At 40.5% G+C, this 64,927-nt stretch overlaps 3 protein-coding genes across 5 annotated transcripts; 2 read left to right on the top strand and 1 right to left on the bottom strand.

Moving 5' to 3' along the window:
• Window positions 1-6,534: 6,534 nt before the first annotated feature.
• smpx (small muscle protein X-linked) lies at window positions 6,535-20,508 on the bottom strand. 3 transcript variants are annotated; one of them, XM_041961785.1, is made up of 5 exons: window positions 20,414-20,508; window positions 16,430-16,489; window positions 12,932-13,018; window positions 11,332-11,487; window positions 6,535-7,209 (listed from the first exon to the last, which is right to left on the bottom strand). In XM_041961785.1, the coding sequence occupies exons 2-4, from the start codon at window positions 16,463-16,465 to the stop codon at window positions 11,338-11,340; spliced, it is 273 nt and encodes a 90-aa protein (XP_041817719.1). In that variant the 5' UTR covers window positions 16,466-16,489; window positions 20,414-20,508; the 3' UTR covers window positions 6,535-7,209; window positions 11,332-11,337. The 3 variants fall into 3 exon arrangements, with proteins under 3 accessions (XP_041817719.1, XP_041817720.1, XP_041817718.1); XM_041961786.1 differs by lacking the exon at window positions 20,414-20,508 and adding an exon at window positions 20,209-20,315; XM_041961784.1 differs by lacking the exon at window positions 20,414-20,508 and adding an exon at window positions 19,408-19,570.
• A 3,404-nt stretch (window positions 20,509-23,912) lies between these two features.
• Window positions 23,913-38,298, top strand: mbtps2 (membrane-bound transcription factor peptidase, site 2). Its single transcript, XM_041961545.1, has 11 exons — window positions 23,913-24,178; window positions 26,014-26,162; window positions 26,687-26,825; window positions 27,496-27,599; window positions 29,214-29,341; window positions 32,363-32,481; window positions 32,950-33,130; window positions 34,738-34,844; window positions 35,437-35,635; window positions 36,085-36,160; window positions 37,151-38,298. Exons 1-11 carry the CDS (start codon window positions 24,104-24,106, stop codon window positions 37,371-37,373), a joined length of 1,500 nt encoding a protein of 499 aa, XP_041817479.1. The 5' UTR covers window positions 23,913-24,103; the 3' UTR covers window positions 37,374-38,298.
• A 3,634-nt stretch (window positions 38,299-41,932) lies between these two features.
• Window positions 41,933-61,970, top strand: phex (phosphate regulating endopeptidase homolog, X-linked). Its single transcript, XM_041961280.1, has 22 exons — window positions 41,933-42,111; window positions 45,356-45,412; window positions 45,561-45,722; window positions 46,474-46,557; window positions 47,296-47,522; window positions 48,549-48,617; window positions 50,099-50,215; window positions 50,421-50,504; window positions 51,091-51,233; window positions 51,447-51,540; window positions 53,098-53,226; window positions 53,534-53,635; window positions 54,596-54,673; window positions 54,942-55,045; window positions 55,155-55,213; window positions 55,644-55,698; window positions 56,887-56,954; window positions 57,046-57,176; window positions 57,400-57,465; window positions 58,173-58,277; window positions 58,813-58,889; window positions 58,992-61,970. Exons 1-22 carry the CDS (start codon window positions 41,988-41,990, stop codon window positions 59,092-59,094), a joined length of 2,238 nt encoding a protein of 745 aa, XP_041817214.1. The 5' UTR covers window positions 41,933-41,987; the 3' UTR covers window positions 59,095-61,970.
• Window positions 61,971-64,927: the final 2,957 nt, after the last annotated feature.

Genomic DNA, 64,927 nt, shown 5'->3' with positions numbered 1-64,927 from the left:
AACAGGTAAAAAGTGGGAGAGGTAGAGAGGTAATTATCAGCAGGTGGGGCAGAAGTTACACACGCACACAAACAAACACACACACACACACACATTCAGACACACATATACCAGACACATCTCCATGTAGGAGCAGGTTGGGCTGCTTGTGTAGTTCAAGCAGACACACACACACAAACAGACGAAGACACACACATACGCAGTCACACACAATGACAGATACATAAACACACACACACAGACAAATGCATAATGAAAACCCCATCCCCCCGCCCCCTTGTTAACGCCGTTAGCTCTGTTAGCTCTTTTAGCACAGTTAGCTCTGTTAGCGCTAGCGCCGTTAGCTATATTCGCACCTTTAGCTGTTAGCTCAGTTAGTGTTAGCTCTGTTAGCTCCGTTAGCATTAGCTCCATTCATGTTTATTGATTCAGTTCATTAATTCATGTTAACAGAGACATGAAGCAGAGGAGAGAAGCAGACACAGACAGCTGAGGTGATCAACAGAGACAGACAAGGAGAAAGCCACAGAAACAGACGAAGACACACACATACGCAGTCACACACAACGACAGATACATAAACACACACACACAGACAAATGCATAATGAAAACCCCATCCCCCCGCCCCCTTGTTAACGCCGCTAGCTCTATTAGCTCTGTTAGCACAGTTAGCTCTGGTTGCGTTAGCGCCGTTAGCTCTATTCGCACCGTTAGCTGTTCGCTCCATTAGTGTTAGCTCTATTAGCTCCGTTAGCATTAGCTCCATTCATGTTTATTGATTCAGTTCATTAATTCATGTTAACAGAGACATGAAGCAGAGGAGAGAAGCAGACACAGACAGCTGAGGTGATCAACAGAGACAGACAAGGAGAAAGCCACAGAAACACAGCTGAGAGCAATTCATTAATCAGGGACTGACTGCCTCTGATATCTGCCGTTTTCTCACATTGCAGCCTTTTTCAATTGTCCGCTGCTTCGCCATAGTTTCTCCTAGAGACTTCATTCAAACTTTAAAACGTAGATAATTTTGTCGGCTCCAAATGACCCTCGGCACATTTTGATATCTCTTACGGTTTTCGAGCTATGACCATCGAAGGCCGACGTAAGACGCGAACAGCTGCGATAAATTTCCCATAAGAAATGAATGGGGAAATTTCCTCAAATTTCAGCCTTTTTCAATTGTCCGCTGCTCGGCCATACTTTGTCCTAGAGACTTCATTCAAACTTTAAAACGTAGATAATTTTGTCGGCTCGAACACACCCCGTGTCCCTTTCAAAATTTCCCAGGGGGAATTTTCTAGTTATTAGGGACACGGGGCACGCTCCGAGTCACTTATTACTATCCCGCGTGTTTCTTCTTATTATTATTATTTTTCATCATCCTCCAAATTTTTGTCCCTGAACTCGCCCCGCAGCTTTGAGAAAACCCTTGCAAATTATATATCAAAACGTGCGGTTTGATCAGGATCGGTGTGCTATTACTTTTCTCAAATTTATCGCAGTTTTTCGCGTCGTAAGACGCGAAAAACTGCGATAAATTTCCCATAAGAATGAATGGGACGGGCGAAAAAAAAAAGATGGAAATTGGAGTTTTTCAAACGTCTGTAGCTCAGGCATACATTCACCGAGAGACTTCATTTGAACTTTAAAACGTAGATAATTTTGTCGGCTCCAAATGACCCTCGGCACATTTTGATATCTCTTACGGTTTTCGAACTATGACCATCGAAGGCCGACGTAAGACGCGAACAACTGCGAAGACTTTCCCATAAGAAATGAATGGGGAAATTTCCTCAAATTTCAGCCTTTTTCAATTGTCCGCAGCTCGGCCATACTTTGTCCTAGAGACTTCAGTCAAAGTTTAAAACGTAGATAAATTTGTCAGCTCAAAATTAATACCGGCACATTTTTTGATATCTCTTACGGTTTTCGAGCTATGACCATCTGAAGACCATCAAGTTTCTCACAAAAATGCTCAGAATCTCTCCCTCTACAGTGGGTGATGTCATAAGTTAGAGTGAGACAGCCGGTGAAAAATCGCCTGAAATGTGTTTCTAAAATTGCCGTAAAATACAAACGGTGAATAGGAGACACATAATTTTGGGATCTTTTGTAGACAAACTTGTCCTCTTTCATGTGATGTCCTCGAAAAAGCCGAGAGACTTACTGAATTTAAATAGTGAGGCTTTTTGTGTAGCCACCTCCCTCTAGCTCTCCCATTGACTCCAATGTAAAAATTCAGAGCTGTTTTGTGAGAAAAGCATAAATGCCTCCTGTCTTTACATCGCCATAAAACGAAAAGTTGTTGTCTCAGGAATAAAACGAGATGATATTCGGACTCAGGAAGTTCTCGGGAGTCCGATGATCTATAGTACACTCTGATACGAGGTACGGTTCTCTCACCAGAGGATTTAGTTCGGGAGGTTCGCCGAACCCAAATCTCACTGCATACAATACAAACTCCTGTTCTCTGAGTCGCAGAGTCTTTTTAAGTCGACCATTTTGTCATTTTTCTAAAGAATATCTGGACACAAAACACACGTACATCTGGCCCAGACTTGTCCGCATCTCACAGTGTAATCGGTTTTTTGATAGCAGCTACGGTTTTGACACAATTGCAAGTTGTTCGGAAGAAACCGACAGCGAAAAAGCCGCTTTTCAGTTAACAGGTGCAACTGTCATTAACTGTCATTTACACACACACCGGTCAATAACCCACGCACACACATCTGCAGGACAACAAGCCTGAGAATGATTATCTTAACGAGCTCAGTCAAAACAAGGGCATTGTTTGAAAACAATCTCCGTCCAACAAGCAGTTAAACTCAGCTTCAGAAAGCTCTTTGCCAAAGAGGTTGAGATAGTAGTCACACAAATGCACACACAAAAAGGGCTAACCAACAGCTAAAACGTGATTAAAAACAGCACGTCAAAACTGAACAGGAACAGGTAAACAGTGGGAGAGGTGCAGAGGTAATTATCAGCAGGTGGGGCAGAAGTTACACAGGCACACACGCACACACACACACACACACATTCAGACACATATATACCATACACATCTCCATGTAGGAGCAGGTTGGGCTGCTTGTGTAGTTCAAGCAGACACACACAAACAGACGAAGACACACACATACGCAGTCACACACAATGACAGATACATAAACACACACACACAGACAAATGCATAATGAAAACCCCATCCCCCCGCCCCCTTGTTAACGCCGTTAGCTCTATTAGCTCTGTTAGCACAGTTAGCTCTGTTAGCGTTAGCGCCGTTAGCTCTATTCGCGCCGTTAGCTGTTAGCTCCGTTAGTGTTAGCTCTGTTAGCTCCGTTAGCATTAGCTCCATTCATGTTTATTGATTCAGTTCATTAATTCATGTTAACAGAGACATGAAGCAGAGGAGAAAGCCACAGAAACACAGCTGGGACCAGTTCATTAATCAGGGACTGACTGCCTCTGATATCTGCTGTTTTCTCAAATTGCAGCCTTTTTCAATTGTCCGCTGCTTCGCCATAGTTTCTCCTAGAGACTTCATTCAAACTTTAAAACGTAGATAATTTTGTCGGCTCAAAATGACCCTCGGCACATTTTGATATCTCTTACGGTTTTCGAGCTATGACCATCGAAGGCCGACGTAAGACGCAAACAACTGCGATAAATTTCCCAAAAGAAATGAATGGGGAAATTTCCTCAAATTTCAGCCTTTTTCAATTGTCCGCTGCTCGGCCATACTTTGTCCTAGAGACTTCATTCAAACTTTAAAACGTAGATAATTTTGTCGGCTCGAACGCACCCCGTGTCCCTTTCAAAATTTCCCAGGGGGAATTTTCTAGTTATTATTTTTCATCTTCCTCCAAGTTTTCGTCCTCAAACTCGCCCCGCAGCTTTGAGAAAACCCTCGCAAATTATATATCAAAACGTGCGTATTGTTCGGGATCGGTGTGCTATTACTTTTCTCAAATTTATCGCAGTTTTTCGCGTCGTAAGACGCGAAAAACTGCGATAAATTTCCCATAAGAAATGAATGGGACGGGCGAAAAAAACAAGATTGAAATTGGAGTTTTTCAAACATCTGTAGCTCAGGCATACATTCACCGAGAGACTTCATTTCAACTTTAAAATGTAGACCCAAGTCTGGTCTATTGGTGTGTTCATCCACATTTTGATTGGTCCTATAGTTTTTGATCAGTCACTGTTCAATGACAGTGATCGTTTGGCGGGAAATTTTGAGATTATAATGGGTGTGTATTGCGCGGAATGTTCGTGCTAGAGTGCGTGCTAGAGTGGCACAGAGTCTAAAAACGATCTGAAAATCTTCTCTTTTTCTCGTCGCTACGGCCACAAATTACACTCTACACGCATAATTTTGGGCTCATTTTGTAGACAAACTTGTCCTCTTTCGTGTGATGTCCTCGAAAAAGCCGAGAGACTTACTGAATTTAAATAGTGAGACGTTTTGTGCAGCCAGCGCCCTCCTGTTCTCCCATTAAGTCCCATGTTAAAATTCAGAGCTGTTTTGTGAGCAAAGCAGAAATGCCTCCTGTCTTTAGATCGCCATAAAACGAAAAGTTGTTGTGTCAGGAATAAAACGAGGAGATGGCCGGACTCAGGAAGTTCTCGGGAGTCCGATGATCTATAGTACACTCTGATACGAGGTACGGTTCTCTCACCAGAGGATTTAGTTCAGGAGGTTCGCCGAACCCAAATCTCACTGCATACAATACAAACTCCTGTTCTCTGAGTCGCAGAGTCTTTTTAAGTCGACCATTTTGTCATTTTTCTAAAGAATATCTGGACATAAAACACACGTACATCTGGCCCAGACTTGTCCGCATCTCACAGTGTAATCGGTTTTTTGATAGCAGCTACGGTTTTGACACAATCGCAAGTTGTTCGGAAGAAACCGACAGCGAAAAAGCCGCTTTTCAAGGGAGGAGTTTAACAGGTGCAACTGTCATTTACACACACACCGGTCAATAACCCACGCACACACATCTGCAGGACAACAAGCCTGAGAATGATTATCTTAACGAGCTCAGTCAAAACAAGGGCATTGTTTGAAAACAATCTCCATCCAACAAACAGTTAAACTCAGCTTCACCAAGCGCTTTGCCAAAAAGGTTGAGAAAGTAGTCACACAAACACACACACAAGCAGGGCTAACCAACAGCTAAAAAGTGATTAAAAACAAGCACGTCAAAACTGAACAGGAACAGGTAAAAAGTGGGAGAGGGAGAGAGGTAATTATCAGCAGGTGGGGCAGAAGTTACACACGCACACAAACACACACACACACACACATTCAGACACACATATACCAGACACATCTCCATGTAGGAGCAGGTTGGGCTGCTTGTGTAGTTCAAGCAGACACACACACACAAACAGACGAAGACACACACATACGCAGTCACACACAATGACAGATACATAAACACACACACACAGACAAATGCATAATGAAAACCCCATCCCCCCGCCCCCTTGTTAACGCCGTTATTAGCTCTGTTAGCACAGTTAGCTCTGTTAGCGTTAGCGCCGTTAGCTCTATTCGCACCGCTAGCTGTTAGCTCCGTTAGTGTTAGCTCTGTTAGCTCCGTCAGCATTAGCTCCATTCATGTTTATTGATTCAGTTCATTAATTCATGTTAACAGAGACATGAAGCAGAGGAGAGAAGCAGACACAGACAGCTGAGGTGATCAACAGAGACAGACAAGGAGAAAGCCACAGAAACACAGCTGAGAGCAATTCATTAATCAGGGACTGACTACCTCTGATATCTGCAGTTTTCTCACATTGCAGCCTTTTTCAATTGTCCGCTGCTTCGCCATAGTTTCTCCTAGAGACTTCATTCAAACTTTAAAACGTAGATAATTTTGTCGGCTCGAACGCACCCCGTGTCCCTTTCAAAATTTCCCAGGGGGAATTTTCTAGTTGTCAATCTCCTGACACCCGCAGGGGAAAAGGAGAGGCTCCGCCAAGAAATAATCCCTTTTAAACATGTCACCTGAAAAACTTTGCCGTCATGCCCTGTCTTCTAACCTGGGGTGTCTGTGTTAGCTGACACAGCTGTCAGCTTCAACTAACAAAAATGACAAGGAAAGAAGACTTTACGGCCACAATAATGGACCTGCGAGGCCACAAACACAGTGGTGCTTTGAGCTAAAAGCTAACGCCAGCATGCTAACAATGACAACGCTGACATGTTGAAGTTCAGCAGGTATGTTGTTTGCAATGCTCACCATATTAGTTTAGCTTGTTAGCATGCAAGCATTTTCTGATTAGCACTAAAAACAAAGTAGAGCTGGGGCTGATGGGAATGCATTAGTTTAGCAGGGATTTGATCATGAACCAAATAACTGGACAAATTGAAGGTTTGACCAGATGGTGGCGCTGCAGGAAAATTTAAAATTAGAGGAACCATGAATGTCTGCACAAAATTTTACAAAAGTCAACTACTAGTCATCCTTACTGTAATGGCAGATGTGGTCAATAATAAAGACTTTGGGCCTCAGGATTTTTAGAACCATCTTGATTTATTGCAATATTTTCCTGAAGATACCATAACAGTGACACAATAAAAACATCATAATTCCCTCCCCTGCTGCCAAAAAAAGTAGTACAGTGAACTTAAATCCCATCACAAACTGTCACAACATTTAGAAATGAACCCTTACGACAAATCAGTTCTTCTTGGAGTTTTGACAATATGGAAAAGAAGTCAGGTGGATTCCTTAAATTTGGGCTAACTGTCAACAAAAGTCTCTTTAAAACCAGCTATTCTAGACTTAAAAATACCCCCAAAAACAAACCAAGCAAAGAAAATGCAGAAGAATTTGCTGTTATTGTAATGCGACTCACTTACTTCTAAAAGTCCAAGTAAAGTGGAGTCTTATCTGCAGCAGAAACACGCCAGGATATCTCGCTTTATCTCGACAGCACTCAACTTTCTGTACAAAGTATGATTTGGATTTAGTGATAAAACAATCTCGACTGACATGACAAACGTTTTAAGTGTTTCACCCTGTCAGGGCGCTGGCTGAAGGAGAGTTTGTGGGCGCTGCTTCTCGGTGGTCAGACGTTGGCTGTTGCTGTTTCCGAACATGTTGGGATTAGACTGTAGTTTGCTAGTTGTCGGCGGCAGTGGGCAAGTCTGTGTGTATGAAGATTATTGGCCTTCCTCGCCGCCTGGCTGGGGATCCTGCAGGAAAAAGGCAGATAAAGACACCGTGAGGGATTTTCACCATCTGCTGTCAGAGCACTCAGAGCCGCTGACCAGTGAGAGACAGCAGGACGGCCGGAACGACAAGGAGAAGGCCGGGTCGCTGCGTTCGCTGTGAGGAAATATGAGATCTGGTTGATCCATCACCCGCTTTCTCACTGCACTTATCTCTCTCTTGACCTTTTTCCATTTCTGTTTCTCTCTCCGTCTTGATCTCCCTCACCGTCTGACACATTTTTCTGTTTATTTCCATCTCAAAGACTCAAGTATTAGTCATACAAACACTTCTCGCAGGCAGCGCGGGTCTCCAGGCTCCAGGTTAAACATCAGTGGATGGAGCCACAGTGCCGCAGCTTTGCTGGTTAAGTGATGTTACACTGAAGCCCAGTGACAATGCAAGAGGCTGAGAGAGAAGCTGACATGAAGCACAGGACTCTCAGTCGTAACTTGAAAATAATGCCGTCCCATGCTAAATTGTGTGCTAGTTAGCTTTAAATTTAATTTGTTTTTAGTTTTCTGTTGAAGTCACTGTACAACAAATCAATGTGCTCTTTCATCCTAAGCAGGCATAATGTGATATATTACTTGGCCAAAAGTAAGTGGACACTCCTGTTCACATGCTGTTCTCATGCTGTTCTCTCGTACCCTATTTCATGGTTTGGACCAGACCCCTTTGTTCCACTGAAGGAAAAACTTAATGTTTCCCAGTTTGCTGTGGAAGAACTTGATTGACCTGCACCGAGCTCTGACCTGAACCCCACCCAACAATTTTGGGACGAACTGGCCTTTATCACCCAAAATCAGCACTGGATCACACAAATGCCTTGTCCACATACTTTTGGCCATGTAGTGCAGAAGACACGAGCTGAGGGATGTCAATCAATCTGTAACCTTTGAGTAACACTCATTAATCTCTGTGAAAGCAAAATGGTTTTGCTTTCTGTGATCTTCCTCTAGATACATTTTGCTTGTTTTTTTTGCAGCTGTGAGTTTCTTTGTGCATTGCATTGTGGGTCAATGAGTGTTCATGCACACTCTGAACTTGCTCTGAAATAGAACCTGGTGTCATTATTCCTGCCTTGGAGAAACGTGTTTACCACTAAAACTTGAAGCGGCTTCTGCTTCTCACTCTCGTTTATCTCCTACACAGCACACCCACATGGTTTGGGCAGGGCAGAACAGCCACAGTGTTTGGATACTGTGGTTTCTGTGTCCCGCTGAGAAAGTCACAGCACAGACTGCCCCTCGATGCTCACACACATTTTCAGAAACACACACACTTCTGTAACGTACAAATATAGAGCCTGACTCAACCTCTCCAGCCCACACACAGAGGCACCAACACACACGCAGCTTGACCCAAACAAAGACTGCGCAGCCCACACTGACCCCCGGTGGTGATCTCCAGCCACTGCAAGTAATTACTGTGGCGCCTTGCCAGTGATCACATCCAGGATCTCAGCATTTATCATACTCTTATGAAGACATAATAGAACTGGCATTGCTGTCTAGTAACTTAGTGTCTTGTTAGGTTTCGATGTAAAAGAAAAATTACTGCAAAAAGCTCCACTTTCCTCTCTTAAAATGTCATATTTGGATTCTCTCTGTGTGCAGAAGTAAAAACGTGCACCAGAAGCCAATTTATTTTAAGGGCATGATGATTTAAAACACCTATTTTTCTTACTTGTAGGTATTTAGCAGACTTTTGACTTAATTTAAGGTTTTTATGAAATTCAATTTGTGCTTTAATTAACTACAAACACATGCCTCATTTATTGCACTGTGTTCTGCAGTGTATCTTTGTTGTACAATGGGATGTTTTGAAAGCAGAAAAAGACTTTTTGCAAGTACATAAATTATAGTTTGTGGAGAGATTATCATGCAAAGAATAATGCAAAAATCTAGTTTGCGCTGACTCAACGTATTTGCTATTATCAAACTAAGTGAACAACAGCCTCACAAAATGGAATTTGGTCGGCTCAAACTAAATTATTCCTCTGTGACAATATCTCTTCAAAATATAATTTACGTGCTTGCTCAGGTTTCTCATTGCATGGTGCCTCAGGAGTGAGGCACAAATATAATACCATAGGATTTCAGATTTCTGCAGCCACCTCAGTACAGTGCTGGTCCATATATTCTTATTTATGATGCTCAAAGCGTCCCTTTTTTTCAGCCCTGCTTGTTAGCTCCTTGCTTTGAGTGAAGGACTCAGAGTTAAGAAAAAGAACCTGAAACTATAAAGGAGATAAAACAGATTTAAGTTTTCACTTAAGCCTTTATAAAGAATTTCCTCCGACTGTCCAGATGACAGAAGCTCTGAGTTGGTATAAATGTTGACACCCTTGTCTGAGTCACCTTCAGTGATCTTCATGAGCAGCCATGTGTTTTAGGTTTTTTCAAGCCCTGGGTTTTGAATCTCAGGCTTGATACAGGGTATCCTGTGATTGCTAGAGATTTAATTCCACTAACAATCCAAATGGCAAAGATATTCAGTCTTCCATCATAAATGAGAAATAAAAGCATCAAATCCTGACATTTGAGAAGCTGGACCCTTCAAATATTTGGTATTATAGCTTGAAAAAACTGGCTAAAATGAGTAATCAGTTATCAGTTATCTGAATACTTCCTCCATCTCTGCACAAAAGCTTCTTTATCTATTTATGCAGACCTGTGTTGCAGTGTTATAGATAGATATATACTTGTTTTCAGACTCATGCACTGGATTTGCATCATTCACAAAGAACCGGTGACTCGCGCCGCATCTTTGTGCCTTCTCTCTTTAGTTTGGTTCTGATTTGCATTTTTTTAAAGCCCGGCTGTGTCTGCACTCAAAAGGGCTGCGTCAAATATATCCAGGTAAGATGTTTACACGAGGGATCAGTAGAAGATTTAGTGTATCCAAATAATGATTTCAATGGACACACTAATTACCTGTTGATCAGACACACCTGTACAAGCTAATGAAAAACGCAGCACAACATCCCCTCAGTAAATCCTGCATTAGTGAAGGTTAAAATGTTTTTAACAGTGTTTCAAACTTTAAAAAAGAAAAAAGAAAAACAGCAAAAAAATCATATTTGTATTCCCCCTTTTGTCATGACCCGTGCTCTGCACGCCGGTTTTGTTTAGTTTTCCTCTTTTGATCCTCGTCATTGCCTCATTTAGTTAGTGTTGTCTCAGTCATGCCATGTTTCATGTAAGAGTTTTTGTATTGTCTTAGTCTCTATCCTTGCCCTGTCTTGTTTGTATTTTTGTTAAGTTTCCCATTGTGTCTTGTCTTTGCCTGGTTTTGGTTAGTTCCTGTTTTATTTTGAAGGTTCATGTCATGTGTCTTTGTGTTGCTTTACTTCCTGTGTTTTCCCTCCCGTGTGATTGTCTGATTGTTTCCACCTGTGTGTCATTAGTGTTCCTCCCTTGTGTATTTAAGTCCGTGTCTTTCCCCCAGTCTTTGTCGGGTCGTTGTCTGTGTCACCTAGATGTTCTGCGTTACCTTGTCTTGGGTTTTCGTGTCTTGAGTTAAATAAATTTGTTAATGTTGAATCTATGCCCCATGTGTCTGCATTTGGGTTCTGTCCCATAGTTCCTCTAAGTCCCCACTTTCCTGACACCTTTTTTGGATTTAAATTCTTTAAAATCCAAAAAAAACTTGAAACTTAAAACTTGATGGGTTTTCCTAATTTGACGGCCATTGCTTTTTAACAGTTTGTTCATAAGAGCTGTAACAGAGAGTTGGACCTCTTTGTAGTACAACTGAAAAAAATCACTATGTAGGACAACATACTGCACTTTTCCTTCTATGTGGATGACACAAAGAAATGTGGCAAACTAAATAAACATAAACTGAGAAAATATTCTCTTATGTAATAACAATGCTGTATGATAACTTTCATCAAATGTGCAAGCTCAGTTTGTAGTCAAGGGAACGAGGACTACTTGAGTACATGAATGAGGCCATAAGAAAAGAAAAAATATTCAGAGAAATAAAGACAGTTTCTGTTTTTGTTTAAAATTTTCCATAATTTTTTTACACATAAAGCAGTGGCACTCCAGAACAATGAGGAAGAGGACATACAGGTGTGCTCATATGACGATGATCACCTTCTGTTAATCCTTGGTGACCCAACGTAGTTCGCTCTTGACGTTCTGCAGCTCTGATAGGTTAACAGCGGGACCGGGCAGTTTCACCGCGCCCGGCAACGCCTTCTTCTCCTCCGGCGTCTGGGCTGCAGCGCTGGTCTGGTCTGGTGAATGAGCCTGAGAAAAAAACAACACAAGCAGAAGTAGAAACTACGAGTGTGCTGGGCGACTGCAGCATTGAGTCACTTATAAATATCATTATTACTATTATTACTTTGGCCACTGTTTCCTGGACATTGAAAATGCATTACAGCATCACATTAACTGTGTCCATTGTGTTTGTGTGCAGTGATTCTTCTTTAACTACTTGAAAAGTGCATTAGGCTGTTAAAGTTTTAACGAAAAGTGGGCTTGCTCAGTATTAAATTACCACCAAGGTGTTCCAAATGTCTCATGTCCCTTCTCACTACCTGTACTACTACCTGCTAGCTACACCTGCTACACATTATGTCAAAAAGGAGTTAAGAGCATCTGTCTTTTTGACATTTGTTTCACCTAGAATATTATTTTACCATAGAATTGTATAATTTAAGATAAAATATGGTGTAAAGTTTGCCAAACAACCGAACAAAGCTAAAAAAAACACAACTCTAAAAAGCACAAGTGAAGCTAGCTGGTGATGTAGCCACAGCTAGCCTTAGCTAAAGCTGACTGTACCAACTCTTTCCTAGTTGTTTCCTCTCGTTTAAAAATATTTTTTTTCATGCAGCAGCTTAGTAACGAAGTTTATCATCTCATATAAATGAGGTAGTAGCTAATTACAACAGTGATGGAGAAACAAAAAAGTAACAACAGCAACTAAATTAAACTTAGCTAGGATACAGCTGAACTAGCCATGCTAAAATAGTGAGAAAAGTGGGAACAGAGAAGGGTCCCCAGACATGATATCTCCTTTTCTGCCTCAAAAGTGTAAAAGCACATAGACAGTAAGTGTAAGTTAAATAAAATGCCAACAAAGACACATAAAGAGGGAAATGTTCAAGTTTTACTGGACAGAGGTAATTGTACCTTCAGTCCTAGCTACCATTAGCATTTTTACATTAGCAAGATATGGAACAGTTTATTTTTTCTGTTTTGTTTCAGAGGCTATATCAGAATCGCAACACCTGGACGTTATTTTACAACCAGGTTGCAAAGTTAGCTTTAGGTCATTTCACCCTGAAAATCACAACAAGAATGCTGTTTTTACCTGGCAAAAAAAGAAAAAAATTTAATGTTTAAAGTTTTTTGTGTAAAATTATCTTTTTACATTTTATTAATAACCAGCCTCAAAACATCAAGCTTTTTTCTCATTATTTACTTGCTCTCATTGTCATAAATTCATAAAATTCATGAAATCGTCAGTCTCTCTCGGCTATCGGTACAAACACAGAAGTGAGTAAAGGTGGTGATGGTGATGAAAATAAAGCAGTAGTACATGACAATACCTCAGTCTGTAATGTTGGTATATCGGTAAATATATACCATCATTTTACTTTCTTCAACAATGAACAAAGTTATGGACATGTTATGGACAAACAGAAACTAAATGTTTGCGTTCACTGTGTGTGTGTTGTCTTACCTCGTTTATGTCTACTGTCTCCTCTCTCCTCTTGACAGGATGTCCCGCCCCTGGACGCAGAGCTCCCATCGGGATGTTCAAATTAGCCTGACGGACAGCAAGAACAGCCAATGAGATACCGTCAACACTTAAACAAATGAAGTTTCCTGTCTCTGCGTTTCTGTGTGTGTCTGTGTGTGTCTGTACTCCTGCTCTTTCCTCAAAACTCCTTGTTTTGATTATGACCACTACTTCCTGGTCATCATCATGTCCCTAAAAGAGCAGTGTATCTTTATGAAAATAGGGGACATGCGCAGACACACACACACACACACAGCTTAGAGATCTGCCTGCTAACTTGATGTTCTACTGCTGCCTGCCCTGATGTCCTGTCACTTGGATTTGTTTTGCATTGTACTGTACTGTAATGTATTGTATATATGCTCATATTGTACAGCTGTACAGAGAGGGAGTGTGGTGTGTGTCACAGAGGATGCTGGTTTTATTTTTTCCTGCACATTCAGGTTTAAAGCTCTGGAGGAAATCGGCTCATTCACAGCATGTCCGCTCTGATGTGTATCACTGTAATGTGGCTTTGGCTGGGATTGTTTACTGTCTTATGCTTAGCGTGCTGTTAGCAATCACCTTCTGACATTCCAACCAATGGTTAAAAGAATATTCCACCTTAAACTGAAAATTCAATCATAGTTTGACATATAAGGAAACATGCTTATTAGTTTTCTTGCCGAGAGTTTGATGAGAGGTGTGATACCATTCTCAAGCCATAGCCAGGTTATGATTAGCTTGGCATGAAGGCTGCTAACGAGGAGAAGCAGCCAGCCTGGCTCTTTGTCCAAAGTTTTGTACATTTCTGGACCTTGAAAGCTTCCTTATTAATGAAAATTGTTTATTTGATCGGTACACAAATTTGTAAACTTTGGACAAAGCCAGACTGTTTTTCAAATGCCTCCAGACCTTATGCAAAGCTAAGCTAATGGCTAATGTAATTGCACACTCAACAGATAAGGTGGTGTCGATCTTTTAACTCTTGGTAAGAAAATTAATTAGCATATTTACCAAAATGCTGAACTCTTCCTTTAACTCTGTTCACATAAATTTACAGCAAAACCAAACACTGAAACTGAAATTCCATCTGAGCCACCGTACGTTACTACAAGGCCGTACCAATATGTTCAAGTTGTTTAAACTGACACTCAAGAGACAAAGCATTGCACTATAAAGTTTGGGAACTCTCAAGACACAGATCTAAAAAAAAAAAAAAAGAGTTGAAAAGTGATGGCGATAACGTAACTTTGACAGAAATGTGTGCAGACTTGCTGTTCGCTGTGATGGATAACTCGTTTAGCAGCCTGCTAGAGTCTGACATGAATAGAAAATAATGGCTGGAACACTGGAAAATCTGCATGCAAATGTCTGGAGCGCAGCTGTTATTTAAAGTCTATGTGATTTGCACTCTCTCAAACCTCCTCCGGCCCATGCAGCACACTTCAAGTGTTGCAAAACATTTGCACTGAGGACCAAAATATTTACTCATTTATGGTCCTTATCCTTTTCACTAAAAACACAAACTAACGATTAAGCTCTGCTCCACAGCTGTAGGGTGCATATGCAGCCAGAGCAATATTAGTGAAGGATCTGTATCAGGAAGGAAAATATTGGACTTTGGAAACATTTGGACACAAAATGCATCACATGTGCTGCACAGGCTGCTTGGAGAAATGTATTGGAGCTTTTATGCTTGCTTTTTGCAGCTATGGAGGATGGTATAAATCTGAAAGGAGGCTGAGATGAAACAACAGAGTGTGACTGACTGGATGTCAAACAATCCCACTTTAACATGGGAGCAACAAAGTAATCATGATTTTTTCTGGAGGTGAATTACTCCTTTAAGCTTGCTGAAAGTGAGCACGAAAGGAGTGATCAAACCCTGCAGGGCCTGCAGGGTTGAGGGGAAAAGTGTCTTTAAATCAGCCACTTGATGCCAGATTTGTCCCTCATTACTGTTTGGCTGAGATATGAGACACACAATCCAGACTAAATATCTTTTATAATTAACTGTGCTGGTGTGGTACATCCATCAACTGCAACAGCCTTTATAGCAGCGACCCAACGCTGTTTGGTGGTTGTTCTATATTTTATTTTATATAAAACACAGTGTCCAGTGTCAAAGGCGATCAATAGGAGTCCACAAGACAAATAAGATCATTTGTTCTGCACAGGCTGTTTGTTAAAGGGCTGGTGTTTGTGCAAGTCCTTTAACTATAAGTCAGATATAATTTACATTACTCCAACCATTTTCAAAAGAATATCAATTGTTTTTAATTGATTTTCTGCCTTCCAGACAGCCCCTGTTTTCCTATCGTTTCTTGAAAAAAAAATGCATTATTCAGTTGCAGTTCCTTCATTAAAACTGTAGTTTTAGGGATTACTCGCAATGAAATGGCAGCCAAAATGTCCAAAATGCCTTATGTCCCTTCTCATTACGCGCTACCATACCTGCCTGTGCTCGTGCTGCACTGTTCAGCCCCACAACACCAAAAGACAGGAACGATACATCCAGTCGAAATGGAGCTAAGAGCAGAATTTGACTTTTTGACATTTATTTTACCTTCTAAGATATTGCGCCACAGAAGTGAATCATTGAATTTATATATAACAAGCAGACATACATTTTGTTTGCTGCTTTTTGGTCAACGTCATAGTATTCCTGCATGGTGCACCAGTATTTGAGAACCTGATCCAATTACTATTAAATCTTGATTTTGCGGCTATTGTGCATTAAACACAAACAAGGAGGGTTTTAAATTACCTGCATTACCTGAAAAAACAAGAGCTGTGTTTTATACTGTAATGAATCAATGGAAGTCTACAGCTGTCGGGAAAATAAGAAGCAAATTTAACAAAGATGGGATGCTTTTGAAAATGTTAAAAGGTGAAACAGATCTTTAGATCGGAACTTTAAAGAATTTTTTGATGAAAATGTGATTTCTAATGTCGAGCTGTGCTGCTGTTCTTGTTTGTGATCAACGTTAAACCGATGACCTACTGAGACGGAGACTCTGAGGAACCTCGTGTTTGTACTGCAGTGGCGTTTAACACTCCTCTGTCCCGATGCCTACCCCATGGTTAGACATGACAACGAGCACAACGAGAAGAGAGACGATGGAGGAAACCCTCTCTGACATGCACTCACAAAGCCATTACTACAGAAACACACACACACACACACACACACACACACACACAGTGATACAGACAACTCATCCTTTGCCTCGCGCCAACTCTGCACTAACAAAGCCTTGATACTGTATATGCAGTCTGAACTCTGTATTTGCCTTTGCCAATAAATACCTAAATGTGGAAACACCTGTCATCTGGAACCTCTTTATCCTACTATCCCATTCGAGTTGAAGCTTTTATCCTATTTTATACATTGACATGATGTTTTAAAAGCAGTGATCCACACCTTTAAATGTGCACACAGGTGAAAGGCTTTACCTGAAGGGCCTTAACGTTGGACGAAGGTTTGGACATAATCCCCCTGGTAAGTCCGCTGACCTGGAGGAAGCACAGACCACAGATATTCAGCTGTGTGTATTTGAGTTTGTGTGTGTGTGTGTGTGTGTGTGTGTGTGTGTGTTGGGGGCATTGGGCCTCTGTTTCTGTGGTTTTCAAGGCCCGGGATAGCGTTTCAGTTGCTTAGCGACTCTTACAGAGAGAAGCAGGTAGAGGAACTGTTCTTTGAATCATTCATGAGATGATGACAGAGAGCCAGCATGTCAAAATAAAAGTGTTCACGGTGCCTCAGTTTCAGATGAGTGTGTGAAAGAGAAGCTCTGGCTTTAGCATCGTGGTGTGTGTGTCAGGATGGTGGGAAATGATTTCACCTTCCTTCACTGAGCAGGACCAGCAGCAGGTGGCTCGACGTGGCTTCATCTCCAGTCTCAATGAACCACATTTACTCCCTCAGTTGCATGTTAAATACTATTAAAGCTGACAGCATATTACCCACAATAACAACATGGTATTATTCTATATTTTTATTATTGTCATTAAATCCCATGAAAAGGCCAAATTCATTTAAATACAAGGAGGAAACATTAAATAATTTATGTTCCAAGTCGAAAAACGTCGATAGTAAACATATCTATCAAATGTTGACTGGATTTTATTTGTTTTCTGCCAAATATCCAATCTTGGCATTGATTACATTTGTCAACACAACGTAATTGGGAAAACAAATTAGAACTATGAACGTAATTTCTAGGAGACACGGTTAAAAATACATGTCCGAAATCACTCCCCCGTTCACTTATATGCACTATATTATGAGCCATGTGTCTTTACTTATTTAGAACACGCTATATTTATGTATGAGCGTCATTTTGTGTCATCTTTGACAGACAGTATCGTCATGTGAATGTAATTTGAATGCAGACTTTTTGCAGGAGCCATGAAGCTTCAACATGATATCACGCCTGTGACCATCGAATGCACGTTTAAGACCCTCGGCCAGATATGATGTTTTAGACCTGCTAACGTTAGCTTCATTTGCTGGGAGTCGTTCCTGTGCTTTCCAGGGTCATGTGATGTTCACAGGCTGATAGTTATTTCACCATTTTAATGCCGACATTTCAGCGGTTTGTATGAGGTTGTCATCTGCTGATACAACTCATCTCAAGGTTGGTATTCAAAGTTTTATTACAGCCAAAAATGAATAAATAAATGAAAATCAACAGGTCCCATCATGAGGCCTGTTTTTCTGCATCTTTGTATGAATTTAAGGGCTCATCGTTTCAGAAAGTCTTAATAATTCAATTCAATTCTGTAGGTTTCTGCTGAGGTTACTCCTTTCTGACACAATGAATTTAAATCTAGATTATCATCAGCATTAAAATTGTAAAATATAACAATCCTGCAAAACTGGCCTAAATGAATTTCCTGTAAATCCTTCACTTTGTCCCCTGACTTCCTCATTTTAAGCCTGTTGCCTGTTATTTTCTACTTCCTCCCTCCATTTTGCTGTTTCACAGATCAACACTGACCCAAGTGGTTCCTAATTGTAGAAGTTTCCATGGCCTATTTACGTTATCGGGTGGCTCAGAGCAGAGGGCCAGAGAAACAGAGTGAGTCTGCGGGCCGCCGGCTGCTGCTGCTGCTGCTGCCCTCGATGGCGGCGCTTAGATACCGTTTCCAGGGTGCTGTTTGTGCAACAACATACAGTCAGAGCGTTGCTGTCCTTGACACCCCGAAATACACAACCACAGACACACAAGCACTTCACGCTTACACGGCGGGATGATATTTATGTTGGCCATGAGTAGCAGCTGCCCCCTGACGCCACGCTGCAAACCCTGACAAGCCCTTTCACTTTCACACACTCTCTCACTCAGACACGTGCTCATAACCACAACCATTCCTCATGCTTTCAATTATTCAAATCTTCAAACACTGAAGCCCTTTAAACCTCTGAGCAGACACCTAACAAAAGGCTCTTAGAGGTACAGTGTGTGTGTGTGTGTGTGTGTGTGTGTGTGTGCATCAGTGCTTCTAAAATATCAACAAGAGGGTTTGTTTCAAGAGCTGCAGCCGTACATACTGTCACATGAATGAATGGCTGAAATAAATAGGATATTTGTTGATAATAAGGCAGAGACATGCAGCAGGATTTCAATCTGCTGGTCCAGATTGAAATATCTCATAATTTGTTGCAGGAATCGCCATAAAATCATGCCACAGTTCAGACATTCATGATCTTTAGAGGATGAAACCCATTGATGTTGGTGATCTGCTGTTCTTACCTCTGGCGCCAACACGAGGTTGATGTTTTTGTCAGACTGAAATATCTCGACCCAGCTGGCGTCATAATTTCATTCATCTTCATGTTTAAATTTGCTTTGGAAAAACTAATAACACCCAACTCCTCGCCTCAGCTGTGCTTTTTGGTTTTAATGCTAATGAGCTAACGTTAGCATGCTAACAGACTGAGCAAAGCAATTAGCTTAGCTTAGCATAAAGGCTGGAAACAGAGGGAAAATAGCCTAGCTTTTTCAAAAAAGTAACAAAATCAGACCAACCAGCACCTCTGAGCCCTAAGAGCACCCATTAACACGTTACATCCACTTTGATGGTTCTGTCACTGAGGCGTAAAAACAAGGATTATTTTCTTGCCTGTGTTTCCTAAATTTACCTAATAATTTCCTGGCTCTAGCTTCACATTAAGCATACATGCATGAGAGGGGTGCCATTCTTCCCATTTAACTCTCGAGAAAGCAAATAAGCATCAAACGACACATTTAAAGATTTACACTTCAGTTAGAACCAGTGAGCAAGAAGAAAAAAAATAGAATATTGCCTGTTAGAATAAAAGTTTTGGCAATAATCGGTTCCTTTAAAAACTACAAAATGAAAATTATTGCAATGCCTGAATCTACCTGCCATTCAAACACACACACGCATTAACACACCAGACTTACCTGTTGATGACACAATACTGAATCGTCTAATGCTTGGCTTTATATACGCCTGGACCTTTCTTGCTTGGTCACTGACACTTTTTATCTCTCACACACATGCTTCCTATCTACTCTTCATCTCTTTCTTTTTCTTTCTCTTCTCTTCTCCTCTCTGCCCTCTCTCTCTCTCTCTCTCTCTCTCTCTCTCTCTCTCTCTCTCGCCTCATAAGTGGTAGAAGGATTCCTCTCATATCTGGGATTTGTTCTCACTATAAATAGACGAGTGATACACAGAAGGGACCTGCTTTCTATCCACCACACACACACACCACACATGGACACACACAGTGACGGACCAAAACACTGTCAAACAGCAGCAGCGAGAACTTGGATATCTTTAAGGTTGACAAAAACTGTTCTGATGACTGAAATTATTTAACTGCAAGACCAAACTTCATTCAAAAAGTGCAACATTTAAGCATGAAAGATTCAAACACAACACTAGCTGCTTCTATGATATTCACAGGTGTTTATCATGACATGTATGGTGTTTTTTTTTTCTTTGCTGCATCTTCATCAAACCGTGACACACGAGTCCTCAAAACACTCCTCCTAATCTTAGTGACAAAAATGGCACTGCCCTATTTCTGCTCTGACACTCACTGAAACGCACACGCAGAAGTGGTTATGCTGGTATACGTATCCACATATGCACTGATGCACATCCATAAGCCCAGAGGAGAACTGTGATCTCCCAGAGTTAAAGGTGTGCATGTGTGTGTGTGTGTGTGCATGTGTGCGTGTGTGTGCGCGCTCTCTTACCTCCTGCCGTGCGTGGCTGCTCTGCCCTGCCTGTACTCTCTCTGAGGTCCTCTTCAGCTACCTGACCTGTTTCCGCACGTCCTGATTGGCTCAGAGACATGCGAAACTCCTCCCCAAGCGGAATTCGACCCATCATGAAAGAGGTAGAATGAGTTTTCAGCCTCTGCGTGTGTGTGTGCGTGTTCATGTGTGTGTTTCCACCTACCTTTCTCTCAGGATTTACTCAACTTTGCCTCACATGAAGCTGTCCACCTTCCTTCCATCAAGCCCCAGTGATCCTTGTCAGTCTCACCTGTGAAGCTAATCTACTGTGTGCCCAGGTAGTAAAATGAGCAGATCAAACTGAGGGCTTGTTATATGTTTCAGACTATGCAAATCCAACCCACACACACACACACTGGCCTCACCTGTTGGCATAGACAGCGCTTACCTATTACAGATAAACACCATCACTGAATGTGTTTTATGTATTTAACAACATGCTATGGCTGAATGTCATGCTACTGCTTCTAGGTAGCTGAAGCTTTGCACTAAGACGGACCAAACTTCATTAAGAAAATATATGAATTTAGAAGCTGCGTTGGGTGATTTCATATCACTTCCTCAAGATGCACATATGTGGATGGTGACTTGATAAATGTTAGAGAGGTGAGCAGCAAATATGGGGAAGGATGTGGACAAAACCAATGAGTGGCTGCAGACAAAAAGAGACTGGGAGATATAGAAGGAGTCAGGGGGCTATAAGGCTTTTGGTGATTTTTTTAAAGGTATCTTTATTTAATCAGGCAGTCTTGTTTTGATTAAGATCTCTTTTCCAAGAGAGACCTGCAAGCAAGAAACACTCACAAGAACACAACTGACAAACAAAGAATTAATAAAAACAGCTACAGGAATCATAAAAAAAACATCAGACAATAAAGCTTTAAAATCTTCCAGGGGGTGTAGGACTGAGTGAGAGTAGATTGTAGTTCATTCCACTTAAAAGGAGCACAGTACCTGAAACCAGTTCTCCCAACATCAATGCATAAGGGACAATATACAGGATGGTGACCCCCAGCCCTGAGGTGTAAAAAAGTCCAAACAGAGTGCCGGACCTCCATGTTTTAAATGAAAAATGCAAAAAAAAAAAAAAAAAAATCAACAAATGAAAAAACTAAACAAAAATCAACAACAAAACAATGCTTTCAACTCTCTCTCAACTAAATATATGCAAAAAGCAAAACTATTGAATCCTTCACTAGATCACCCCTCTCCTCGGCCCAAGTTGGTACGGTCCAATAAAGTCAGGTGGCTGCTTTCTCAGACTCACCTAACAGAGGTGGACCTCAGAGAGAGAGACTATGACAGAACCAAACTGAATAATCCAAATCGACTCAACAAAACACTAAATTACAACAGTTATTACAGTTGTTCTACGCTGTGGCTGTCGATAATATATCTGTATATGTAACATTTTAGTAGAATTTCAGTACTGCTGCAAGGGGTCTCTCAATCAAAACAATAACATAAGACAGAGTTTGATGATGTCGTGAAGCAGCGTGGGATCATGGGAGTTGTTGTCCTCATTGTTAAACAACCACAATTACCAGTGAAAGTGAATAATCCTGCTCCATCACAAGTGAGCAGCACAAACATGATAAACAGCAGAGTAGCGAGCTAGCTGGCCAACCTCGTCCCTCACTCTCCGACGTGTTATCTGGTGTTTTCCATGTTTCTCTGGAAGTTACAGCAGCTGGAGGGGGTGCAAGGGACATGAGCCACTGACAGGAGGCCAAATGAAACCTTGACTAAAGTTATGTTTTCTCTGGGTTTGAAGATGGTTGGCAGTATTTGAGATAATGGAAGATGGTAACTCAACAAAATCCAGTGTGTAACGTATTGTAGGTCAAGCTATTTTTAGACATTTCGACGTGGAAACGTTGCATATTATGCTTTATATTCATATAATACCCTTGGTGAAAATAATCTTGCTGTTCATGCAATAATTGTGCCCCACCTGTTAAATGAAGAGGGGGGGCCTCACAACTCAGTTTGGCCAATCCAGCCGTTGTTTTTATTTTAGTTTTTATTCATTTTATCTTATATTTATTTATCCTTGCTTAATTTAGTTATTTTTATGCATTCATTGTCTTCATTTCTATCTTTCTTTTAAGCATCTACATTTTTTACCCCCTACTACTGCAACAGGTACAGCGTATACTGAGTTATTGTGTTTGATTGTTCTGCTTTGCACGATGATGCATGTATTTCCACATTCTGACACATGTTTTGTGTTTTTGTGAGAGTTAGTGTAAAGAATAGACTTGACCTCACTGAAGTTTGCAACAGCGAAAGTAGATTTGGGACTAGAATTAAGATTAAAATTTAAATAAGGTAATGAAAAATGAGGCATGAAATAATGAGTGCAGTCAACTGTGGGGTCCTCCTTCTAATGTGTCATTACTTTAATCACAAATCAGATAATAGTTTTCACCCTGTGACAGTTTGTCCTCTTGTCCGCAAGCTGCTGTTTAGTTGGCAGGAAAAGGGAAGTTGCAGACCACATGTACACGAGGGCATCTGTCCTGTTTGTCTGCTCAAGCTGCTCATGTTGTCGCTCCAGCACAGAGAGCAGCCACAAATCTCTCACTTTCTTTGTGAGCTTTTGCCTGACTGGCTGACAATGAATAAACAGACTGAGTTCTGGCGTCTCGTCTAAACTTTAACCCTGAAAAAAGTGACGTCCGGACTTTTGAGATGGAGGCTCTGTGTGAAAAGCATCCACAAGCAAAGCTTTATCCACATGCAGTTTTATGTTCCCTCAGTCACATTTATGGCTTACTGCGTCAGACTGGAGGCTGTTTCCTTGTTGCATCTCAGACCATCAACATTTATTGGTGTCCTTTTACTTTCCTGACCTTTCGGTAGGATGAAATGCAATATCCCGACTCACACTTTCATTTTTTTTATTGCTGCAGCTCATCTAAAGAAGCCCGGCAACCCTGATTGGTTTTTCTGTGCCCAATTTCAGTGACAAGTGCTGCCTTCAGGTTCTCTTGGTAAAGTCCACTTGCAAAGTTTTCATTTGCCTAGTCCACGCATACATGGGTATTTGTTAATAATGTAGATTTTTCTAAGTGCTTTGACCTTTCATTCACACACAACTTTTAGGTCAGCGTCTTTAGGTTTAAAGGTTTTAGGTCACTGAAAATGGAGCTTTTGGAAAACTCTTTTCAAAGTGAAGATATTCAGAAAGTGTTGCAGTGTTGATGTGCAGACAGGGAAAACTGACCATTCAGAATTTCATTCATTGGATTTTACAACCTTAATGGGTCATTCTTCAGCAATAAATCCCACACTTCCCACTGCACTTGAAGGCAGAAGTCTTTACAGCTCTGGTCTATGTGTGATCAGTAACATGAAACTGAGCCAAGTAAGAATTCGTATGCAGAAAACGGGAAAGTATTAGTGCAAACTGTGATTCTGGCATATGGAGCATGTGTATCATATTTATAACTGCAAAAGAAAATCAATAAATGAATAGGGATTAAAATTGAACAATCTTCTAAATGAGCCCATGAAATGTCATTCTTTAAAGTAATGGTCCTTTTTCTAATAAAGGAAGTTCTCTAGTTCAACACTTGGTGGCGGTAATGCTCCGTTTGGTTGATCTTTAGAACAGAAGAAGAAGCGCAACCCGGAAGTGTGTCGCACAGTGCTGACGATTCTTGGCGTTCAAAGCATCTCCGAAAGCGAAACCGTAGTCTCTTTATGTTTCATATTAAAATGTTCACATTTTTATGCTGTGTCAAACATGTGTAACGGCGGTTAGCTGCGCGATGAACAGCGGGCAGATGGAGTGATGGAGACGGCGCAGTGTGCTTCCTTCTGTCCTCGGAGAGCCTTCTGATGCACTATGATCCCTGTGCCTCTCCTGGTGTGTGTCATGGCAGCCTGGTGTGCTGTCTACCTCGCCGACACACTGCTGAGGGTGAGTATTCAGGTCTCTCGGTGTCAAGGAAGATATCGGCTAATAGTTAGCTATCATCAACTCATTGATGATAGCTCAACTCATTGATGATAGCAGAGCATTAGCCACACAGATTAGCCGATTCATTCGCAAACAGTTGTGTCAATAAGATGCTGTGTTTTCGTTTCGGGCTGCAACTCCCACTTTTTTTCAGTTATTATTATGTATTCGCAGAAGTATAGACTAATACTTAGACTAACTGTCAAATTGGTGACTTACATCACAGAAGAAATAAAACAAAGTATCACCCGTGAAAGATTAAGTTCCCGCATAAAGCACAGTCCACAGCACACCAACTAGAAAATGCTTTTCCTGAAGAAAATGCAATGTGACAGCTAAAACATTTCAAAGCACTGCTGGAAATGCAGAAATGTGATTCAAATAAAGCCAAATTGTCAAACTACCAGAATTAACTAAAGAAGCTAAGTGTCATTGCTAGAAATTCTTGAAGCCAAACTTCAATATGGTCAAACTGGAAGTTGAAATCATGAACAGGATGAAAGAGGAAATGCTTTGTATTAATATCACACTGATAAATTGCATTTTAGGCCAGAAAAGTCATTGGTCTTCAGAGCTGTGAGTTGCAAAGCATTGCTGAGCAACTCAATGCAGACGTGAAATGATTTGCTGCAACTGGAAGCTGAGCTGCAATATCGTTTAGTTTCTCACTTCTATTGTAAGCTTAATATTTTAAAAAGTAGAAAAGGTAGAAAAAAAAGTTCAGTAGGAGTAGAAATGTCACACTTGTGCGACTTGTAAAAGTTTCAGTCAAAAAGACACCAGCGTTCAAAAAGTGTAGGTCACAACTGTTAAGTAAGGTCCAACTGACAAAAAGAGCTTAACATCAATTCACCAATCACAAGAGAGGAAGAGAGAGGGGAACATACTCAGGTGAGAGAGTGAAAAAAGAAGTTTTGACTGTGTGTGTGATGGATAGAGAGATAGCGAAAATCCACACTAGAAAAAAAGGCGTTAAAGACAGTAAATTAACAGCTAAATTAACAGAATGTTCTGGTAGCAGCACTTTAGCCTCATACAGCTAGTCTAATGGCTAAAATATTAGTAAAACAACAAATCACAAAACGACTATAATAAAAGTAAGTTGATTTAGTAAGCAGGTAATCCAGCAGGCAGAATAAACCCACTGCTGAGAGCTAAATGAGAAATAAATATTTTGACAGAATTCCTTTTGCCTTCATCACCAGTGTTCCGGATTTAGTGGCATCTATCAGTGAGGTTACAGATTGCAACGAACTGAATACACCTCGCCACACCTCTCACAGAAAAAAGGTGAAAGTTGCTATCTAGAGCCAGAGTTTGGTTTGTCCACTCTGGGCTACTGTAGAAACATGGCAGTGCAACATCGGGCAATGTTATGAATGTTATATTCCATTTCTGCCAATATATCCCATTATATCCTACACGCTGGTCCTTTAAGAGGAAGTGTGCATGCTATAACTGTCAATCACAACTTGAGCCAACATATTGTTAGTCAATATTAGCTTCACAGGCAGTTATACAGGAGCACAGAAATGCTAAAGTCATTACACACGTGACATATTTTTTTATTTCTTAAATTGTATATATTAGTCACTGTGCTTTAACAACCAAATTTAAGCAATCCTTCACAAGAACATGTGTTTATTTAAAAAAAAAATGATATTGGTCAATTTAATCATTTACAGATATTTTTAAACTCTTGGAAATATCAATAATGGTCTTGGCATCAACAATCTTGTATATGGGGTATGTGGGTGTTGCACTCTGAGATAAGTTTTCCCACTTTTCCATCACAGTCATCAGTGACCCATCGGATCACCTACGAGTCGTGGTTGGCGAGTCGAGGGCTGATGTTGTCTCCTTTTCACGTGAGATGGCAGACCACCGTGTTCAACCGGCTGTTTGCTTACTGCGCACGCATCAACCCCCGAGCCCTCTACCTGTGGTGAGGACGTCTGTTTATTGAATAAGCCGCTCTGAACCTGAGCTGTTGCTTCATAATTTCTGTACGCCTTCTTTTTTAGAAGGTTTCCCACTTGGTCGGCTTTAGCTAATTGTTTGCCAATGCTAGTAGAAGGCTTCATAGCCACATACAGTCATGCTAATTTCTCTGAACCACTTGTTGAAGTATCACTCAGGGTATCAGACTGTAAAGCTGCCAAAAACTCTCCAATGACATATTGTTAGTGGCCAGTTATCAATCAACATAATGTTTGCTGAAGTGATGATTATTGTGCGTATATTCTCATTACTTAATGTAAAAGTGGGCAAACCTTCCAAAATCTAGGTACATCCTTTACTCACAGTTTAGCCTTTCACGCTGTGGCTTCACCAATGTGCACTTTTTCTTTTCTGCTCTTTCATGCAAGCTTTTATTTTGTTTTCAGATAAAATTATATGGTCACGCAGTACGGCCAAATTGCACTGCTTGAAATGATAGCGCTGTTGTATCGATATTACCTCTCCCAGGTTCAGTAGCGGTGTGGTGTTTGGTATAGCTGCCATGCTGGGATCAGTGGTGCTGCTGACAAAGACGCTGCAGCAGACGCTCGCTCAGATGACCACAGACAACCCTCGAATAGGAGGACAGCAGGCCCTGCAGGTGGTGGTATGTACGCTCTGGACTGGACATTCATGAGCTTTTATAAGTAAATCACACCAGGGGATTGAAATGTAAACACAATGAGCAGACAGAGGATGATTTGTATCTCTTTTTAGTGTGCAGGGTCAGAGATTAACTGGAGTTCAGAACGTAAATGTCCTTGAAAGTTCATACAAAGCCTGTGATATTCAAATAAGGGGCGACAAATGCCCCCAATTATGAGGAGGGCTCTTATTTAGCATTTTCCTCCTGTTCACTTTTTATTCATTGAGGTGTCAAATAGCCGTGCATTAATGTGAGCACTATCCCCAGTAGACCACTGTAGGTGATTCATGGGAAGCTATTAGTGGGCCATTTATAACCGAGTATTCAGCCTGGAGCGGCACAAAATGCACCACACAGCCAGCGGAGGAGGAAAATGCAGAAACGCACGGAAAACAGCTTCAACAAAACATGAATGAATTAATATGAAGAGGGAAACAAAAGTTGTGGGGAGGAAGATTTCAATACGTGTTGGTGATAACCCATTTCCTCCTAAAATTGATTGTAGTGTCCATAAAAAATCAAACCAAAAGAGGCAGAAAAGTCAAATTTTTTCACAGAGGATGACTGTTGATGTCCCTGTTATGTCTCCGTATCCGTCTCAGTCTTTTTCTGGTGTCGGGTGTGTCTTCAGGTCCCTGGGGTCAATCTGCCCACCAGTCAGCTGGCCTACTTCTTCATCGCCCTGCTGCTCAGCGGAGTTATACATGAGCTGGGCCACGCTGTGGCAGCATTGAGGTAAGAGGCACGGTTCCATCACACAATCTGTTACCATGACAACCAGGAGTGTGAAGAGCATCCAGTGGTTATTAAGACCAAACAAATGGGAGGTGACCAATGAAAGTCCGTGTAAATGGGGTTTAAGAGTGATTTTATTTGCATTTTATTTGCAATATGTGACCAGTTACATAATATAACAGACAGCGTTAAGAACATCATAAGTTATTTGAGTGTGGCTCCTCAAAACATGTGCTGATACAATATTTCTTTATCCAAAACAAAGCAATAGACATTATTATTGTGTAACAGTATTATGAGTGTGTTATTTCAATTTATATTATACATAGAATATACAGTATATTATATGATATATAGTTGGGTTTTGATTAGTATTTGTAAGTTAGCTTCCAGTCTAACAAATCAAAAATCAGCTGCAAAAAAAGTGAGAACTTTTCATTATCATTACATTGATTTTTGACACTAGAAGCTTAGTGAAGACTAGTTGATTGAAACTAAATCAGCGACTAATATTAGTTGCACCATGATTAGTTGAGTTGGGGCTTAACTAGCTTCCTGTAAACCCATAACTTCATTCTGTAGTCATGGTTACCACACACATTATCTTTCCGGCTGGCTTGAGCAACTTGGTGTTGTAGCACATCGTTGTAAACTGGATCAGTGTTGAAGTATCATATCAATAATTCAGGTCTCTACTGGAATACAGTATTACAAAGTGACATGCAGTTAATGAATAAATGATGCTGTGTGGCAGAAAAGCTGCTGTTTCACCATTAGCAAGTGAGTATATTTCTGTGATTTACAGTTAAAGTTAATGATCCACACCTACCCTGGGGGCAGGTGTGGATCCATGTTTATTTTTGTAGCGCATTAATAACAACTTTTATGCATTTACATTATAACTAGGCCAAGTTTGAACCTACTCACAGCTAATGCAGCAGGCTGCAGAGTAACTACTGCTGGTATACTACTATTACTGCTACGACTACTACTACTTCTACTACTAACGTTTTTACAACATAAAAAGCTAATGTTTCTAATTAAAGTAGAGGCTCAACAAAAATGCCTCACTCTCTCATGTAAGTGCTCCAAACACGTAGCTTTTCCAAATATCTGCGTTTGAGACTCAGCATACGGCTGCATTTGACCACATAAGTGACTTCAAATCTCTCTACAGAATTAAATATTCATGACTTAATTAGCAACAAAGTTAATAAAACATCTCAAGGTTTTATTTAGAGTTAAACCATCTAAAACGCAGCCGATCAGTTTCTTCAGACCTGATTGACAGACACCGACTGTCCTCAGACTCTAATTCACATGTTGCTAAATTCTGATTGGTGCACGGAAGTACATGGCATCAGCTTTTCCCATCTGAGCCCCGCCCACTTCAAACCAGTGAGAAGTGCACTGTTAAAAAAATAGAAAAACAGAGATCTTTATTCTGAAATAACCAAAACGGCTCTAACTTTGGTAGAAAGGGCGAATCCAGGTAGGATGTGTTCACTCTTAGTCAGTAGCTGGTTGATGAAAGAAGGTTTCAGGCTGTTTAATGTTGCCTTGTGCTCTTTTCTGGCCATCTTTTAACATGTAGTACCTTTCTGTGACCTGCAGGGAGCAAGTGCGAGTGAACGGCTTCGGCATGTTTGTGTTTGTGGTGTATCCCGGTGCGTTTGTGGACCTCTTCACCACACACCTCAACCTCATATCACCCACTCAGCAGCTCCGCATCTTCTGTGCCGGTAAGATGATAATCCTGATGATTTTTCCAGCTAATGTGATCACAGCTATTAATCAGAGTTATTTGAAGCATTTCGTTAAATACTCATTTCTGTTTTGCCGGTGAAGGTCACTCTGAGGTCTTTCATATCTGAACACCAGACAGCTGCTTCACATCAAATCATTTCACTCTGCAATTAAGAAAATTAGATTTTAATGAATTGATTGGTGGAGCTGGCAGTTATTCACGCATGAGTGTGTCTGATGTCTCCTACGGCCCACCACAGGGAGCCACTTAAAGTCTGATTATTTTCAGTGCAGTCTGGTCAAGAAGAATGTTGCAGTTAAGAGTGCAGTTTGAAGCAGTAGATAAAATGCTTATATGATACAAATGACTGCAAAAACAATGTTATATTAACTCAATGCTCAAGAAGGAGAAAAAAGGGGAACTTGCCACTTTCTCTAAAATCATGATGGTAATGGTTAAAACTAATTACAGAGGTCCAAGTTTAGTTTTTGTTAAAGACCCAAATGCTGCTAGAAATCAAAAGGCAAAAGATGTCCACTATGAAAAGTGAATTTCTTTCTTTCTATATTAATTTTGAATTATGCTTAATTTTGTCGATTGACTTTTGTTCTCAATAATATTTCTTTGACTAGAATTTATACAAGTCAAATTGTCTCCACCCCAGCACTATTAAGCTAACGCTAATGTGCTAAAGCTAATTGAAACTATAGCTGTGGTCATGTTACAGAGGTGGCTTCATCTTTGGGACTGATGAACGACCGTAGGAATATTATAGGAATACGACAGGTTGCAGTGCGTCTCTATGAGCCTCTCGCGCTTCCACAAATACATGTTGCTACTTGTCACTTTGTTCATGAAGGTGACGCTACTGTCTAGAGTTCACAGGCTGCAATATAGTGTAGAATTAGCTATTTATAGGTCATATTTTAGAGAACATCAAAGATCCAAGATGAAGCTGACATAGGGGACTCAGAGGAAAAGACTCAATTACATATCGCTCTGCTGCTTCAGAACCATGGACAGCACCAACAGGTTGACAAGGGGGATGCATTTTGGTCATTTTGCTGACAAGAGGGATGGCAACCCCGCGTCCCTCCTCAAATCGCCTACTTATTACTGACCAGGCCCTGCAGCTGTTCATGATATCCCCTGCTTCCATGTCTCTCTCACTAACCGGGGACCAGCTATAGATGTAAAGCTGGCATACAGTGATGAAGGACTTAAGCTCTTCAGTTCTTACAAGCCTTAGCTGTTTTATGCTCCTTCAGTTTATTTGAAACGCAGTGATAATCAGGATTTCAGCATGAATTGGTGGCCAATCTCAGATACTAATGTGTCCATCAGTGTGTAAGAGCATAACACTTGAAATGCAAAATTACTAAAAGCTATTGTTTTGGATGTTAGGAGCCTTTAGAGGGCAGTGACGAGCTACTGTAAAACCATCTGTATCTTTAACCAGGTTAAAGATTCCTGCAGGCGATTCCTCTGCGTGACAAGAAAATAACTGGGGTGGGTGACTGCAGGCACCACACTGAGACGTCCAGTCAAGTCATATGACAAAGCAGAGAGAGGGAGAGAAAGATGCTATTCCAGTCAGGGGGTGGTGACATAACAGCATGCTGTGTTTATTTATCTGCGTCTCCCTCTCGCTCCACAGCGGAGATCGCAGAGGGGTTCTCTCACATGACATGTTTATTATTTATTCCTGCAGAGAATAGATGATGCAACTTTAATAGTTTGTTTACTGTGTAAAGTTAACATGGGAAGTATATGCACCCTTTAGGCCTAAAATTAGAATTTTATAAATAATTTTTCCACTTTGATTTGGATGTAGTAACCAGCAGCGCCTACATTTTTCACATTTCTTTCCCAAGAGTTCCTCAGACTACCTTCAGCTATTCATTTTCTTCTGCCAGAGACTTCAGCGCAGCCTGTTGCTTGATGCCGCTGTCGACCACATTTGAATGATGGCTTTGCATGTTTTTTATGTTTCAGGAAAAAATAAGATCTAAAAGCTGTGCCTTGACCTCATCAGGCAATGAGAAATTTTCCTCATGTGGTTTTGGGAGACCGACTGTCGTCTTGCATAATTAAGATGGTATAGAGAGTTATTTTTAGTGGGCAGTGGTAACTGTTTTGCCACGACATCCTACAGTCTGAATATGTGGAGAACATGTTATGAGCGTTTAACAGAGTACCCAGACTGGAGTATGCTGTCCTGTTGGCCTTTCAGAAGTTTCAGTCTCACACTTTTAGAAGATTAACTTGATCAGGTTCATGATATTTATTATTTTCAAAGTTATATTTGAGAAGTTTGAACTCTTTACATGCTGCCTTGTACTTCAGGACATATCAGGAATAATTGTCTTTCACTTGGTGGACTGGTTTGAATTGATATAATGAAGGCGTGAACTCTAAATAAGCATTATTTAATACTTAATTCTCAGGAAGAAATGAGTTTAACTACCAAATTCTAGTCTTAGAAAGTAATTTAAGTTCATTTCTTAAGCATAAAGATAAACTAACCCAAACAAAACTAATCAACGGACCTGTTGGCATCTTGTGGTGAGGTTGTGGATCTCAACGAACTGAACACCCCTCGCCACGTCCTCCCTCTTTAAGCCTGTAGGAGAACCTACAGTGTTGCTACGCTGCTAAAATACAAACTAAAAAAAAAGTAAATAGCGCTCTTTAGACACCTGGCCTGGTTTTGTCCGGTCTGGGCTACAGTACAAGTGCAACATGGCGGACTCCCTGAAAGAGGACCTGCTCCCTCTGTAGATAGAAAGAGCTCATTTGAAGACAACAAAACACAAAACGTCTTATTTTCAGGTGATTATACAACAATAAACACATAGTTGTGAGTATTATATTCAATTTGTGCCAATAGATCCTCAGAAATCAGACACACTGGTCCCATAAATATATCGAAACATATATCTGAACTAACACTGCACATAAGATTAAGTACGATTAAAAGATTAAAAGGAAGTGATGTTTCTGTGTTTTTCTGTAGGAGTGTGGCACAACTTTGTTCTGTGCGTGGCGGCATTAGCCTTCCTCTTCCTGCTGCCCCTCCTCCTGTTTCCTGTGTACTCCACCGGTGGCGGGGCGCTGGTCACAGAGGTTGTCCAGGTCAGTGCAGCAGGTTCTCATAGGCGAGGCAACATTTGTTGACTCTGTGATGAACGTTTTTCTTTGAAAATGTAATAATCCTGGATGGGATTCTCACTTGTCTGTCATAATGGAAGTCACTGCTTCACTGCTACAGCATGCTTTCCACTGTGTCAGAGAGTTATGACCTTTATTTATCTGGGCTAATCTGACAGGGCATGAAATTACTTTTCCATCACTGCCCCCCGCCCATTCATACAGTTAGTAAATCAGCCACAGTTGGTTGCTGGAGTAGTTTGGTATGAAGTCTTGTTGCTCAAGGACTCACTGGCAGTAGTTGGCAGCGAAAAGTGTATTTGCCAATCCATGTCTCCGCCCGGATTTTCCGAACTAATGCAAGATTCAAACCATAAAACCATCAAACTTTGCTTTTTTGACCTTTGGGCCACTTGAAGCATATTTTAGTATCTGCCTGTGTCTTCGGAGCAGGGCTCTGCAGCTGACGGTCCCCGGGGTCTGTCGGTCGGGGACATAGTTACGGGGCTGGAGGACTGTCCGGTCAGGGGAGTGGAGGACTGGAGCAGCTGCCTGTCTCACCTCTCTCACACTCCGCAGACGGGATACTGTGTCCCCGTCGCCAGCCTGCAGCCCAGCTGGGCCCACGGACGAGGTGAGCATGCCGCTGTGAGGGCAGCCAAAGGTTCGCTCAAAGTACAAACAAGACATTTTTAAAGTTACAGTGCAACAAAAACTTCTTCACTGTAGTGGCTAATGCTTTATTTTCTAAGTGTAATTCAATAAAGAGTCAGCAGCGTGACTCCGGAATAAACTCATACAATCAGTTCATAAACTGACACATTTCAAAATTCAATTATTCAAAACTGTAAAAATGTAATAAGTTAATGTGTTTCCTGCTTAAACGTTTCATTTACTGTGTGCTGCCGAAACATTCAAACAAGTCACACCGCAGAGCAGCAGTGGGGCTGTGATTGGCCATTTGTGAGGTCAGAGCTCAACAGCTGGCCAATCAGAGCTCCTGTTGCTTCTCTGTGGGCTGTAATTATTCCAGTGGCACACATTAGACATCATAATTAATGATAAATGCCCAAAATACCATAATTTCATCTTGAGCTGCGGTGATGAGTTGATTAGTCGATCGACAGAACGTTAATCTGAAACTATTTTGACAACAAAATTAATTGTTTCAGTCATTTTTCCAGCAAAAATACAAAATATTCTCTGCTTTCATCCACACTCGTGAGGATTGGTCGATCAAAATAAGCGTAGTTGAAGGCATCACTGTGGCATTTTTCCATGATGAATTAACTAAACAAATAGAAGAATTTAAGACAGCATTTCCCATCTTCCCTCCATTGTCACAGAAAACATTTTCCTTTTCACGACAGCAGATGTGAAATTTCTATCATTTCTGTGGCTCTTATTGCATATTCCTCAGCGTTAGCTGCACATTGTGTCGGGTCAGACAGAGCGCAGCTTTCGCAGTGAGAAGTGTCCAGTTGTTTTCTACAGGCAGGAAGTGTTCTGCATGCTGCTTGTGTATCCTGGGCACCATATGTTTTGGCAGGAGCGCTCTGAACGCCTCGAGTTGAAAAAAACCTCAGCTCAGAGTAGAAAAGTGGCCGACATCATTGGGTTTTTTTCCCCCGTTGTCCAATCGAATGAATTGAGACAAAGGAAGAGGAACCTCCTTTTCACTGTGTCCAGCATGCTGTTCAGGATCAGAGCCAGAGCAAATGCCCTCCACCTGCCTGTTTTTCCATATGTATATATATATAGAGGAATTCCCATCCTGTGTGTATATATATATATATATATTTTTTTTTTTTTTCTTTTAATAAAAGGTTCAGATTTATGAGTTTACTTCTCAGCAAAGTCACGGTTAGGCTAAGGAAAAGTGATTCGGTGGTTGCCTAGCAACAATAAAAACTGCAGTTGCTCTTTTGTTAAATTGTAGACTTCAACAATAAAGGCAGTGCTGTGCGCCTCACGTTTACAAAAAAAATGAACATGTAAACAGTGAAGATGTTTTGTTTGAGTCCACAGCAGACGTCCCGATGACGCGTGAGGAGTCAGCGGGATAATCTCAGTTATGTCATAACGCGTGTGATACCCTGTCCTCGTCTAATCGGCTCCTGCCGCCGACTTCCATCTCTGTGTGCGCAGTGTGACACGAGTTGTTTGATTTTCTGTCTTCCAGCCCGACACGCAAATCTAATCAACCAATCGCGTATGTCCTCGTCTTCCTCTCTCTTCCAGCGTTCAAGCGTTTGGACGGAACGATGGACTGCTGCAGCAACAACAGCCTGACGGACCTCTGCTTCTCTTACATGAAACCACAGGGCAGGAACAGCAGGGAGAGAGAGGTGACGCGCGCGCGCACACACACACACACACACAGGATGGGACTTTTTGTGACTGTTTCATCATGTGAGCATATTTCCAATCCTTTCAGACAGTCAAACATATTTATATTTCTTCCTCTATTCAGTTCAGTTCCTTTTATTCCCATTTTGTCCTCCTTTGTTTCCAACTACATGAGTCTAATCCACAAAAAGGACAATTATGAAAATACACAGACCCATATTTCAACATTTCATTATGAGATTAAAATAAAACAAGCTTCCATCTGTGAGATTTCTCTGTGATTTACTTCTGCTTCGCTAATGATCTGCACTTCCTGTATGTTGGCTGCAAAATATCACGCATTTTGACAGTTGGCACAAGGTCAGAGTCATGGAAAAAGGCAGCCAAAAAGATAACCGCTGTGATAAATGGACACGAGAAGGAGAAGTGCGATGTTAAAAATGGTCTGTCATGAATAAAGATAAATGAAAATGAAAACAAGACAACCAGCGTCAAGAAAAGTCGGATTCTTTAAATCAAAAACTATAAATTCCTGCTGACTTCTCTCATATTTCTTATATTTGCACCCCCTCTGTGATCCTGTGGCTGCAGTACGCCTGTATGCCGGTGCGTAAGATGGTGACGGGGACGCGAGTGTGTCGTAGCGACGCCGACTGCGCCGCACACTCCCACGCCGCCAGCGTTTGCGTCACGCCGTCTCTGGAGAACCAGACTCGCTTCATCCGCGTCACACACCTGCCCAACGCACACATGCTGTTTGTGGGCTATCCGCCGCACCTTCAGTATGCTGGTACGGACACTTCACATTTTTTATTCATTATCATTTAACATGTGAGAAATCTTGAGCTGAAGTTGACGTATCAGGTCTGATGTTTGATAAAAGTGTCTTAGGCCTTAAATCTGCCTATAAAGTTGGTAATGATATTTCAATGTTTCCCTTTTTTTTTAAAATATTTAATCAAAATGCCTTGTAATTTCAGTCTAAGAGCAGCAACAAGTCATTTCACATGAATAAGTCCCACCCTAGAGGGACGCTTGTATCTGTAATGTTCACATAATTGCAGTTTACACTGTAGATATTGTTGTTTTCTTGTCTGCTGCTGTTTTTAGACAGTTACAAAAGTGTTGAATGGATCAAAGCTGGCATCTTCCTATAATGATCAACTCTACAACCACACAGTGTTTGTTTACATTCCTGCTGTGTGACTGCAACACCTCCCGTGTTTTGTTGCTCCCCAGTGAGCCTGACCAACTTTGTGCCCCGCTTTGGTTTCCTCCACCTGGATCTGCCCGTCTTCTTAGAGACCTTCTGCAAGTATCCTTTCATGTTTAAAGGACTCCGGCTGTAATCAGATGATGTATGAGGAGGAGCGAGGCTCGTCTGTCGCAGTCGCTCAAACCCAAAATTTAAACAAATGATGTGATTCTTTTTTTTAAAGGATAGGAGGGTGATACTAAAGCACTGACTGTCTGTAGTTTCTGAGCAGCCCCAGTCATGTCAGTTACACAGTGGTGGCTATCTTAAAGTTTGTTAGCATTAGCCAACATAAGCTACCGGTCAGTGTAACTGATCAAAGCTGCATTTCATTGCCTTTGTTTCCAGCTTATTGGTAAGAAGATGAATCTCTTAATAAGGCATTTATTTGTTTAAAGGTTTTCGTGCCCTAAAGCTTACAGCGTGTTTCCTTCCAGTTTACTGACGATGTTTGGAAAGTCAGCACAGTTCACAAATGAGCTGTAGCATCCAGAAAGTACTGATGTGCAACCACTCCCTCATCTGCTGCATGGACAAGCTCTTTGTCTGTGAACAACAGAAGTGCTTAGAAGCAAACTTCCGTAATCTTGCCTCTGACAAGGAGGATGTGGTTGAAGTTGTCGGCAGGGTTACGGGAAAAACTACCAGCCCAATTTCCATGAAACTTGGTGGAAGGGGTGTAGCACAGGCCAAGAAGCAGATGTTTGTTAACATTGCAAAATCTGTAGGGCTCGGCAGAATAAATGCTGTACATCTTAAAACTCCAGTAGATGGTAGTAAAGTTCAGTAGCGACAAAACATAGCCAACTGTAGAAATACGATGACTCCACATCAGAATCCACATCCACGGGTGCCAGTAATCCTCTGGGGTCTTCATCAACAGATTAAGTTTTTTTTAACCAACGCCTGAAGAAGATTGTGTGAAATGATTGAAAGCTCACGAGCAGTTTGTGTACATTCGATGCTTCCAGGATGAAGTTGTTTTAATCACTGGGTGTGTGTTCAGTACGAGCATCCTCTCGTATTACCTTTGACCCTCCTGCCTCCCAGATATGTGGTGTCCCTCTCTGGCGCGTTAGCAGTCGTAAACTCGGTGCCGTGCTTCGCTCTCGATGGTCAGTGGATGATGAACGCTCTGCTAGAGGCCACGCTGGTTACTGTGGTAACGGACCGTCAAAAGCGTGAGCTGATTGGCTTCTTCCTGCTGCTGGCGGGCAGCGCCCTGCTGGCGGCCAACGTGGCTCTGGGCCTGTGGATGGTCACGGCGCGGTAGCCACAGCGGTTTGCTGCTCTGGGAAGACACAAAACGAAATGAATAAATCCCCGTGTGGACTGAGAGTTGTTCTCTCAGGGTACGTTCGACACGTGTGGACCACTAAACTGTGAACATACAGGGAACAGACCGCATTACCCAGCAGTACTGCTCAAAGCCAGCAGAGCAGAATATTTCTCTGCCTTGAAGGCTTCACAGGACCACCAGGGAAAACGACAAACAACTGACTTCCACCTTGTTGCCACCATATTTACAAAAGCACATATAGAAATGAATAATGCACTTGCTGTAAAGCACTGTCCTATGTGACTGTTTACAAAGACTGCGCAACCTTTCCAAATCTTAATATCTGTACTGTGTTTGTGTGTGAAGTTGTTGAGGGAACCGTCTTGGTTTTTGAAGGGTTTGATTCCAAAATGCCATATTTCCCCACCCCGTCTTGGCTCCAGCGTGTTGCAGGGAGGACAAAATGAATGCAAGCCATCTATGGACAAAAATCTTTAAAAAGCCTTCATTTTATCGCAAATGCATGGCAATACTCTGATCTTCGACTGCATATCACTGTTGGAAAAACTTTGCTACCCGTTGCTCCTGTTTGAAAAGACCTGCCTCCTCCACGAGCAGATACATGAATTGGTTGATTGGATAAAAGGACTCCGAGTCATTTCAGCCTTTTTAAAGGTGGCTCTCTACAGATTTCTTCAGTCAAGTGTCTTTCTCGTCCTCGGGCATTGTAGTGGGAAAATAGTTTCCTTAATGAACTTTTTTCCACCTTTTCGCAAAGTGTAAGTTTAAATTTTATTCCCTTGGCCTGTCACTGTCTGTGATTTGATTGAATGGATGGAATAAATGACTGCTTTTATTGAAGTGCTCTCTTAAAGCTGTTAATGAATAAAATAATTTCTTCTGTTTCGTTAACTGCATTGTCATATTTTTAATCGAATGTTTGTCCCTGGAGCAGAAATCATTTTGGTGCTGTTCTGTGGTGTTAAATGTGAAAAGTTTACTGCCTAACCGGAGGGAATGAAAGGTCACAGCTTGCTGCACATCACAACTATCCCAGAACACATGTGCAAGAGATAAGATCCACCCTGGTCACCAGTCCAGCGTGCTCAGTTCAGTTCAGTTCAAAATAATTAATTTATTCCTCAAGAGGCAATTCAAGGCAAGCGAGCCTGCTAACAGAAGAACAATTGCACAATGAATTTGTCAACAACTGCTGTGAGTGAATGGAAGCTGGCATGAATAACCAGACAAACCCTTATGAGGCAATATACTAAACTACTGTTGTGATAATATTAAAACATGTCTTCACAGGATACGTTCTAATTGTTAATGAGTACTGTACATTAATAAACACTTAATACTGTCCTTATATTTGCTCATAACTACATTAACTTTCTATACACTGCTTAGGGTGCTATATTATGATGTACCTACAGTGCAGTGAACATAACTGAAATTTGCTGCATGGTATAAATAAGCAAGCATTAAGTACAGAATGTGTACAGTGGAAAAAACGCTGTGTTTACTGTTGTTTGCTGTGCAGTTAAATCTCTTTAACGTTTCCACTCACATGCATGCACAAGCAGAATTTAATTTGCATTGACTTCTATTAATTTCCCAACTCCTTCCTCAAGCAGTCAAAACATCTTTGAGTCCCTGATGAAAGCTTGGCAACGAAGGCATTTCAGTTGTTAAAAAGAGAGTGAATTGAGAGTTTTCTTATGATTTTTGGGTCTACATGTATTCTTATCCTCAAACAGAGCACCTCAAACTCAAAATGAGTCCAACCTAAACTTTTTTTTTCACTCATTTGAGATCCTTTACCGTTTGTACCATTTGGAAAAGGTCTTAAATTGCCTCTATGAAACATGCAGGTAGTCTGATGTTCTCATTGGAAGACTGCCTCGACTGTGGAAGACCTTTCTAATTTAATACCCAACATATTCGTAGAACTCTGGCACATTGTCTTCCTCAGACACTGACACAAAAGCGCACACGCTACACTTCTAGTAACAGCTCCAGACCGCAGTGTTAATTTAGTGTTTTCAAGGAGTCGTGCAGTGATTGCATCTCCTGAGTGTGTGAGCGTGGGACACTGACACATGGTAATTTGGAAGGGTGTTTCCCACAGACATATAAATACTGAACAGCCTTCAGCCTAGCCACAGAGGTGTGTTTACCAAAGACGAGCAGACACCTCCGTCAGCAGGTTCAGTATTGTTGCCTTTTGTGAGGCTTTATCATTGAGTAATGAGGGGAGTGTGTGGAGGAGTGGACCCTGCTGCATGCAGAAGTTGGTGACTTTCATGTGTGTGTGTTTGTGCTCAGATAACACATTTTGAAGGCTGATTTTCTTTGCCTAATCTATGTGAAGAGATTGCCTGTGCGTCCTTGCATGTATGTTTCTGTTGCTTATCTTGCAGTAATGACACCCTGGAGGGATGTTCCAGTAAACAGACATGGGAGGATGATGAAGAGGAGGAGAGGGCAGAAAGGAGGCATGGTCTGACTGTCTGCTTCATATTGAGAGATGGGGCCTTGAATTAACTCTGTGACCTCCTCTATGCTAACAGGATTATGCGTCTACATTCATGCTAGCGGCTGTGTGTGGCTGTACTTAGGCACAGTGGTGCTTTGAGCTAAATGGCCACACAACAAGCTCACAATGACAATGCAGCATGTTAATGTTCACCCCCTTATTTTAGAGTTTTAGCTTGCTAACATTTGCTAATTAGTACTAAATACAAAGTATAGCTGATGTTAATAGGAATATCAATAGTTTTGCAAGTATTTGGTCAAAAAGTTTGGGACACACTGATATTTTGATCAGACGATGGCGCATTATGATGAGTTCAAAGTGATTCTACTTCATCCTCTGGGGACTGTGAATGTGCAAAATTTTATGCCAATCCATCCAATAGCTGCAGTGTATTTCAGTATAAAAAATGTCAGCCTCATTGTGGTGCTAACAAAAACATCAGGGGATCACCAAAGTCAGCAGGATTAATTCTGTGTAATGCGCGAATGTTTGTTTAAAATTGCATGGCAGTCGATCTCAAAGTGGTCCAGAGAGAAAGAAAGTCATTAGAATGTATCATCAGGGAGAAGTTGGTACAAAATCTGGAACCAGTCCATGAAGTAGATTGTTGTTGTTGTTGAGATATTTCACTGAATAAGTGATAATTTTGACCTGCAGGTGGCGCTGGAGGAAAAGTCAGTAGGATTCATCCTCTGGGTGACCATGAAACAAAATTTCATGGAAATCTATCCAGTAGTTGTTGAGGACCAACCAAAGTGGTGGACGGACAGGCCATTTCAGGGTTGCAGTTGATCTGCATTGTGGATATTTTATATCTCCCTTCTGCCGGTGTTACACAATGTTATGACGCCGCAGGCTCCACCATGTGTCCGTCAGCCTTTCAGCTCTGGCAAACCAGACCAAACGCTTCACGATCGATGCGCCAGTGCAGGAGTATCGCCACAGATTTATATACAGAGAGATTTACCTGGTGGTGATGGGCTTAATCTGCATTGTGTGAACTTGTTTGGCAACAGATGCTCTATGTAAAAGTCCCGCACTGCAGCTTTAAACAATAAGAATCAAAACAGGACACAAGTGAATGTGAGTCACAATGGTGAACAATAGCATCGTGGTCAATGTGTCCGCTTGATGAATGGGTGTTTTTAGCAGCACAGGAAGTCACTTCTATATAAGGACTTTGTGGCCGACGCCCCAAACCCTAATGAGCACGTGCGGATAGACTTCTCACCACAGTGGGGGGGAGGCTGAGGACCAACCAGGAGCTGCGGTGTCACTGCCATCACCACCTCTGCCGCTTCAAAGAAACTATTGATGCGTTCTGACAAAAACACTGATGTGTTTTTACAGGCGGCAACATCATCATCATCATCAGATTAATCGATTGTAATCATCGTCCTCTGTGTGTGTGTGTGTGTGTGTGTGTGTGAGTCTAATTTGGTTCTGGTCTACTGACTGTCTGATCTGGTAAATGTTTCGAGCAGAGCTCCCTGCTGTTTTTCTACATGAGATTAGACACACACACAAAGAATACACAAACGTTTCACTTGTACGCCACCAACCAGGTGTGCAGCCTCTAATGCTGCACAGTAACACACACACACACACACATATGATGTTCCATAATGTGATTAAATGGTCTCTGTTCATCACTGGGAAGCCTGGTCCCTTCTGTCACACAGGGAGGGAGGAGAGGAGAGGAGGAGTGTTGGGGGTAGAGGAGGGAGGAACAGTTTGAAGAGCCAGGGTGAAGTTAGAGTAGCTGCAGATAGACAGACAGCAGCAGAGAGAGAGACAGACTGGGAAAGTAAACAAAGTCTGTGCTGTCAAATTGTGAGAAAGACCAGAAGACAGAGGAAGTGTGTAAACTCAGGAAGATTTTACTATAACTTTGGATTTAATTTTGCCCATAAATGTGATTTTTTTTTTTTTTTTAATCAGGTTTTTCCACCAGATATTTTTGCTTTCTGGTGTGTTTTCCTCAATTTATCTGCTCAGTGCTTCCTCACCTGAAAGTTAGCTTTTTAGAGTGTGTGTGTGTGTGTGTGTGTGTGTGATATAGTGCAGTCATGGAACTGGAGCATTTAAGCGGTGGTGGGGTTAAACCCAAGAGGGGCAACAGTGTTCTCTACAGGATAGCACTGGCCATGTGTGTGTGTCTCTGTGCCGTTCTGCTGCTTGCACTCATACTGGGTAAGTCCACCACACACACACACACACACACACACACACACACACACACAAAGAGATCTACACACATTTTTACTCAACCTGCATTGTAATTTGCAAGGAATTCAGCGGAAATGTATCGTACACTATGCTCGCTGTCCTCAGATTATAGTACATGCAGGCTGGAAATAACCCACGCGAGCACACTTCTGGGAGCAAAGGTCTTTGTGGAGGGCTCGCGGGTAACTTGTGTCAGACTATTTTGGGTTCATATAAGGTTTCATACACGCCTACATGCACGTGCAGAACCTCTCCATAGTGCACTGTGGGAGTCAAATTGAGCTCTGGGTAGAGAGAATGTGTATGTTGACACTTTGTGGGTATTATTTCCTTCAGAATGTGAAATTAATTAGCAGGGAATTGTGTGGCTGAGAAATGGCAGGGTGTGTGTGTCTGTATTTATTTTCATATAGGAGGCAGTGCGTATTAATTAACACTGACGTTTTAAAAAAAGCTTCAGTGTAAATGTGGCAAAAGCAAGTGATTTGCGCCTGTAGTCCAGCTAAAAGCAGGTAAAAAAGATCAAGTTATTACACAGAAGACTAACAATAAAAATAAGAGGGACAATGTTACAATACTTTGACCACAGCTTCACATGAGATGTAAAAGAAACCCAAGACAATGTAAAAAGATGTATGTAAGAAAGACTCAAACTTCAAAGATTTCACCATAAGTGTATTTTCAAGTGTATTTTAGCCTCCTCACTTCCAGTTTCTGTTCTTTATTTCACAATTGCAGAGTCCAGGTGTTTGCTGCTGTCAGAGAAACTTCTGGTTTGTCAGTCTGAATGGAACAATGCTGTCTCTTCTTGCAACTTGCCTTATTTTCTTGGAGATGCTACCTGAAAATTAGAGTCAAGTCCACATGTACAGCTTGAAATGCTGTGAAGAACCCAGCTTGTGAAGCATTAGCCGCAGTGTTAATGAAGAAGATCAAAAGAACAAAAGATTAAATGCTTGTATAATCAATCAATTTAATACCTACTTAAAGTTTTTAAAAAGTTAAATTTGAACATAAAATCCCAGGATGCTTATTGTCAAAAGCGAGTTTTCTGAGTTATATATGAAGCTGCAGCCTGGAGATGGTTAGCTTAGCTTAGCTTCACTTAGCATGAAGACTTGAACCAGGGGGAAATAGCTACTCTGGCTGTTTTCAGTCTGGTAACACACCCACACACACACAGAGAGAGAGAGAGAGAGAAACCCCTGCCTACCACCACCTTCAGAACTCACTAATTAACTCGTTACAGCTTGTTGCGTCAGTAGAAAAACTGAAGTGTAAAAACGACATGTTGTGATTTTACAGGAAGTCCCAGCATGTGTGCCTGGCCTAGAAAAAGTCCAGCACAGCCTCCCATAAAAACCACAGCTTACCATTTTTACATTTCATTTTTTATACAGATGAAACAAACAAGACATAACATGTTAATTCATTTTCAACCTTTAGGCAGAGCCACTCAAACGATTCCTTTAAGAGTCAGCTGTGTTCAGTAGTTCAGTAGTTTCAGCAGTGCGTGGCTGTGAGGATGGTCGTGGTTGGGAGGGGCGTGTGTCTGTCTGGGGTGGGGTAAGCATTGTTTTTTGTTATTGAGGGAAGCCTGCATTCTTGTGGTGGTATTGAAGTGTAGTTATGTTATGTGCCTATGAATGCAGCACCATACAGCCACTCTAATAGAAACCCTCCTCTGGTCTCCAGCCATGCGAATGACCAGACACAGGAATGCTAAGTGGTTTTGTAGTTTTCCTCCTTAATGAGTTTAGACAGTGTGCCTCTCAAATGTGTGTTTATGCACGTGTGTTTGTGTTGGTGGCATGTTGGGTATCTCAGTAATAAAAATGAGGTTGGTTTTAGCAGTGACACTGGAGCCTCAGACATCTGTGTATGTGTTTAAACCCCTGTAAATATGTTTCTGACGGCTCGGTTGGGGGGTTGTTGAGGTCGCTCCGGGCCAAGTGGTTCATGCAGGGTTGAATTTGTGAGTATGTGCATTTCTGCTATAAGTGGGAACAACACTAAGTGACTTCCACAAGCAGCTCTAACTGGACAACAAGACCAGTCAACCTCCGAGGTCAGACATTGCGGCGCAGCTCCGCAACGCTCCACTCATCCATTCACAATGGGGATTTGGTTGCTAAATCTGCTCACTTTATGGGCCTGTGCTGCCTCTACACCCTCAGAGCCACATCACATAACTGGCAAGAGGTCAGAGAAGCAGGCTGTCGTTCGCCGTCTAGGAAGGGAAGTGAATGGGTAAACCTGTGGTCACACTGCAAGTAGCTTGAACAATGGGCGGCTCTATTCTGTCTTCTTGTGGCGGTCTGATTGCCCTTATTAGAGGTGTGTAAGAAGTAATTACAACTGACAGTCAAGTTAAAGTGAAAAGCCTGATGTATATTTTATGTAAGACTTGCTTGTGATTTAAGGTATGACTGTGTAAATAAAGATTGTGTGGCGTATCGAGTGATATCGGACAGCTAGAAGTTACATGCTGACTGTAAATGGTGACTTTCCTTGGTGCAGGCAGGCAGAAGGTTAAAAATTGAAACCACAAAGTGTTTACTCTGTTCGTGAAGCTCTCCAGCTGTATCAGCTGCACTTTGGTCTGTATTTGTCCCATTTGCTAAGGAGTGGATTGTGGGAATGCACCTTATTGACTTTTCTCTGTATGATAACCAGTATCATTTTGAGCTGTATGAAAGTCTGATTAGCTGACACTTTCAGTTCTCTGTTTTTCATTCATTGAGTTTGTTTTATAACAAAAGATTAAAAAGGACTCATGTTGCAGCCTTTTCAGGAATACAATATTAGGGGTTGTGTTTAGAATATTATGGTTTTGTGATTTTCACAAAATTGGCACATATGGATTATGCATTCACATATTGTAGACGTTTCTCCATTACGCTCTTTTCATGAATCAATTCATTGGTGATATGAGGTTTGTTGGTCTATACATCAAATTCCCCTGGTTTCTCAGCTCTATTAATGCAAAACATTCTGGGAATTTGTTGATAATGTGATCTGTAGAGCAAAGCAATTAACATCTCAACACTACTCAATGGCCACCAAGCAGTAGAGGACTATTTGTACATATGTGCATAAGACCAAGAACACACACCATAAATGTTCCACAAATAAATAAAATCTGTCTCATTCACAGTGTGATTTTACATTGTCAAGCTTCATCCTCACCTGTTCTCTTCTCCCTCAGTCTCTCAAAAGTCTAGTCAGGAGGAATTCTGTCTGAGCCCAGAATGCATTGAAGCAGGTGAGGAGTGGTGGTAAACAGTCACCATACCTACAATTACGCTCAGCTTCCACTATTTTAGTTGTTACTCATGTATCTGATGCTCAAAGGTTATTATTTGGACTCAGTGGGACTTGTTTTTGTTTTTTTATCTCCTTCCAACTTGTAGCGGGGTCTATTCTGAGTAAAATGGATCGGTCCGTGAATCCCTGCGAGGACTTTTATACTTTCTCCTGTGGCGGTTGGCTGAAGGACAATCCGATCCCTGAAGATTCCTCCTCGTATGGTATCTACCCCTGGCTGCGGCAGCATGTAGACATCCGACTCAAAGGTGTGTTTTTGCTCACACATTTCTCCCACAGACACCTGAGTTCATCCACCGTGATGAGAGTGCACTTGACTTAAACAGACATTAAATGTTCTTTTGAAAAAAAGAAATAGCAAACAAGTGAGCCTGTTTGTAATAGGAATATTTTCTTTGAAGACTTTAACAGAGTACTTTGTCGTATTTGCAATGAACAGTTAGAAAAAAAAAATCAATATCGATGTAGTAGGTAACACTTTTTTTGTATGCATTCTTCTTCCTTGTCAAGAACATGGTACGTACATTACCTACAATGCGGGTATGTTAGTGGCAGCTAATGTAGCCTGCAGGCGCTAGCCTCAAACACAGATGATGAGTGGACTACAGAGGTTTGGTAAGATCATTTGTTTCTAACTCGACACCCCCAGATTTTCTCCATTTTCAAACTTGTAGTCTTCAGCACCAAATGACATTGACTCATGTGACATCCCTGAGGCAATTAAGCAGACTTGACACAGCTCCCCCTGGAGGCACAAAAGGGCTTTATACATCTTTTTTCAGATATTCAAAAGCACTGCCCAACACCCGTAACCAGACTTTAATGTGTGGGTGGAGCAACTCTAAAATTATTGTTGTCTTATCTTATTCACAAGGCAAGACTGAACTTGTGTCTGTTTTATTCAACAAAACCAACCAGGAATCATGTTACTACTGTAATAAAACCGAAAAGTACATTGTTGGGCCTTTGAATAATAACACCGATTATTTTCTCTGTCAGAGTTACTAGAAGCTCCTTTGGAGCCTGAAGAACTGGAGGCTGTGACCAAGGCGAAGATCCTCTACCGCTCCTGTATGAATGAGAGTGAGTGTAACTCAGACATACAAGCTTGGTTTTGTCACTTAAGAGGACATTGAATTGACATACATCATTATTACCTGGAGACTTAGCCACACCCAGCTCGTACCATTATTCTAAGGTAACCCTAATTCTAAATGAGAGGCCAGCAAGTGCGAACTTAACCTAAATCTGAACCGAGTTCTAACCTTAACACTAAAACCAAATCTTAACCCTTAAACATCTCTTTGAACAAGTTGTGGCCACCCAAAATGTCCTTACAATTCAAAATGTCCCCACTCTCCATGCCTGCAAACAGGTCCTCACAAACCACATGTTCCCATTCCCTATGTTTACAAACAGGTCCTCACAAACCACATGTTCCCATTCCCCATGTTTACAAACAGGTCCTCACAAACCACATGTTCCCATTCCCTATGTTTGCAAACAGGTCCTCACAAACCACATGTTCCCACTCCCCATGTTTACAAACAGGTCCTCACAACCCACATGTTCCCACTCCCCATGTCTACAAACAGGTCCTCACAAAGCACAAAATACACACAAAGACACAGTGATAGAACAAGATCTGATAAGATGATCTGTTATTAATCCCATGGCAGATCTAGGTCATTGCAGAAGCAAAAGCAATACGATACATCAGGTGAAAAAAGGGAATTAGCATTTAAACACAAAGGTAACAAAATCAAACAAAATGCATATAAAATAATTTAGGTTACTTAATTTCTCTTTGTGCTTACATAGCTATACTGGAACAGATGGACTCCAAACCAATGCTGAAAACACTTAAACGGCCTGAGTTTCGGTGGCCCGTTGTGGGGGATGGGCTCGGCGGGGATTATCAGTGGTCGGCTGGGCAGTGGAGTCTCCTGACAACTCTGGCAGAGATGAGGAACCAGCACAGCAAGAGTGTCTTGATCCGCCTGTACGTGTCCCCTGATGACAAAAACTCCTCGCACTACATCATCAAGGTGAGATATCCACATTTCAGATTTTTAAAGGGGTAGTTTGACATTTTGGAAAATATGCCCATTTGTCTGACACAGAACCCCCAGTAAACCACATATTGTCAATTTTTCAAATTCAATTTACATACAGATTGAACAAAAAAGACATATTGTGTTAGTAATTAGTGAACTTTAGAGGTACTGGTAGGTGTATTTTGGTACCTTTGGACAGAGCCAGGTTACCCCTTTTTCCTGTCTTTTCTGCATAGCTTCATATTTAACCAACAGATACAAGAGTGGTATCACGTTGAATTCTCAGAAAGAAAGCGTTTAAGTGAGCTTACTCACACTATTCCTTTAAAGTACCATACTGGTGGTTTTGTGGATTTTGACCAATTAAGTTCATATTGTGAATACTTTTCTTTGCTGCACACCATTATCCAAAACATACCAGCTTTTTACATTTTTTATTATCCTCCAGGCAGATGTTGGTTTCTGTCAAAGCCACCACAGTTTGAAAACTACCCTCTAGAGACATGACAAATGTTGAGCTGCAGGATGTATTCCAACACAGTAAACAGTCAACTGCTGAACAGCAAATCTCATGGTTATAATGTCTTTTGCCCGATGACTCTAAAATCTGGATCGTCAGAATGTACTTGATTGGCACAGTGGTGAATGTTCACACAAGGCAACAATAATGTCCATCCGTTTATTGTCTACAATCACGTTTCCTTCTGGAGGGTCATGTAAGGCTGATCCCAGCTGACACTGGGCGAGAGGCAGGGTACACCCTGGACAACTCAACAGGGCTGACACAAAAAAAAACTACCATTCAGCCAATGGTGCAGTTCCATGTTGTTGAAGGTACACAGCCAGTACTCAAAAAGAACAATTTAATGATTTAGGTGTGCAGCTCACTAGCATGGACATCTTTGCAGATACAGATTCAGTGCCTTGCTCCACCATATTTTCCTGCTTTTTATTGCTACAAGATAAACAAGGCCAGAAAACAGCAGAGGCTAACCTGTGCCGTCTGTCTTTATGTAGCTCGATCAGGCGTCCTTGTCTCTACCCTCCAGGGAGGACTACATCACCAACACTTCCTCTGCTCAGGCGGTGAGTTTCTGCTTCATCTTTCACCCCTTATACCTGTCATCTAAAAACTCCTCTTCTTGCAGCAGCTATTTCCTTCCTGCTTGAGTGATATTGATATTGTAGCAGAACAAGAATTTCGGCCTCTTTGAATATCAGCACTTAAGGTTAGGTTTTTATATCAGCAAGAACAAGATTGTCTTCACACTTAACATTTTCACAAATGCTAGACAGTGTAATGCAAGAAATTAATCGAAGGAGAGGCAGCTGATACTGAATGGCCCACTAATAGCTGCCTCATTAGACCAGAATAAAAAGTTGAATGATCTAAATTTTCTCAACTGGAAAAACTCTGTCTTACCTACAATATCCAAGGGTCTGCATTAGCTCATAAGAAAAAGCTGCAAGCTACTTAAGGTTGCAAAGGGGTGCTAACAGTAAGGGCTCCTAATTTGTATTCAGACTCCACATAGCAACCTCTGTGCCGTTATTTAGCTATTATCTAAAAGACTTATTTGTTAACCACGTTGTTTTAAACTTTTTAATAACAATAACATTAATAAGTAAAATCCAAAGAGAAACCTTTCTTGATTAGTTAGCATGGGTAATCGTTAGCGTGATACTTCTGCTTTCATTTACCATAATGGGACTTTTTTCTATTTCTATTTTATGTTTATTCTTTGTGTTTTGTATAGTTTTAAAAAATATTGGAGGAAGTATTTAGATCCTTTCCTGAAGTAAAGATATTAATATCACACTGTAAAAATACTACATTATAAATAAAAGTCCTGCATTCACAATGTTACTTAAGTGTGTAAGTATGATTTGAAAATTGTACTTAAAGCATTGAAGTATTAAAAGTAAAAGTACTCAATGGATAACAAGGTATGTCCCATCACTGTTTACTTCTATATATTATATCATTATTATGACTATGCATTCATGTAAAAGCCGGATTTTACTGTTGTAGTTGTTTAAGATGGAGCTTATTTTCAATTATTTTGTACAGAACTGCAAATAATGATTATCTTCATTATGGATTGATTACTTTCTACACTAATCATTGTTTTGGGTTTTGTAAAATTCTGAAAATGGTGAGAAATGTCATCACTAAATGAGTTGAGAACAGAAAGTACAAAAAGTGGCATTAGAAGAAAATATTCAGATAGCAGGTCTTCAAAAAATACCTTAGATTTGTATGAAAGTACAGTACTTGAATATTTCTCTTAAGTCCATTTGGGCACAAGGCTTTGAACTTGGTAACAGTATTATTCAAAGAATATTTTATGCTGCTCTGTATCTGTCCCTTAAGACAGATGATGATTAAAATACATAAATATAGCTGAGTACCACTTACTGACACAGCAGTGCAGTAGTATCTGAGTGTGCATGGAGGTCTGTCTTTGATGTCTGATGGCATCTGATGTTTGGTAGTGAGAGTAGCTCACAGCAATGAAAGAATAAATGACATTCATCTTTTTTGCTTTTTCTCTCTCTCTCTCCAGTATCGTGCAGCCTTGTTGAGTTTGATGGTTGATATCGCCGTCATGCTGGGCGCTCCAGAGAAAGCAGCACTGACCCAGATGGAAAAAGCCCTCGCCTTCGAGACCAAACTGGCTCATGTAAACACGCCATGTCAGATAGATATAATCTCACTTAATGTATGGAGATGATGATTTGATAGGCCTCAGTGGGGCTAATTAAAACCCAGATTTATTAACTGTGAAACATCAAATTGATCCATAAACTCCTCCAGCAGTAGAAAGGTAAATTATCTTCTTAATAAAAGAACTGTCATGTCAGTAAAACATTGCTTTGTGTGCGCAGATCCTGATTCCCTATGAAAACCGCACCAGTGAGAACATGTACAACAGATTCTCACTCTCTCGTCTGCAGCGCCTCATACCACAGGTACTTTAAATACATCCAGACACGTAAACTATCTACATCTTCTCTTGTTTCTCCAAAACATTCTTGATGGCTCTTTTGTACATTTCTTTTTAGGAATTTTTTAAATTTATGGTGAATTTTAACAATTTGTGCAATTCTTAGTTTAAAGAAACTTAAAGGTAGTAAGTGCTCCAAATGACCATGTGAATGGCTCCGTGAAGCTGTACTTAGGCACAGTGGCAAGCTAACACAAGCTAAATGCTAACAGCAGGATGCTTACATAATAATATAATAGCTAATGCAACATCCAACAGGTATATAGTTTGTTCTCCATCTTAGGTTAGTGTGTTAGCTTGCTAATTATCACTAAAAACAATCTAACGCTGAGGCTGATGGGAATGTCATTTGTTTTAATACTTGCAATTTGGAGAAAGTGTGTGCATTTTTCTGTGTGAAGATGATCACAGTTTGATACAGTTGCTGAAAATGCACAAAAATAGTTAACTGCAATTGCTTATGTCAAAAAGATGCAGAATATCAACACAGCTGCTTTTAAATAAACGTTTTAACCTTCACTGTTTATGTTTCGGGGTCCGTTTGTCTGTAGTTTGATTGGCTGAGTTTTGTAAAAGCTGTGGTGGAGTCCAAAGCCGACCCGGCCCGCTCTATCTCCTCCTCTGAGCCCATCATCGTCCGAGCTCCGCAGTACTTCAAGGAACTTTTCAAACTCATTTCCAACACAGATCCCAGGTACGCACACACACATACACACACACACACATACATACACACACACACACACACACACACACACACACACACAGAGCTAGACAGAAAACACACACAGACTGATGAGCACACACTGGGGCTTGAGGGCTCCAGCCTCTCATTATAAGTATATTATAGTGTATAATGAGATTACATGTAGGCTTTTAATTAATGTCCCCTCCTCTCTCTCTCCAGGACTGTAGCTAACTACGTACAGTGGAGGACAGTTTTCTCCAGGATCACCACTCTGAGCCGTCGTTTCCTTTACAGATACCTGGACTATGCTCGGGTCAGTACAGAACAAATCTTACAAAATCTACATCTATTGGTGGTCATTTTTCAGATTTTAGATTTAGTGAAGAATTCAATGCTCCTTCATTGGTTCAGGAGCAAACAAAGTCTAAAAAACAGTTAAATTACATAGAAAATACTCTATAAAACAGGGCTGTTTTTCTTATCACAAAAGTTGACATTTTGCAGATACGCGGTTTGTATATGTATGGAAATTGTTTAGCTGTGACACGATGGAATTTTGGTGACTGTAAACAGGAAAACCAGATTGTGAGGACTTCAGCTGCCTACATTTGTTTACTGTTTCTCTGATTTTAACTCTCATAACACAACATATACCTTTAATAAATCCTGAATTCCCACTTTATATAAAAGACTATTAACCTGACCCACATTTAAACTAATTCATGGCTTTCTTGAACATGTCCTAAGTGCAACCACAGATTGTACTGTTTTTTTCAGGTTTTTCTGGTATATTTTTGACTCAGGATATTTGATTTGGATGTGTTTTAGGCCAAAAATCAAAGGATTTAATATTTTCATTCATGGCAGCTTGAACAGGACTTTGTAACAACATTTAGACCTTTAATCCAAATAATAAAAAACAGCCATTAGAATATTTTTTACAGACACATTGTATTGTTTTTTGCACATATACAGGTAATAGTACAAATATGGGCCAAGGGATATAAATTAAACTGAGATTTTTGAATGAAAAATTAGAAACAATTCACAAAGAGAAACCAAAATTAAGATTAAACGTGTAACATGCTTTTTGCCACCATGTGCATTTTGTTGTATAGCCGTGAGTAGCTCTCTTATTTCCTTGCATTGCATCTGGTACTGAAATATATCCAAACTTTTAGCACCATTAAGATAAGGAGCATTTGAATGAATGTATAAATCAAAGACAAGAGAACAAATCAGGGGAAGGAAGGAAGGAAGCATCAAAAAGTGCCTTTGAGAGTAAATAAGAGATGAAATTTAAAACACTCAAACTCTCATTGCAAGGTCATTTACTTTGCAATCAGTATGCATTTTCTGTCTTATCCTAGTTGGAGTGGACTACTTACTGAAAACCTGCTTCAAATTAGTGTGTAGTGTAGAATTAGGACACAGCTTTGGCCTCATATGTACATACATTTTTTTGTTGTTTTTCTTTTTTTCTTTTTTTCAGTGTAAAAACTTGTGATAAAAGTGATAAAATCCTAAAAACTTTCAAAATGTAAGTAGCAAGCCCATACTGTGAGGATTCTCTCCTTTTCTCAAACTCTGTTTTTATGTCCCCAAATGCTCATGACAGTAATTAGAGAGCTGGCAAAGATCATGTGATTTTGAGTACTACGGTTTCCTGACCTCAGAGGGAGCTTCAAATTAACTTTAAAACATGCCCTAAACACAAATTATGATATATATATATATAATAGAAAGCTATGCTTTAAAAAATGTCAGTGTGTCAGTTCCAGATTCCCCGGCTGAGGAACTAAGTGTATGTTAGCATCATGTGGAGGAAGTGAATGTCACCTTGCATCTCCGTCTCTCATACCCCCACCAGGTAACCACAGGAACCACCTCTCTGACCCCGCGCTGGGATAAGTGTGTAAACTACGTCGAGAACTCGCTTATTTATGCCACCGGGCGCCTCTTTGTCAACACGCACTTCCAGGAGGACAAGAAGCACATGGTGCGTGTGTGTTTTATGAGCGTGTTGTAGACACCACGACATCATGTCCTAAATCACGGGTCAAGCGTTTCATTTTTGGATATGTTTAGTGGTCTTTGTCTGTGTGTCATCTGGAGATGATGTCAGACATTTAATGTTGTGCGTCAGTGCGGGCGTGTGTGTTTATGCGGCGGTGACACAGAGAGTGCTTTATTGTGTGTGTTGAGTGTGCACATGGATGTGTGTTAGTTTTATGTGCATGTCCTCAGGAGGTCACATCGCACATTTAATTATCTCCTAATTAATATGAGAGTGTGTTGTTTGTCAGATGGAGGAGCTGATCGGGGGCGTTCGCTGGGCGTTTATTGACATGCTGGAGAAGGAGAATGACTGGATGGATCAACCAACGAAGAAGAGAGCCATAGAGAAGGTAAGAGCAGCTGACTCACCACTCCACACTCCACTCTGACTTGTATTTTCCAATCTAAAAAATGTTGTTTAAAGCTGCATTAATGTTTTTGGCCACTTGGGGGTAGCACATACAAAATATCTGGCTCTCTAGCTGCTAAATCTTTGACTTTCTTCACCAGCTAGTCACTAATTTTGCTTGTCTACTGTTTAAGTGCTGGGCAGGTCACAGGCAGTGGATTTAGCAGAGCTGAAACAGCTTCCTGCTGCAGCCAAAAAGACACTTAAGGTGAACTGAAACAGTAAAGCTCTTGGTTGACAACAAAACAAGCTTAAAGATGGTAAAATGCATTTGGTGCAGATAGCTACAGATACGGATATTGATTACAGCCACTTTAAAGAAAACACCTGTCTGATCGAAAAATGTTGCTCTCAACTTAAAGCTGCATTTTGGGGGGGGGGGGGGCAGTTCTGTGCTCTGAGACTATGTGGCACCTTCGCTGCTAAATGTGATGTAAAGCCAACAATGATGCACAGTAGAGCTACAGAGTCATGTGATCATTCTCTGTGGGTCTGTCAGTGTGAGTGACTCCTTTCACATTACGCGGCCATTTAATTTATTCTTGAGATAAAATTGTTAATTATAGCAGCTTTAATCCAGAATATTGAGCATCACGTCTGTGGATTCTCCTTCATCTCATTTCATCATTGGGGCTCACACATTTTTTAATTTAAGACCTTTTTTTTCTCTTTTGTTACAGCAGTGCTGTGCTGTCCTTTTGCATTTTTCTGTCTCTTTATTTCTCGTGCAAAATTGCAGGGAACGTTTTTTTGTCAGGCTGCTGTGTCTCTCACAGTCCTCACTCTTTATTGCTTGTATAGAGTTTAATCTTATTCAGCATTTGCACTCACTGTCAGTTACCCTGAATGAGTGACACATTAAACACCTGTTTAAACTCTGCATGATGTCCACTCTCTCAAGGCTCATGCAGTCCTGGCGAAGGTTGGCTACCCCGAGTTTATTCTGAACGACACCTACCTCAATGAAGATTTAAAGCAGGTTTGTATTTCGCTGCTGTAAGCTGGTTCGTTAGCACAGCAAAGGTAAACTCACCCATAAATGTGACTTCAAGTGATTCATTGGCTCACCAATTTATCTAAGATGCACCAAATTATAGTTTAAAAATCTCAACAGTTTGGAAAAAACAAAGATGGCAAGCTGGCGGGAACTTAGAGCGGCGGGCTGAAACTAAATTTCTTATCCTGATGGAATATTTGCACATCCTTTAGTACCTAACAGTGTGTATTTGCATCTGTGCATGTTTTAGCTAGAGTTCAATGAGAAGGACTACTACGGGAACGTGATGCAGACGCTGAAGTTCATCGGCCAGTCTGATATCGCCTGGCTCCGAAAGAGCGTCCCACGTACAGAGTGAGTGGCTGGACTAATCCGTCAACCTGCTGTGGGACTTCTTGTGTTTTACTTCCTTGTTGATGTGCCATAATGTGTGTGTGTGCGTGTGTGTGTGTTTGTGTTGCAGGTGGTTTACTAACCCAACAACTGTGAACGCCTTCTACAGTTCCTCCACGAATCAAATCAGTAAGATATAATGTGTGATTGATTACTAAGGGGCCAAGTTTTTATTTAATTATTTGCAAATTCTCCCTCCAGGCAGGACGACGCTACAATGCACCCCCGTGTTTTCAATTATCTGCTGATGATTCATTTTTATGGGATTTTCATTACCCTAAGATGGCTGAGTAGGCATTTCAGTGTTGGAAATAATTATGAATTTGCATTGAAAACAAACTAGAGGGAACACAGGAGGAGTGCTTTCTAAAACAGGTGAAACGTGATCAGTTTTATAATACTCCCATGAGAAATCACACTTTCTAATCACAAAAAACTGTGCATCACACAGGATGAAATAGAAAAATGGAGCCTTTGAAAATTAGCCGACCTTTTGCAGTAAATGACACTGTGTGGACACGGCTAAAGACTCACAGACTATTTTGATCTTCTCATTTAGGATTCCCTGCTGGAGAGCTTCAAAAACCGTTCTTTTGGGGAAGAGAGTATCCAAGGTGAGATTAAAGAACTGTGGCGCGCTCCATTAACAGGCCAAAGAAATGCCACCTCATTCTTTACTCTATAAGTAATGTGGAGCTCTGAAATAATCAGAAACGTTTCTTTATAAGGTATATTTAATTTTTACATCACAAAATTGTGTATTGTGCTGCATGTGTTTTGAAATTCATTGCTAAATATTTTCCAACGACAAACAATTTAGTCCTCAATACTCATCATCATACAGTGTGAAATTTGTTTGCAAAATACAGTGGCGTAGACAACACATTTCTACAACATCATGATAGCTAAGCTTAACTATGGACATGTTCACTATTTAGAAATAAAACGGCTTACCACAAACCCGTCAAAACACTATTTAAAGGTAAAACCTTTAACCACCTGCTGTCTTAGCCTGGCAGCTCAAGCTAGCTAACATGACATGAAATCCCAATGAGAAACAGCAGCTAGTAGCAGTGATAATGCTAACGAGGCTGCACAAATCTCTGAAGCATCCGTTCATACAAGCAATGTTAGCATAAATCAGGCCATTCAAAATACTATTTAAAGGTAAAACCTTTAACCACCTGCTGTCTTAGCCTGGCAGCTCTAGCTAGCTAATGTGACACATGAAATCCCAGTGAGAATCAGCAGCTAGTAGCTGTGATAATGCTAACCAAGACTACACAAAGTTAGCACTGGAGCATCCCTTCATACAAATAATGTTAGCATGAAAGTCAGACAAAGCGTCATTCATAGCAGACTGGTAAAAACATTGACCAGTGTTGATCTCCTCATAAGCTGTCCATTGTGGTGTCATTTGTTTTCTACTCCCTTGTCTACAGGAGGGGCTAATCCTAGTTCGTGTAGCTGGCAAGCTAATGGCTAACACCCCAGCCAGCCAGGAACATGCTAATGCTAACCAATCACAATAGCTTCTTTGTTTTTTTTTTTTTGTTTTTTTTTGTTCTCAGCATTGTACATCATTTAATTCCATTAAGAGTTATTGAAGGTTAAGAAAGACTCTCCACGCTAGCAAGCTTGCTCACTTTCAGTTTGAATGTTCGTTAGCTCGGTTGCTCACAGCAGTACATTTTATTCAAAATACATATTTTGTACCAAAAACATGCTGCTGTTGGCGTGACTCATTCTACTCAGGAAAGGAGCTACATCTTAACCTTCATCCCCTTGTTGTCCGTTTCCAGATCTTTAAGCTACGGTGCCATCGGGGTGATAGTAGGACACGAGTTAACACACGGCTTTGACAATAACGGTAAATATTCTGATTGCCAAGATTGACCCCGAAAACACCCACAATAACTTACCACGTTGTGATTCTTGCATGTGTTGCTTTTCATGAATAGGCCGCAAGTATGACAGTAATGGCAACCTCGACCAGTGGTGGAGCAACTCGTCTGTGACAGCCTTCAATGAGAAGACCCAGTGTATGATCGACCAGTATAACGGCTACCACTGGGAGGAGGCAGGCCTAAATGTGAGAATCTGATTTTTAATCTGCAGAATTTACAACACCTGCAACGGTAGAATGATCTTAAAAAAAATCAACTAAAACCTTGATAACACAGACGTGGATGTTCAAGAAACAATCAAGTCGAGAATATTTATTGCATAATGCCAGTTTGACACTTTTATGATCTTAGTCTTTGTGACGCAATAAGACCTGAGCATCTGTGCTTTGTGGATGTTTTGTCCTGTAGGTGCGGGGCAAGAGGACTCTGGCAGAAAACATTGCAGACAATGGAGGAATAAGAGAGGCTTTCAGGGTATGGCTTCACACTCACTGTCTGGGATTAGCTGTCTCCACCACAAACATTGATTGTCGACAATTTGACCTTTACGGGTGTAATGTAACATTAATTGTGATTTTGGTGCATTTCGGTGTGTAAGCAAGCTATGGCAAAAATATAGACAGTGGCCATTTTCTGGAAAGACAACTAGTTATGTTATCTGTTATCCGTTAGCTGTTATCTAATATGTCGTTTGTCCTTGAAATATGGCCTGATGTTTTCACTATCCAATCTCTATTCAGTAGCTGATCAATCAGGAAGCAGTGAAATGATAACCATTTGTCAGATTCCCTATGTTTAAACGACTTGCATCCTGGAACACAGCAGTATGACCTTATCCTTTTGATAACAGCTTCTGAGCTTCCCGCCGTCTATGAATGAATATGGTCTGTGAGTCAGCATGAATACCAGTGCCCTGGCACTGACACTTAAATTGGTTTCAACTGTGCCTGTTATTAGTTTGGCATGTGTTTGTTATTAGTTTCATCTGTCTTTGTCATTAATCGCACCTCTGTTTTTTCTTGCACCTGTGCTTGTTATTGTCACATTTATTCATCAGGTTCTGGTACCTGTGTTACACAACTCAAAATGTCCTTTGTGTGCAAGGACTTTTTATAAAACTTTCCAGTTGTCGTGTTGAGAAGCCCAGAGGCGAAAACGATGTTTTTTATATTTGTGCGCAGGCGTACAGGCGGTGGGTAGATGAGAACCGAGCTGGTGTTGAGGAGCCTCAGCTGCCTGGAGTGGGACTGAACAACAACCAACTTTTCTTCCTGAGCTATGCACATGTAAGGACACACACACTCACACTCACACACACACACACAGAGATACAAACTATTTTTGCCACTGTGCCAATGCTGCAACCAGTAAGAGCATTTCTGCTGTCATGTCTGAATATGCTGTTTTTTTTCCCGAATGGCTACTTTGCAAACCAAGGTCAGTGTTGAGGTAGTAGGTCATTAAAATTAGCCCTACTTTACCAGCTTTAAAGCTTTACCAACATGAAAGTGATGTCCACATTAATGCATCAATATGCAACAATGATCTAACATATTTCATTATGAAATGGGCCATTCTCATATTTTTTTAGCATACTTTTATTCTAATACTTTACTTGCAGAACTTTTACTTGTAACAGAGTATTTCTACACTGTGATATTGCAACATTTAGTTATGTAAAAGGTTCTTCCACAACTGATGATGAGGGATTGATGCTGTGCTTCATAACATTGCATATAGCAAAAAATTAGATGACAGTGCTGCTGACACACTCACACATACACAATCAAATCATCCATCCAATATGCTTATACTCTGTAGGTGAGATGTAACTCGTATAGACCAGAAGCAGCCAGGGACCAGATCCAGAGTGGAGCTCACAGTCCACCAAAATACAGGTGGGCACACACACACACACACACACACACACACACACACACACACTGATGAATGCACACAATTCTTCCAATCTGACCTTTACCTTCACTGTTGCCCTGCAGAGTTATCGGAGCAATGAGCAACTATGAAGAGTTTCGGAAAGCGTTCAACTGTCCTGAGTCGTCGGTTATGAACCGAGGTGCACAATCCTGTCGGGTGTGGTGACCTTTGACCTCAGCTTTACCCTGAAGCAGACCAGGGCTGTCAGCAGGACATCTGTTGAAAAGGCTGATAATGCTGGACTTAGCCAACATAGTTGTGATGTGGTAACGATGAAGCAAAAATAAAGCGCAGTTGTTCTCACAGAAAAAAAACACAGCCTAACAGGTCAGGGTTAGAGCCGTTTTGATGGGGTTTTTTAGATTGTTGCTTCAACAAGTTTTATTGTTCCAGTTTTTCCATAGGTACATTTACTGCGCATATGTTTCAATTACTGCATAAATTCCAACTGAAGCAGTTTGCAAGGACCATAATTTATGGGTTTTAGAAATGTTGGAAAAAATTTCTGCAACGGCCTTATATGTAGATTTACGTGTGACTTGATAAAGGTAGAACCATTCTTATGGGAATAAAAAAACATATATAGATATATTGAAGTAAAGGAATAATGACTAGATTTTTTTATATAGGAACCTATATTTAAAATTTTATGCTAACTGTTAGGTCAGTTTCTGTGTATATTAACTAGTAGCCCAAACACCCAAAACCAAAGTTAATTCATTTATGTTTGAGCATAAATACGAGTGAAAAATGCACACAAGAATACACACAAAAAAAATTCAAATTAGACATTTACAGTTCAATTGTATCTCATAGTCTTGAAACCTAGTTTATCCTCTTTTTTTGTGGAAACAATCGTGAAATTCGTACCATAATTTTAAACTTACAGAGCAGCACAACAAGCTGAATGATATCAACCTGCTGGCGTATTTTTAAGAATTAATATCCTCCTTTGAAAAGTCCTGTCTTGGTTTCTGTCTCACTTTGTTTCAGTCTCAGACATTTATTTGCATTCTCCAGTTGAGCCTGAGGCAAATGAATTACAAGCACTCAAACTACAAGATGCACTCTCTCCATGTGTCTTTCTGTCTCCTTTATTGAGCTGCACTGCTGAGGTGCACTCACATATCAGCTGGTTGGTAGTATTTTGGTGCTGTGGAATAAAGGGAGTATTTTACGTGACAGAATTTTTTTTCTTCAGATTTTCAGTTAGTCACAAAATGTGAGGTTATATGATATCGTATTGTTTATGAGGAGTAATCATTAAAAGATAACTGTTATTCTTAAATGTTCAGGTTTTGTCTAAGTGATTGTAATGGTTGTGATAAAAAAAAACAGAATTTTCTTTTTTTCATATTTATCTAGTTATCTTCTTATTTTGCTTTTTGAAACACTCTTATATGTAGTTTAGACACAAACTGATTCCTCTTGTGCCTCAATTGATCTTCATTAGTTTGAACTTACTCTAGTAACTGTTTACTGAGTGAAGATAGACACTTAATTAATATAAAAAGGTTGTACAAAACAAACCAGCTGTTACAACTAATGTTTACATAAGAACTAGCTAACTGCCAGGTGTAACTGTTATGTAGCTAACTTAACTAGCTAGACTAACTGCCAAAGCTAGCGTTAGCTTTGTTAGCTACTATTCAAACCAGCTGTTAGTTAATATTTACAACTGATGTTGACATAAGAACTCACTAAGAACTACCTGCCAGGCGTAACTGTTACGTAGCTAACTTAACGAGCTAGATTAATGGACAAAGCTAATGCTAGCTTGCTGATATGTGATCCATCCGTAAGCAAAGAGTAAAAGAGGTAATGGGGTAATGCTGACAACTCTGACACTTGATAAAATGCAGTTTAATAATGTTGTTAAACTGGTAAGATTGTAAATGAAATTTCACATAAATATACAGCTCAAGTTACGAGGCATTACACGAACAATGCTTCCTGTTGACATGGCTGAAGCTGCTTTTGATTGGACAGTGCTACAGGTGTTCCCTTGCACCTGTTTTACACCATAACTGAAGTTTTTACTTGCTAAGATATGGCAGAAGTTTTGTTGGAACAACCTGATTTAGTAAGTCAGCAGTTTTAAAACTACGTGGTTGTTACCAAGAACTAAGGAATTCTTACGCAAAAAACAAGTAATGGACCTGCAATTAGCTGGCACAGCAAAACTCTGATTTGTTAATGAGGGCAGCACTCCTCCTATCTACTGTATATACTATGGTAATGACTTTATGTGAAAACTGGATCTCTAGTCTACCAAACCTATTGATCTTTTTAAAATTATTATTATTAAGATATATTTTCAATAGAATTAAGAGGAAAGTTCTGAAATAATATCCAACATAGAAACTTAATATCAAATCAAGCATTTTTTTAACATCACCAGTGGATAATTATTGAGGTTCCTTAATGTGTTTCATGTATTTTTGCTATTAATAGTCAGGCTGCATCTAACTGTTATCTTCATTATCGACTAATCTGCCTATTGTTTGTACAGTTTTCTCGAAATAAATGTACAAAAAATTGCCATCATAATTTACCAGAGCCAAATATGAAGTCATCAGATGTCTGTTTTTGTTCGACCAACTATTTAAAACCCAAAATGTCCACTTTCAGTTCACAAAGATAACAAACCATCTAACAAATGAAATTCAGACATTTTGAGAAACTGAAAATTGTTAAATCACTACAACAGTAAATGATCATCAAGATTGCATTCATGAGTAATTTTTGTCAAGTTTGTTATTTGTTTCAGTCTTACAAAATAGCATCACTCTAATCACCCAGTGAAGTTTATTCTGAAATGCTGAAGAATCCACATCAGAAAGTATTAAATCTAAACCACTGTATGTTACGAACGTTTAGTCTATTTACATGTTATTATCAGCAAGTGTTTGTCTGTAACTTAATGGGATGAATTACTGCTTTTCCATCGTTATATTGAATATTTGTATCTGTGATTATGGTTCACTGTGTTGCTGTTTTTGGTTGTGCTTCTTTCTGTCAGGTTTTAATAAAACTCTGAGACATAATGCCGTAACTTTTCTGTGATTGATCAGGTAAATGTGTGCGAGAGAGAGAAATGGCCCGAGGTGGCAGTCAGTGGATGGAGGGTCTGATGGATGGGGGACAAAAGACATAAAGAGGTTGAGATTGCATCTGAAAACATGTCCATTTATTGATTTTCCTCCAGACCTGCTATTACACGCACGCACACGCACACACTCACAGCATCATATCTCATTCACTGATGTCAGCAGTTCCCATGGCAACTTATTCTGTGTTCTTACAGGAGGTTCTTGAACTTGTCACTGTGTGTTTGTGTGTGTGTGTATGTGTGTCTTACATTGCAAGGCAGGGGGTAACACTAATGACTTGTATCTGTGGCAATACCAGCAGCAGTCTCATCAATACACACCAATTAGAGAAACAGTCCAGTGCACCAGTCTATAATGGTGTTGTGTGTATGTGCTGGGGGGGTTGGGATGATTAAGAGACAAAGAGGGCGAGCGTAAGTGAGATGGATGATAATGAGCAGAGATCTCTTTTTATTAGATGTGTAAGCAACATCATGGATCAGGCCCCTGTCAGCCAGTCTTACACTGACATTCATTATCAATGGCAGATGCAACAACTGTACTCAGGAAATAGATGAAACGACTTGTTGACTTTCAGACATTCAGACTAAACATTTGAAGCATCTGTATATAAAATACAGCAGTCTACGAATTAGCTAACTAGTAACTAGCATTCCTACCTCACCAAGCTTCGAGAACCAACATTTCCCAAAAATGTAAACTACTGCCCCATTAGCAGATTTAATTTCTTAGGATTTTAACCAAAAGTCATTGTTCATCCAGTCATAGCAAACAAGTGTGCTTGATGTCAAACCCAAGAAGGTTTGGGTTAGGGTTAGGGGTTTAATGTGGTCGCTGAATGTGCGCCTGCTAGCTTTAGCTTTGCTGAAATACTCAAATTAAAAGAGTGCTTAAAACTTGGATTTCCTTCAGTTCTTTCAATCTTGTTTCTGAAAACCAAGCGATGCGACTAAAATATTTTATGTTGAAGCAGTAAGTTAACTCAGAGCAGCAGTTTTTAGTTAGCTGTAGCTATTTTGCTGCATCATATTGCTAACGTTAACGCAATCTTTTGGCCACTTGTTAGTATACATTTGATATATGTAAATGCTGCATCTACAATTAATGGTAATTTGAAGTCATATTTCAAGTATGTCTGTATTAAGTCCCAAAATATGTTTAAATAATTACTTGGTGTCTCAAAATACTAAAGTCAAGTATATTTTAAGATGTTTTATTTGTACATTTGTTCATTTATTTATCCTGTATTATTAATACACAAAGAACAAAATCAATTTAATCAGTATATTTTACTGACTTGTTTCCATTGTTGGTGTTGATGTGACATGTTTTAAAATAAATGAAAAATACTGAGCTTTAAAAAATCATTTGTTTTTCCCCCAAACAAGTTCAATTACCTCATTAGAAATTCTTCAAATTACGTATTTTCCTTCTTCCCCCCATTGACAAATCCTGAAAAACAGCACAAGTCACAGAATGCTTTTGAGTATTATCAAAATATTTTTACATGCTTATATTTTAATAACACACCTGAAAATGTAACTTAAGTGTATTCAGACTTAGTTTCCAATGTTTGAAGCTTGAAACCAAACTCCTGCAGTAAGCCCTGCTAATCAGAGACAGAATTAGTCCCTGCAGACTCCTTCATGCTCTGTGTTGGTAGAGCATCTAATAATGAGCTACTGCCTGACTTTACGCCATTACTTCATTGAATTGTGATAAATCTACTTTATTGGCCAGTGTAAAAATGACAGCTAGGGCGATTAACGCACTGATTTGTCACCTGGACCCAGTCCTTGTTACACAAAACCACACCAATCTGCACACTTTAGTAAATCAAGTCACAGGAGGGCAAAGATAGACCCAGCAATCACAAAATAAAACATGCTGGATGCATTTTGTGGCGACCGGATCAACTAATTTAGAGGATTTCCTTCGCTTTTTCTTTCTCCCCTGCTTCTATAGATTCCACATCCAAACATTGTAAATCAAACATGGATTTCAGAGTATGTTCGCTTAAAAACAGCTGTCTCATGCGTGGCATTCTGCAGGGTATTGAGAATGTACAGGGGTGATAGAAACTCAAGACTTATCGAAAGAGCTTTGTTGGCTACTCACAAGTCTTCTCACAGGTTCAAATGTGGACTGAGATATGAGGATTACTACAGGTGGATTTACTGATGTGTTTGAGGGTTGTAGAAGCTGAACTTTCTCCCAGTGCTTGTGCATTATTTCCACCCCTTTTATCACATCTGACACTGTTTGCCTTCTGTATTGGGTTATCCTCAGATTTGGGGGTATGTTGTATTTGCAGTTATGCATTTGAGACCTTAATGACAAAGCACATGTGTGCTCTGTCATCATAAGATCTGAGACTCCCTTATGTTAAACATTTGCCCTGATGAAGGTCTAACGGCCGAAAGCTTGGTTGTGTTAGATACTTGCATTGGACCCAAGTGTGCTGACGCATATTTTGTCCATATTGAATATTTCTCAATAGAAATCTCATTCTTTTCCTATAAATTGTCAACATTTTGTCACTGGCTCATCTTCACTCAGGGCTGTACACAAATACAGTAATCTGTCCGATACAATGCAGCCCTATGGGAGCCGGTTTCTGCCATCTACAGTCAGGTATTATGATAATGTATGAGATGCTACACTACATTGATATCTTTCAGTATCTTTGTTATCTTTGGCTATAATTCTGCAAATCAATAAGCAGCTGGATTGTTTAATTGAACTGGCCAAAAATAGACATTCAAATCTGGTTGTTTTATCTGTAACTGTTGTTCAGTTGAAATCACTGTATCCTAATACAGCATATAGTATATCAGGGTTGTGATATATGATCATATATACTTTGAAAGATTTGTATCCATAGC

The sequence above is a fragment of the Chelmon rostratus genome, chromosome 20, assembly GCF_017976325.1.
Source record: "Chelmon rostratus isolate fCheRos1 chromosome 20, fCheRos1.pri, whole genome shotgun sequence".
Lineage (NCBI taxonomy): Eukaryota > Metazoa > Chordata > Actinopteri > Chaetodontiformes > Chaetodontidae > Chelmon > Chelmon rostratus.
The sequence above is the reverse complement of the archived record's forward strand: the minus strand, read 5'-3'. Positions and strand labels throughout refer to the sequence as shown.

Excerpts from the sequence above, each read along its gene's own strand:
- smpx (XM_041961785.1), bottom strand. The coding sequence starts at position 16,465 with ATGTCCAAACCTTCGTCCAACGTTAAGGCCCTTCAG. Across the intron at positions 13,019-16,429 it reads CCAACGTTAAGGCCCTTCAG|GCTAATTTGAACATCCCGAT; the intron begins GTAAAGCCTTTC and ends GCTGTCCGTCAG. Across the intron at positions 11,488-12,931 it reads AGACAGTAGACATAAACGAG|GCTCATTCACCAGACCAGAC; the intron begins GTAAGACAACAC and ends TTTTTTTCTCAG.
- mbtps2 (XM_041961545.1), top strand. The coding sequence starts at position 24,104 with ATGATCCCTGTGCCTCTCCTGGTGTGTGTCATGGCAGCCTGGTGTGCT. Across the intron at positions 24,179-26,013 it reads TCGCCGACACACTGCTGAGG|TCATCAGTGACCCATCGGAT; the intron begins GTGAGTATTCAG and ends TTTCCATCACAG. Across the intron at positions 35,636-36,084 it reads GCCGCACCTTCAGTATGCTG|TGAGCCTGACCAACTTTGTG; the intron begins GTACGGACACTT and ends GTTGCTCCCCAG.
- phex (XM_041961280.1), top strand. The coding sequence starts at position 41,988 with ATGGAACTGGAGCATTTAAGCGGTGGTGGGGTTAAACCCAAGAGGGGC. Across the intron at positions 57,466-58,172 it reads GAATAAGAGAGGCTTTCAGG|GCGTACAGGCGGTGGGTAGA; the intron begins GTATGGCTTCAC and ends ATTTGTGCGCAG. Across the intron at positions 58,890-58,991 it reads CACAGTCCACCAAAATACAG|AGTTATCGGAGCAATGAGCA; the intron begins GTGGGCACACAC and ends GTTGCCCTGCAG.